The sequence below is a fragment of the Microcebus murinus genome, chromosome 16 (genome assembly GCF_040939455.1).
Source record: "Microcebus murinus isolate Inina chromosome 16, M.murinus_Inina_mat1.0, whole genome shotgun sequence".
NCBI lineage: Eukaryota > Metazoa > Chordata > Mammalia > Primates > Cheirogaleidae > Microcebus > Microcebus murinus.
The window spans coordinates 5,410,605-5,480,342 of record NC_134119.1 but is presented as its reverse complement, the minus strand read 5'-3'; the positions used below and the strand labels follow the sequence as shown (position 1 = coordinate 5,480,342).

The 69,738-nt window shown below is 48.7% G+C and overlaps 3 protein-coding genes across 5 annotated transcripts in view; all 3 read left to right on the top strand.

Annotated features, from left to right (window-relative positions):
- Positions 1-13,336: 13,336 nt before the first annotated feature.
- SPO11 (SPO11 initiator of meiotic double strand breaks) lies at positions 13,337-27,398 on the top strand. Of its 2 annotated transcripts, XM_012770482.2 has the most exons (13): positions 13,337-13,467; positions 15,446-15,559; positions 16,823-16,911; positions 17,338-17,404; positions 17,635-17,743; positions 18,468-18,554; positions 19,130-19,166; positions 19,495-19,604; positions 22,147-22,246; positions 22,539-22,576; positions 23,738-23,814; positions 26,615-26,726; positions 27,241-27,398. In XM_012770482.2, exons 1-13 carry the CDS (start codon positions 13,337-13,339, stop codon positions 27,358-27,360), a joined length of 1,191 nt encoding a protein of 396 aa, XP_012625936.1. In that variant the 3' UTR covers positions 27,361-27,398. The 2 variants fall into 2 exon arrangements, with proteins under 2 accessions (XP_012625936.1, XP_012625939.1); XM_012770485.2 differs by lacking the exon at positions 15,446-15,559.
- Positions 27,399-31,870: 4,472 nt separating this feature from the next.
- Positions 31,871-48,503, top strand: RAE1 (ribonucleic acid export 1). Of its 2 annotated transcripts, none has more exons than XM_012770491.3 (12): positions 31,871-32,062; positions 35,363-35,459; positions 36,051-36,155; positions 38,260-38,352; positions 41,199-41,285; positions 42,216-42,302; positions 42,422-42,493; positions 43,412-43,519; positions 43,991-44,097; positions 44,182-44,257; positions 44,828-45,022; positions 48,051-48,503. In XM_012770491.3, exons 2-12 carry the CDS (start codon positions 35,370-35,372, stop codon positions 48,135-48,137), a joined length of 1,107 nt encoding a protein of 368 aa, XP_012625945.1. In that variant the 5' UTR covers positions 31,871-32,062; positions 35,363-35,369; the 3' UTR covers positions 48,138-48,503. The 2 variants fall into 2 exon arrangements, with proteins under 2 accessions (XP_012625945.1, XP_012625944.1); XM_012770490.2 differs by lacking the exon at positions 31,871-32,062 and adding an exon at positions 32,073-32,558.
- Positions 48,504-60,077: 11,574 nt separating this feature from the next.
- The window catches only part of RBM38 (RNA binding motif protein 38), a 12,453-nt gene continuing 2,792 nt past the window's right edge, over positions 60,078-69,738 (top strand). The window contains exons 1-3 of the mRNA XM_012770481.3: positions 60,078-60,338; positions 61,068-61,191; positions 61,676-61,730. Coding sequence (XP_012625935.3) covers positions 60,099-60,338; positions 61,068-61,191; positions 61,676-61,730 — 419 coding nt within the window. The 5' untranslated portion in view covers positions 60,078-60,098. The remainder of the gene's footprint in view (positions 60,339-61,067; positions 61,192-61,675; positions 61,731-69,738) is intronic.

Sequence of the window (69,738 nt, the reverse complement as noted above, 5' to 3'; positions counted from 1 at the left end):
GCCCAGGTCGGAGATGCCCCCGGGCCAGAGCACTGGCCTTGAGGATGGAGAGACGGCAGATGTTTGGGGACTCGCTTTATTAAAGGAAGCCATGGTCAGACAGAGCTTGGAAATGCTTTACAATTCATCAAGATAGGCAGTCTATCAGGAATCACAGAGCAAGACTGGCTGGGTTCAAATATTGGCTTTGTCACTTGTTAGCCGGGTGATGTTGGGCAGGATTGTCAACCTCTTTGTGCCTCTGTTTCTTCATTTATGAAATGGGGATGGTGACAGTATCTGTCTCAGAGGGCTGACGTGAGCACAGACAGTAGCTAGTACGCATAAGGCAGTGAACATATGCCGAGTGCATTGGGAGCCCTCAGTAAGCATTATCTGTTACTAGCACACACTGCTCCTACCGTGGCACAGTGCATGTCCGCAAACTAAGGTCTCTAAGAAGACCTGTAGCGAAATCTTGCTGAACTTGTTTAGCCTGCATTTACCAAATTTAGTTTTTCATCACCCCCCGCCAGCCATGAATACTCAGAAAACCAGGAGTTCCTGGAAAACATCTTAAAAACAGCTTTGTTGAGACATAATTCACACACCATAAAATTCCTCATTTTAAATCCATGTTTTTTATTATATTCAGAGTTGTGCAACCATCATCACAATCTCATTTTTAGAACGTTTTTGTCCCCAGACCCACAAAAGAAACGCTGTATTTATTAGCAATTCCCTCAGCCCCTGGCAACCACTAAGATACTTTCTGTCTTGATGGATTTGCCTATGCCGGGCACTTCGCACAAACCGACTCCTACAACATGTGGCCTTTCTCGACTGGCTCTGTCACTTAGCACAGTGTTCTCAAGGTTCATGCGTGCTGCCGCATGTACCTGTGCTTCATGCCTTTCTATGGCCACGGACGTCGCACAGCGTGGACACGCCACAGTTGTGTGTCTCTTCATCCGTGGGCGGACACTCGGGCTGTGTCCACTTTTTGGCTGTTGTGGATAATGCCGCTCTGAACATTTGCGTACAAGTTTTTATGTGGATGCGTGTTTTTATTTCTCTTTGGTCGACAGCTAGGAGTAGAATCGCCGGGTCACGTGGTAGCTCTGTGCTCAGCCTCCTGGATGAGATCTGTGGATGCCGACGCTTGTCAGCTCTGCCTCTTCCCTTCCTCCTCCCTGCTCCACCCCAGGACCCCCGTCCTATCCACGGTTCTGGGGGCCGATCAGAACTTTGCCACTTCCCAGCTGTTTGATCCGGAGCAAGTGAATCACACTTGTCTGAGCCTCTGTTTTCTCACCTATACAAAGGGCGTGAAGAAGAAATGAGGCTCTTCGTGTAAAGTGCTCACGCTGGTGTCCAGAGGTGGCAGAGGGGACAGCACGCGCAGGGCCTCACGGGGGAGCGTGGCTGGGGTGTTTGAGGAACGGCAGTGCGGCTGGGTAGGCAGCGCTCTGAGGCTGGGCCCCCCCAGACTCTCACTCTCTGGCTGTTCAACCAATCGCGAGTCTAGGTGCCGCTGCGGAGGGCTTGCAGTTGCAACGAAAGTGCCTCATCAGTGGACTTCCGGATGCAAAGCCGACCTGGCGGCCTGCTCCAATCAGGGGCCTTTAAGAGCAGAGCGTCCCCTCCGGCTGGTGGCAGAAGGAGAGTCAGGGGTCAGAAGCAGGAGAAGGATGGGGGACCTCTCCAGATGCTAACAGCTGCCCCCCGCCCCCCACTGAAAGCGACCCAGGAAATGGGCGGCACAGCCGGGCACCATGCGGACCTGAATTCTGCCCGTTAGAGGAACCAGCTGGGGAGAGAACCAGAGCTCCAGGGGAGTTGCAGCCGGCAACGCCGTGACGTCAGCCTGGGCTGAGAGCCCCCCAGGCCCCGCTGGGCTTCCGGCCTGCAGAACTGTGCGCTAACAAACAGGTGTTGTTTCAAGCTGCTAAGTCAGGGGTAATTTGTTCTGCAGCATAGAAAGCAGATATCGAGTCATGTGACCAGGACGAGGGCGTGAGGGGGGAGGGAGACGGTGAGGCCCCAGGGTGCCAAGGCTGTGCGGCCGGGGCGTCAGTGTTTGCGCCCAGGGAAGCAGGAAGCCGCCGGGCACGTGCAGCGCTCAGGCTGCCTCGGCCTCTGCTCGCGCGCCTTCTCCCGCCTTCCCGCCTGCCCAGTTTTCGCTCCACCACAGCCCAGTTCCTGCCATCTGTCCATCCATCACCGGACATGTGTATGTGAATGAGCCCTGTGGACTGCAAGGGACAGGAAGCCAGCACAAACTACTTAATCCCCCCATCTAGGGACTTCAGGCCAAGTTGGATCAAGGAGCTCTCGTATTATTCTGAGATCTCTGTGTTTCCGTCCCTGCCTGATGCTCTCTTCCGCGTGTCGTCTTTCTCAGGCAGGGTGCCCAGCAGCTCTGAGCCTACCTCCTGCCCTGCAGCAATTCAAGAAGGGAGACTCTGCCTTTCCCTCATCGGTTCCCCTAAAATTCTTGGAGATGGCCTTGGCCCAGCTGGGTCACATGACCACTGCGAAACCAATCACAAAGACTGGGGTTTTGGAGTTCTTAAAGTGGAAATTCTCATTATTGGTGTTTTCGGAACTCTTGATCTGTTGCTGAGTAAAAACAGAGTCTAATGGGGTCTTGTAGGTTTAGTTATGGCCTCGGTGTAGGGGCATTGCCCATTTCTCTTCCCTCGCCGTGTGCGAGTGCTCAGCCCACCTGTCTTTAGACAAAATTAAGTGTTGCCTTATTTAGTGACATAGGTGGGAATCGTGCCCTTGGCTTCTGTTCTAGAGTGTTCTAGCAGTGATGGGCAGTGTCCTCTCCAACTCTCACGCTGCTTTCTTCTAACTACCTCGAAAGCCATACCCATGTGCTTTGTAATTATGTCACTAGCCCTACGTGTGCTGGTGGCTGGGCAGCCCCTTGCACTCACTCTGCCCAGTGCCACTCCCCGCGTGGTTCTTGTCTCTCCAGTGCATCCGCCAGTGCCGGCTTTTCCATCGAGCAGGTGGGTTCCATTAAGAAACACAATCAGCAGTTCGGACCTCCTCGGTTAACTCCTTAGCATCTTGTCCAGACAGGGTGACCTCTGGAGAGAAAACAGCAGGCAGGCAGAGGGAGCGGTCACCAAACCTCTGGTTAGAGAACTTCTCTGGAGATTGTCCTGCAGTCACCAGGCTTCCAGGGGTCAATCGCTTCATTTCTACCGTGTGTGAAACGTGGGGAGTTGGTTTGGCACCTCTTTCACAAGATTGGTTCGAGTCTCGGCAGGCACGGCCAGATGCCCGAGATGAGCTCAACCTCCCAGCCACAGACGGCTCACTTTGGTCTCCAGAGTGGTTAACGCCACAGGCTCCGCAGCCAGCCTGCCCCGTTCACACTCAAGCTCCCCCCCTTACTGGCTGTGTGACCTGGGGCATGTTATCAATCTCTCTGGGCCTCAGTTTCTCTATCGGTAAGATGGGGATGGTAAGGTACCCACCTCACGGTTGTCGTGAGGATTAAGTGAGTTAATACATGCAAGGAGCTTAGAACAGGGCCTGGCCGACAGTAAGTGCTAAGTAAGCACTAGCCAGCAGGGTTACTATTACCACTTTCATTACTGTTCTCGGCACCTCTCAGTCGTGATGGTAACGCCAGTCAATATGCGCAGGTGCTCCGACTCTGTCCACATCTCCTCTGTGTCCGTGTCCATGACCTTGACCATACGCCTGTCTTTATTGGCCAAAGATTACGTTGGGTCACCTTCAAGGCCTGGGTTTTGTTAACTGTGAGATCAGTGTTGTCCCCTAGACTCCGGGAATCCCACATGCTGTTTTGCTCCCTCCGCTGCCTGCGGTCTCCTACACGGGGCTCTTTCATCCTCAGCCAGAGTGCTGCTCCTGCCTTGCTTTGATCCGTGTTGCTTGTTCCTGGAGACACCTCCTCCATGAGGTCCTCTCCACCCCTGCCCACCCCGCACTCCCTGCCTCTCGCACCTGCAGCTCCCAGGGACTTGTCATCATTCCTGTGGGCGCTTAGATGGAATCTTCTACTGAGACCCAGCTGCCGTCTCAGCCTCCCACCTGTGGGTGGGGCCATCGGGTCACATGATCTTTACACGAGTTTCTACTCCACTGCAGGTCTTGAGTCTAAAATACTGACAAGACTTTTACAGAGAAAATCACGAAACATTCGAGCATATGCCTCAAGCCAGCAGACGAGCCTCGAGTGCCCATGTGGGCCTCAGGCTTAGGAGAAAGGCTTCCCTTGCTAACAAAGAGGCACACAGGAACAAATGCCTTCCCCCAGGATGTTGTCACAACACAGGTGACACCTGGAACTGCACGGACATGGAAGAAGACCAGAATACGTGGGAATGCAGGCCATATTTGTGGATATAAGACTCAATATTATAAAGGTAAGAATGTATCCAAATTCGCTGAAGTCTGATAAAATTCCAATAATTATTTTCAGATGTTGCATTCTTAATGGAACTAAACAAATTGATTCCAAAACGCATATGGAAATACAAAGAGCTAAGAATAATTTAGACAATTTGGAAGGAGAGCAAATGGCAAGAACTTACCTTACCAGACATCAAGAATTATTTACAAAGCTCTAGTTATTGAGAGAGGCAGATACTGAAACAGTGATGGAGAGATTGGCACAGTGGCTCACGCCTGTAATCCTAGCACTCTGGGAGGCCAAGGCGGGAGGATTGCTTGAGGTCAAGCATTCAAGATCAGCCTGAGCAAGAGCAAGACCCCGTCTCTATGAAAAATAGTGAAAAAAAATTAGCCAGGTGTGATGGCACTCACCTGTAATCCCAGCTACTCTGGAGGCTAAGGCAGGAGGATCGTTGAGCCTAGGAATTGGAGGTTGCAGCCAACTATGATGACACCATTGCAGTGAGACTCTGTCTCAAAAAAAAAAAAAAGGCCTATGTATGAAAAATAAAACTTCAGAAAGAAAACATTGGAGAACATGACTTTTGGATAGGAGCGGTGAGGAAGACTAGTGATCAGGCTGTAGGTTCTGGAGTGACCCTAGCTGCCACCCACCCACAGTGTGATGCTGTGACATGCTGATTCATCTCTCTGTGCCTTAAGCTGCAAAGTGTGGGTATGCATTTTGGAAGACGAAATCGACCGCTGCCTTCTCCATTTCTTTTCTCTTCATGGCAAAGCCCAGTCCCCACCACGGAAGACGAACACTCGGGCTCGTTCCTTTCTGGCGAACCATGGGGCGGAGTCGAGCGTATGCCCTGAGCCTGAGCGCCCGTGTGTGCCACGGGCTTAGGAGGAAGGCTTCCCTTGCTAAGAAAGAGGCATACAGGAGCAAATGCCTTCCCCCAGAATGTTGTCACAACAGCAGGTGACACCTGGAACTGCATCGGCATCTCGTCACCAAGAGGGGACAAGCTGGCCTGCACAGATGAGGAGCAAAAGGACAGGAAGAGACTGGGTCCTTGAAAAGTTTATGGGGACAGTGGTCTCAACTGTCCTCTTTGTGGGTCTTTTCAACCAATCAGCCCATGAAGGGGAGTGCGAGGCACCTGATTTGGGGGAGGGGTCCCCTGGTGGGCTTCCCTGACCATCTTAACCAAATCCCACAGACTGCGGGGAACCCTGGGTCAGAAACTGCTGTTTCTGCTTTCTTTTTTCTGCTTTTAGCGTCTACCCTTGGCTCTCTCTGTAGATTTCCTTGGCCAGCTTCAACCTGGACACTGCACAGCTGGTTCCCTCTGGAGGGCTAGAGCTGGACGCTAATGAAGTCACCACCGGGCTCCCGGGAGTCTGCTAAGAAGGAAGAGAAGCCGGGAGGCAGCAGCTGAGGCCACCAGCCAAGGCTATCAGCCTGTGCGGGTCACAGTCCCCACAGGAGGCAGGCTCGTGTGCCTCGTGACTCAGTAGTGAGAGACAATTGCACACACATCTGTTTTCTTTGTCTTCTTATCCATTTATCTGCAGCTCTGAAATACCTACCCTCTTCTGCATAAAACGCAACAAGGAAAGCTGTCCCCATTGTCACGTTGCCACGTGCCTGTGAATTCCCCTGTCATTAGCTTTCCACTCTGCGTCCAGCTGCTGTTACTACTCGGGGGACGGCACCTCCACTGTGACCCTCTTGAACTTTCCATCTTAGGCTGTGTTGATCTTTTTGCTACTCGCTCCAAAGAAGGCAAAATGCAGATTCAAGAGGCCCCTTCCCGAGTCATTTGAGCTGCTGGTGAGGGGCATGTGGACAGTGTCTGCGGGGACTGCTCCCGTCCTCACTCTGAGCCGTGGGCTTGGAAGCCAGCGGGAGGGGTAGCAAGATTCTACTTCCCGGCGGCCTCATCAGCCGCCTCTCTCCATGGCCATTTCATAATCCCTATTATAAATTCTACTGCTAGATCGTGGTATTTCCTTTGACCAAAGTGTGACAATGTCACAAATATATTCCCTTTGGGACTTTTCTCACTGCCCCTCCCGTTTTAAAAAGTAAGACATTTCAGACAAACTGGAAATCACTCCCTTTCAGCTCCTGCCGTGTCTATCCCTCTGGGCTGCCTTGTTTTTCTTCACGTGGCCGTCTGACTCCCGTGTGCTGCCTGCAGCGCGGCCCCAGGAGGACCGAGGCCTCGCGAGCCTCTTCGCTGCTCCCTTCCCGGCGTCCACAACAGGCAGTGCCCTGTGCCTTACAGGACCTCAGTGGGCACTGGAGGAACAATGGCACTAATCCATTCGCTAAATATCCGGCATTGGACGTCCCATGATGTGAGCTGAGTGCTGCCAGGACATTAATAACGATCGGATGGTTACAGTGTGCGGGCGGCTGGCTGGGTGTATGCGCTGAGCTACTTCTTCCACATCTGTTGCCGCCCTGACCAGGGAGCGGCAGGGCTCGAGGTCGGAAAGCTGGGCTCTAGTGGCCAACTGCTTGGGCTCACTTCCGGCCCCTGCACTCGGTGGATCTGTGACCTTAGGCAAGCGCCTCAGGCTCCCTCTGTGCCAGTTTCCACATCTGTAAAATGGGGATAATAGGATCACTGGTTTCATTGGGACGTTGTCAGATTAAGCGAGGCCACGCATGTAATGCACTTAGAAAGTGCGCCCTGTTCCGGACGCGGCCCAGCAAAGGCAGCTAGCCTTACCCAGCCCTACGAACCATTAAGATCCCCACCTAGCAGACAAGGAAGCAAGGGAGCGTGCCAGAGCACTCACGCCCGCGAGCACAGAGCCCAGGAGCGCGCCCCGCCCTCAGGAGTTTGCAGCTTAGTCTGGAGAGGAGCCCAGCGCCAGAGGGCTGTGCTGTGCGTCGCACTGCTAAGGAAAGGCCAGATGCAGACAGTGTGCTTCGTTTCCAACATTCAGGCCCCTCTCCTTCCAGAAGGACTGGCTCTAAGCCTGTACCCAGGTCACAGACCTGTGTTCTGTGACACCCTTGTTATGCCTTGGACTTGACTCCTTTGTCATTCCAAGGGAGTCCCCAGTGCTGGGGTGTGACCTCGGTGTCATGCGGTGTTAAGCATTTTACACAGCTGGGATGTTTGAAGAGTGCTCTGCGAACAGAAAAAGCTCCAGTAATACACATCACAACCCAACCGCACTCCCAGTGCAGGTTTAGCGCGGGCGATTCATTCACAGGCTGAGCTCAGAGATGGGACTGGCAAGTGTCCTCTAGCAATGTCCACGCATCGTCTGTATTTCTTCTCTGCCTTAAGAGTGCTGAGCCTGGGGTCCGGAAGACAGACGGCGCGGCTCCCACGAGCTCCTTACTCCTGAAGCTGCCGTTGCGGCCTCACCTAAGGGACGCGCCGTTCCCTGCAGAGCAAGCTGCGACCTGCCTTAGACCGAGGGCCCATTAGGAGTAGTCATTAGCTGGTCCGTGCCTTTGAACCTCGCCAACGGTGGTATTTATATTCTTAAAACTGGGAGGGGAAGGGAGGCATTTCATTGGCGTGGGCCTCGTTTGAGGAGGCAAGCCATCAGCTAACAGAGTCTGCGGATGACTTCACAGAGACTTTGAAGGGGATGGCCAAGGGCTGTTTAGTGCCCAAGGTCACTGATGGCTATGGGCATGGATGACAGACTTGGGCTATGTCCTGGGGAGAGAAGGTAAAAGTCAGCAACAGTGGTCAGTGTTAACGAGTACTTCCTAGGGGCCAGGCATTGTGCGTGACTTATTTAAAACCCCTTGTGAATAGGACTTGTTATCCCCATTTCATAGAAAAGGAAACTCAGTCTCAGAGAGGTTAAGTAATCTGCCCAAGTCACAGAGCTGGGATGCCTGAGGGTCGAATGTCTGGGATGTCTGGCTCCAGCTTCCACACTCTGAGCCTCGACTGGTCCATGGTTCTCCCTCCTTGTGAAGCAGGAAGGAAGCCAGGCTGTGCAGGGGAGAGGAGGGAGAAGAGCACAGGGGGAGGACGAGAGGCAGGCAGGGACGCAGGTGTCAGGGAGTGAGTCTGGGCAGCCGGGGCCTCCCAGAGGAGCCTGACCTGTTTGGCGGGAGGGTCAGCTGACAGCCATCTTCAGAACTGCAAGGGCAAATCCAGGAGGTGTGGCCACCAAAGCAACTTCAAAAGCAACTGTGTGTGTTTTGCCCTTGGGGATCACTGGGACTCCTTGGGTTGCAAGTGACAGAAAACCTAACCAAACCCGCCCAACAACAACAAAATAAATATTAGCTCATGTAGCAGAAAAGTGCAGAGTAGATGGCTTCAGACAAGGCTGTTTCCAGGGGTTCAGATGATGCTTTTCTCTGTACCGCCTCCTGTCCCAGGCAGGCACTGTTCCAGAAAGATGGTCACCAGCAGGCTCAGCAACCCGGGTGGAGAAATGCCTCTCACAGGCGCCAAGAGAAACCCGAGGGCTGAGTGGCATGGACTCCTGGTCAGGTGTCCGTCCCTGCACCAGTCACTGCGGCGGTTGGGGGGTGGGAGGCTCCCCCACAGACAGAGCCAGGGCCAGCCCCACCTGAACCGCGCAGGCTGAGAGCGGGGCTGAGTCTCTGTGGTAGTCTGCCCCGGCTGCCATAACAAGATACCACAGACTGGGTGGTTTAAACTCCTGCATTTTCTCACAATTCCGGAGGCTGGAAGTCTGAGATCCGTGTGCCAGCGTGATCGGGTTCTGGTGCGGGCTGTCCTCCCGGTTTGCCGAGGACGGCCTTGTCACTGTGCACTCACATGGCCTTTGCCCAGTGCGTGCGCAGAGCTGGGGCCCTGATGCCATCACATCAGACCAGGGCCTATGACCTCACCTAACCCTAATTACCTCCCCAAAGCCTCATCCCCAAATGCCATGGCTGTGGGAGGGTTAGAGCTTCCATGTATGAATTTTAGGGGACACACCATTCAGTTCATAATGGTCCCCAAGGGAAATTTCCAGAAGAAAGTGCTAAGCATACTGAGGGAAAAACAAAACAACATCAAATGTCTTCTATGAAAACTTTTTATTAAATAAAAATCTCTCTCAGTGTCCACCCTTCTCCATTTCAGCGACAGTCGGCGTGCTGGCTGGGGGAGTTCTGGCCGTAACCCCAACTGCTCCCTTTTTTGCAGCCCCTCGTAAGCCTGAGGGCAGAACACCCTTCCTAAGGGGTGGGTTTCCCCTTTTAACAATGTTTTCTTCTCTGATTATAAAGTCACATGTGACCACGTTGGAAATTATAGAGAAAAAATTGCCTGTAATCTCCCACTCAGAGGAAGCCGTATTTCCTCCTAGTCTTTGTTCCGCACGTTACAGATGCATTGTGTATAATTGAGGTCATTGCGTGTACACTACAGTGTGTGCTGCTTCTTCATTCCAGTAATGTAACCATTTCCTGCATCATTACAATCTCTTTGTAAAGATTCGCAAAACCACACGGCCGGGGATATGGAGCCGTGGGCCTCCTGCCCCACACCACGGCCGGGAGGTCTGGACACAGGGTCGGCAGCCCACACCGGGGCCACGCAGGGAACGCGAGTTGGGGAACAGCAGTTCCCAGACGAAGAGAGTGGGTCTGCTTGCGCAGACAAGATAGTAAATGTCAGGACTTGCACCTTATTCCGCCAGGCAGGGGACACTTTGCGGGGTTCAAGCCTTTCCTGCCGAGGGCTGCCCCAACCCTGTCATTCTCCGAGGCTGGGCTGGCTGTGACACCCCCGTCACACGTCTCCTGTGGTTCCCACCTGAGGGCGATCTCACCCCCCCTCCCCGCTCACTGCAGCCATCACGTGTGTCTGCGGTCACCTGGTCTCCCCCAGGGTGTTCCTTACGCAGCGTTACTTGATGAGAATCTACTGGAGGGGCGCTGTGCTCAGAGCTGGGACGCTGTGGACGGCAAACAGAGTGGTCCCGCTCTCCGGATGCTTACAGTCTGGCCCAGGGGATTGGATAGTCAATCACAAAATGACAACGGAGACAGGTACTCTGGACCTCAAGGCCATCCCCTGCGGGATTTCTTCTGGGAATCAGAGCGGGCCTCACAGAGGAGGCGGCAAGTTCTGAGCTGAGTCTGATGGATGAGGAGAAGTTACCTGGTCGCCAGGCAGGGAAGAGAGCTCCAGGCAAAAGAGACTGCATGGGGCCGTGGGAAGGCAGGGCTGCGGCTGCTGGGAGGATGAGCTCGTGTTGACAAAGAGGGAGCCCCAGCCAGGCCCTTTCACGCTGCGCCTTGGTTTCTCCCTGCAGAAGAGCCAGGTTTATTACTGGTTTGCTCACTGTTCTGATCCCCTAGTCTTGCCCCCACCCGGCTCAGGACTTTTCGTTTCGTGTCAGATCTAGCGAGGCTGCTGGCTTCTGGCTGAGTCTAATGCTTAGCGACATCCTCAGGAGACAGAGAAAAGTGGACAGAAATGTTTCTAGTCCCGGGAGAGAGGCACCTCCCAGCAGACAAGCCTTGCTGATGTCATTGTCTCCCCTTTCTCTTCAGGGGACTTTTGTTTGTTTGTTCCTCTTCGGGGATGATGAACGAGAACCTGCTTGCTACAATGCCCTCATCCAAAAGATGAGACAATGGAGGCCACCACCAAAGAAGCCCCCATGAAATGATGATACACTCCCAGCCAGCTCCCTAAGAGGTGTCTCATATCCTAATGGTTAAGAGCATGAACTTGGAGCCAAGGCTTAGCTCTCAGTTCTGTCACTTACCAGAGATGCAATCTTGCACAAATTGTTCAACTTCTCCAAGCCTCAATTTCCTCATCTGTGAGATGGGGAGGATAATTTTCACCTCCTAGAGTTGTTGATTTATTTTAAGTGTACCTTTCACCCAGCCAAATGAATTTTTCAAGTGTTCACCTGATTGTGCTCAGTTTCCCCGTGTAGACTGTGAGCTACCTAAAAGGAAGGACTCTGCCTGCCTTGGTCACAGTACGTCCTCGGTGACTAACGCTGCCTGGTGCAAGGCAGGTGGTGAGGAAGTATTTGTGATGACGGTGATGGAAAGCCCTCAGCACAGTGCTTGGTACGTGGAGAACAACTCCAACATAGGCAACCATCAGCATGAGCAGAGGAGGTCCATTGTTTATGATGGGAAACTAATTTTAGTTTGAAAACAATCAAATAACCAGGAACTGTAAGAACCAAGTTCTGGGGTGGCCCTGTGGTCAGGTGGCTCTCTTGGGGCCATGCCCCCCAGCACCCCATCCATGCCGGTCCAGGCACCCAGAACCTCTCAGAGCCACCTTGCTCCAGGGTCTCACTGTCCTCTCCCAAGGACCTCATCCTCAGAGTCAGGACTACTTTCCTAGGGCTTCAGAATTCCTGTCTTCTGTCCTAGAAGGCTTGGAGCAAGTGGGACAAAGTCACAGCTCACCCAATCAGCAGGAGGAGGGTGTGGGGAAATGGTAGAGTTGCTAGGTAAAATACAGGATGCCCGGTTAAGTTTGAATTTCAAATAAACCATGAAATACCTGGGGGGTTTTGTTTGCTTGCTTGCTTTTTGAGACAGGGTCTCGCTGTGTTGCCCATGGTGGAGTGCAGTGGCCACTGACAGGCACAACCAGCCCTAGTGCACTACAGCCTCCAACTCCTGGACGCAAGCAATCCTCCCACATAGCTGGGATTACAGGCATGCGCCACCACACCCAGCTATGAAATAACTTTTTAGTAACACCGCATCCCAAATAGTACACAGGATACAGTGATCTTTTTAAAAAAATAAAAACTATTTGTTGCTTATCTGAAGTTCAAATGTTACTGGCTGTTCCTGTATTTTAATTTGTTAGATCTGCCCTACAGAGTGAGAGAGCTGGGATTATAACCCAGGCTTGCCTGATCTGTGTGGACCTTTCTCGGGTCCTGCAAAATTAAGATGACAACACTAGGAACTCCCTGGGGATGTCAAAGGAATTAGGAGAGGCTGAGTGAAAAGGGCCTTGTAAGCCCTCAGCTACTACATAGACATTAATAAGGGCAGGAATTGTGTTTGCCTGGATCTGACATAGGTGATCTTCATAATTATCGTACTTGTTATAATGGAAAATCCAGCTAGGCGCAGGGATGCATGCCTGTAATCCCAGCACTTTGGGAGGCGAGGGGGAAGGATCTCTTGAGCCCAAGAGTTCGAGGCTGCAGTGAGATACGACCAGCCTGTGCCACAGAGTGAGACCCTGTCAAGAAAGAAAAGAAAAGAAAGAAAAGAAAAGAAAAGAAAAGAAAAGAAAAGAAAAGAAAAGAAGGAAGAGAGGGAAGGAAGGAAGGGAAGGAAGAGAGGGAGGGAGGGAAGGAAGGAAGGAAGGAAGGAAGGAAGGAAGGAAGGAAGGAAGGAAGGAAGGAAGGAAGGAAGGAAGGAAGGAAGGAAGGAAGGAAGGAAGGGAGGGAAGGAAGAGAGGGAGGGAGGGAAGGAAGGAAGGAAGGAAGGAAGGAAGGAAGGAAGGAAGGAAGGAAGGAAGGAAGGAAGGAAGGAAGGAAGGAAGGGAAGGAAGAGAGGGAGGGAGGGAAGGAAGGAAGGAAGGAAGGAAGGAAGGAAGGAAGGAAGGAAGGAAGGAAGGAAGGAAGGAAGGAAGGTCGCTGATACTATTTTCCCTAAAGAGCCCCTCCTAAAAATAATAAAATCATCTCAAGGGAATCTAGGCTCAACATCCCAAGCAGGTCACAGAAATGTCTCTCAGCTCTGCCCCGCTGGCCCCTCCACAAGCCGTCCGAGCTCCCGGAGGGGCCCCAACCCAGCCTCCCAGGTGGAGCACACCTGAGAGAGCCCTGCGCTTGCGCACTCCACCCAAGGGGCGTGCTATACGCATGCGCCCGTCCAGCCCTGCCGGCCGGGGCCTCGGCGTGCGCGCGCCGGCTCAGTCAGAAAGCGCGGGAAAGGCGCGCAGCCCAGCTTGGCAGCAGCGCGGGGTGGGACGCACCGCGCGGCCTCTGGAGGTTTTTGCTGCCGTCCGCCCTCATGGCTTTTGCACCCATGGGGCCCGAGGCCTCGTTCTTCGAGGTCTTGGACCGGCACAGGGCTTCCCTGCTGGCCGAGCTGAGGCGAGCTGGCGGGGAGCCCCCCGGTGGGGGGACCCGCCTGGCTTCTAGGTACAAGAGCTCCGGCCTGCGCCTGGAGGCAGCTGCTCTTTGGAGGAATGTCGGGGCCCTGTGGCCCGGCGGCCTCCCTGGTGTAGAAGCTGGAGGAGGGGCCGGTGGCGGGCAGCCGGATCCGAGAAAGGCCCTTCCCTAGTTCTCCCCCGGCACCTTTCTGGTGATAGTTGCCTCCGTGTCTTCTAGAATGTTCCCCTTCTAGAATGTTACAGGAGCATCCCTGTACCTGGGTTTGAAGGTTTCCTAAGATCCTTACAGGTCCGGGAAGTTTGGGGTACAGTCTAACTTGGTATTTTAATTTTTTTCGGATAAAATTTTAATTTAAAAAGCTTTCAAGATTTTCTTTGATGAAGGAGGAACGCGGGAGCCTGAATGCGGTAGCCCTGGGTCAGCTAACGGCTCTCTCAGAATGAGCAAGTCAACACGTTTTAAAGGGTTTATAATAAGACGTTTTTCTTGACTTGGAAGTGGAGAGAATGTATATATTTTAAACGATTTACTTAAAATCAATTACAGAAACTCACCAGCTACGCAGGCTGGAATTAACTACAGAAAACATGTTTGCGGCCACTTTTACCCGAAATGCTCTGCTGTTTTGCTTCCTTGAGCTGCTTTTCTGGTTTCCCGACACAGTTTTTCCGGCCTAAATGAATTTCTTGTATTTTGAAGTCCAGCGACTGAAAAATCCGAAAAGCCCACAAGCAAACAAATTTTTACAAAAGGACTTGGATTGGGAGAGAACTTAGGAGGGCGAGGCTGGGATCCCGTTCCCGCTGGCCGTGGATTGTCTGATGTGTCCAAAGTTGGTTACAGTAGGCGCCTAAACCTTGTTTTTTTTTTCAGATTGGGAAAAACACGTGAGATATTTGGGTCGGTTTTTAACCCTCAATATTAGAAAATATTAAATGTTTTAACATCCATTTTTCAGTAAAAGCTCTGAAGTTCCTGTGAAAATTAAAGCCCTCAACATTTTGCCCATTTTCTAGATTTAATTTGATTCCTCTTCCTAGACAATATGCTAATGGTATTTATAACAGAACAACATTTTTTGAAGCTGATGGCTTGTGAAATTTAAAAGTCAGCTGACAGAAAACTGGGCTCAGTCTTCGTATTTTGCTGTAGAGTGGTGCAGTCGTTGCCAAGTCAACTATTAGGGGCAGGACTCATGATTTATTCTTTTTATGGTAGTGATTAAACTTTTTCCTTTTTGTATCACTAAATTTCTAAAGGGCTGACTTTAAGGCACAAGATCAACTAGGGTAAAGTGCTATGAGAAGTGTTTCTTTTGGAAATATTTTTGCATTTCACTTTTGGGAAAGATTCAAACAATTCTATCATTTTTAATTAAAACATTTATAAGTAGTATTTCAAGCCAACAAGTTTGTATTTAAGTAGAGCTATATTAAAGTAGGTTAATATGAAGAGTAGATAAAAATATATTGTATCTACTTCAGGGGTGGAGTATATTATCTAGTCCAAGGGTGGAGAACCTGCAGCCTTAAGGCCACATGTGGCCTTCTAGTTCCTTAAGTGCAGCCTTTTAACTGAATCCAGATTTTACAGAACAAATTTAAAGGCTGCACTAAAGGACCTAGAAGGCCATGTGTAGCCTTAAGGCCAAAAGTTCCCCAGCCCTGATATAGTCATTAATGTAAAAGGGAGATCTTAATTCAATTGGTAATTGTTTGAAAAATAAAATTATTAATACAAGCATCTCATAGTACAAGAGAGGAAAAAGAAAAAAAATTATAAGTAAATGAAAAATTTTTTTAAGTAACCACTGTAAATGCAGTTGTTTTATTGCAGTACTGATATCAAAATTCAGTGGGAGAGATCATTATTGATGTGGGTTACCTATTCTTAAAAAACAACCAATGGAACAAAAAGTGATTTTAGTATCATCTGGGGAAATCTTATATATTATAAAGTCACAATTTATTATTAAGATTGAATCATAGTGTGTTTATTGTTTTAGTTCTGAGGTTCTTGCATCTATAGAAAATATTATCCAAGACATAATTACAAGCTTGGCCAGAAATGAAGCACCTGCATTCACAATAGACGACAGATCAAGCTGGGAAAATATAAAGTGGGCATTTTGCATTTTTATTTTAAAATACATTATCTATGTCATTATTTGAATTTAGAGTTCTAGTCATATTTCATTCTTTTTATTGCCTTTACCCTGTCAAAAAAGGATTTAGGAAGTTTATAAAATATACACTATACAAAATATGTAAACTAGTAGTCAGTGTGAAAGATAAGGCAAAGGAAAAACAATGCTAGCAACAAAAAGTTGGAGCTCCAAAAGAGGTTACAATTCAAAATGCATGTGATAAAGTCTTATAATCTTGCTAAAAATAGACACCACGCTTCAATCTGAGCTTTCTAGCACTTAGAGGGAGAGATAGGATGGGTGCAATTCTCATCTATACTGCAAAAGCAAACCTTCCCCTTGCTCAGGGGAAGTGTTTAGTATAACTAATCCTGATACCCAGACAGAAATAAAAGTATCCTGAACATAAAGCACGTTTACAAGGCTCTTTTTCCTGGCAGATTTTGTACCCCTGCTAAGTCATTTGTCCAAAAGGGGCAAAATCAACAAACAGCTTTACCAAAGTTCTTGAACCTAGTTATATAGTTTTTTTTTTTAAGCTTGTAAAATCTTCTCTACTAAATAATGAAAAACATCGCAAAAATGGTTCTCATACTTTGTAAGAGTTGCATAACAAAAAAAGGAATTTCGAGGCTCCTTAGTCACTATTATTTTATGATCAATATAATTAATATTAACTGTATACTTTGAATCATATTTTGCGTCTATTTGGAAAGATGGATTTCATCTAGCTTCTAAGCAGCTGACACCTGGCATCCTTGCCTGGTGTCTTCTGCCACCTTTAGGAGAAGCTAGGTAGTTCAATTTAACAACCTAATATAAATATAAATTGTTATTTTATGTAATGCAACTCTGCAGGCAAATCAAAAATAAAATATTTCAAAACTTATTATTAAACGAGTAAAATGAGTAAATTTTAAAAATGAGTAAAATGCTAAAAATTGTGAAATACTTGAGAACATTTTACATAGACTAAAAAGATGTTCCCAGGAAAGAAGTATGTGCGCGAACACACACACACTCCCAAATCAAAGATATTTAACTCTGTATGTCGCAAACCTAATTACCTGGTTATCATCTGGAATGATCTAAGCTTACAAACTAGGTGATCCTAAAGCTTTTGTGCTTACATTTAGAAGAAATGTGGGATTTCAATGATGTACAGACGACTTAAGGGTATATTGTCAGAAGTTAAGTCATTTCCACTTTATTCTCTTGCTTTAAACAAAATTACAGGTTTGAAGATTCTGTGGGTCTTCAGATGGTATCTCATTGTACCACCAGAAAAATCAAAAGTGATTCACCAAAATCAGTTCAAAAATTTGGTAAATTAATCTTTCTTAGCTTTTTGTAATAAAGAATAAATATATTCTGGTATCTTCTAGATTTTATTTCTAGTTAAACAATTTTACTTGTTCTTCAGTAGATAACCCTTGTACTTGAAATAAAAGTCTAGAATTTTTCTTTGTCAATAACCATGGAAGTGGATTATCATTTCAAAATAAGTGTATTTTTCCAGATATATGATTCAGTGGAAAATTATCCTCTCAGTTTTGCTGTCCATCGAGCAACTAACTTTTTATCTGATTCTTCAGACAATTATTCTGTACTTAACCATTCTATTTTGGAAAGATAATTTTTTAAATATTATGGAAAGTAACTGAAAGGAAGTTAAAATCCTTGATAGCAGTGTCTTCTAAGTTAGTAGGAGAAATGATGAATAATTTGTTTTCTGCATCTTATTTTCTCAGCTCTAATTCTGAAAATATTGTCCATGATTTATAAATTAGTACAGAGCAACACTTATGCAACCAAAAGGTAAATATATTGTTCTAGTAAATTACTCTTTAAAATCTAATGAGATTTAGTTGGATTAACTTTTACTATATTCTTTGAAAAGTTATATAAGCCTAAACTATGTGTGACACATTACTTTTTTATATGTTGTGTTTTCATTCAGTTAAAGCTTGCTTCAAATAGCAGTCCAGTACTTGTCATATTTAAAAAGAATATGGTTAACTAAAAGTATATTTTTTAAATTTTCATAGAGACATATATTACACTGACAGCCAACTCTTTGGTAACCAGACTATTGTGGACAATATTATCAGTGACATTTCTTGTATGTTAAAAGTGCCAAGGAGAAGTCTGCATATAGTAAGTAGTACTTAGTACAAAATATTTTATTTTAAAACAAAATGTATAAAATTATAATAAAAATAAATATAACCTTTGCCTTCTTTTGATATTATTTGTTACTGTATTTTTTCTCACTATAAATTTAAATAATCTGTCCTCAATATATTCCTTTGGATGAATGGACCAAAACATATGAATAACTACCAAATACTTTTACATCCTACATACCCTTACATATTTGCTCCTTCATCTCCTAAATTCCAATCTGAGCTAATATACAAATAATTTAGCAGGTGAACACAAAGAGTGACTGAGCAGCATAAAACATATTAGTGAAAAAGTTTTCTAGGCCAGGCCCGGTGGCTCACGCCTGTAATCCTCGCACTCTGGGAGGCTGAAGTGGACAGATCGCTCAAGGTCAGGAGTTTGAAACCAGCCTGAGCAAGAGTGAGACCCCCATCTCTGCTAAAAATAGAAAGAAATTAATTGGCCAACTAAAAATATACAGAAAAAATTAGCTGGGTATGGTGGCACATGCCTGTAGTCCCAGCTACTTGGGAGGCTGAGGCAGGAGGATCGCTTGAGCCCAGGAGTTTGAGGTTGCTGTGAGCTAGGCTGATGCCACAGCACTTTTGCCCAGGCAACAGAGTAAGACTCTGTCTCAAAAAAAAAACAAAAAAAAAAAAAAGAAAGAAAGAAAGAAAAAGAAAAAGGTTTCAAGTATGTCTATTATTTTTTCTAGTTATCTACATCAAAAGGTTTAATTGCTGGCAATTTAAGATATATTGAGGAAGACGGCACCAAAGTGAACTGTACTGGTCGTGCAACAGTAAGCATCATTAATGTTTTCACACTTTACTCCCTTTCAGTTCCTTTGATTTTGAAGTGTATTTTATTTCTTACTTTGCTATGTAGTTCAGAGCTTAAGATTTTAAAATAAAACTGAAGGAAGACTAGGTGTATGCTTTACAGGGTTGTACATTACATAGTTTCAAAATATGCTAATTGTCAAATGTCATATCGAAACAAACATACACATTCTTTTTAAAAATGTACTATTATTTTCAGGTAGAGTGTGGCTTGACCATTTTAGCATGGTTATTTAGTAATCTTCATGAAGTTTCGTGGTTCTGAAAGTAATATATTTAATACTAAACTATTTGGTGGGCTTTGGTAGCAGAGAGCTTAGTCTTGAGCTAGTACTCCTGCTGGGAGAACTGCTGTGGGTCATAAGTCTGTTTTCTTACTGAGGGGTAAATCTGTTTCCTACTACTTCCTTACTGGGGAAAAAGTCTCTAATGACTGGTATAGTCCAAGAGAAATGAAAACATTGTGAAAAATTATAAAATGTGGATATACTTGCTTTTATTTAAAATAAAAACTGTCTTTTTTTTTTTAATTTAGGCTGTTGCTGTGCCCTCTAATATTCAAGGAATTCGGAGTATCCTTTAAGTGGGAAAACTATTTAAACTTATGGAGTGTTCATTCATTCATTCCTTTGGCAAAGCAAGCCTTCATAATGTGTAATGAACAAGTTAGACCCTATAGTAGTCACAAAGAACACACCATGGTCCCTTCTTTAGGACTCTTTTAGAAGTTCACTATCTAGTGGGAGCAACAGACACCTGAATATATGAATAGATATGTTTATATATTTGAAGGTAAAATTGAAAATAGCTGCTTTTGAATTGATCTATATGGCACTGTAATTTAGTTGGTGCTTAAATTGAAATACTCTTGCCTTCAATTCATCAGCCTTAACTTCACAGATTTAATTACAGATGCAAAATTTGTATTAATTGTAGAAAAAGATGCAACATTTCAGCGGCTCCTAGATGACAACTTTTGCAACAAAATGTCTCCCTGCATCATGGTTACGGTATATCATCTACCTTTCCTACAATTCCAAAGCTAACATACACCATGGTGGTTGGTAAGAGGCTTATAACATTATCTATACAACATCCTATTTCAGTATATGCATCATTTGGGGGTCATAGAACAGGGATTTCCAAGGTGTTTATTTAAACATCCTCAAATCTATCACCTCGAGATCATATTTCTAAAACCACACTCAAAATCTTTCTTCCATTAAGAGCTGAGTGTTCCTGTCACTTGTCCTGTAGTTATCATTGGTCATACAGTGAGGTCCACACATCAGAGTAATTTTGACTCACTCCTTACTTCCCACAGTCAACAAGTCCTTTTGAATTGGCCCTGGGACTGTCCTTCATTTCAGTCCTTTCCCTGTAATCATTCCCCTTTCATCCTTACACCAAGATGACCCCCTGATAGCCTCCAGACAGGCCACTGACTCCAGTTATCTCTCATTCCACCTATTAATAATTGATAAGCTGCCACACTAATCCTTGTCATTTTCCTCCTCTCCAATTCAAAAACTTTTGTTAGTGCCTGATATTTCTACACTAAACTTTCTGGATGCCTCCTAGGGATCAACCAGGCCTTCTAAGACTCCATCCAGCTGCCTGACACCTGCCGCCTCTCTAGGGCAGCTCTCCTCACTGCTTCCACAAATATCCCTCACAAACCCCCAGAAGAGGGAGCTGGGAATCAAGGGCCATGCTAGGAAGCAACCATTTTCCTTGGATAATGTTTGCATGTTGTCATTTCCCAGAGGAAAACATTAAAATACACTGCTGTTCACTAAGTGCTCATGATCAGCCAGCGACCCTGCTAAGCACTTTGCATAATAATTAGAGTTCACACTTACTGCTCTTTATCACACACCAACTTCTGAAGACACTCAACAGCCTAGTGAGGTAGGTGCTGTTGTTATCCCCACTTTAATAACAGGGTACTGGGATGCAGGTAAATGGTTCACCACAATCCTGTGGCTGATCAAAGCCAAGACTGTGATTCAGAGAGTTGAGCTCTGTGTTGCTATAACATCATAAGTCTGTGTAGCAGGTACATTTATTCTGATTTTATAGATAAATACACAGCTTAAAGAGACTAAGCAACTTGCCCAAGATTACACCACTGATGATGGGCAGAGAGGGAATTCAAACACAGAGCTGTCTGATCCAAAGCCCATTTTTTTTTTATTTCAGCATATTATGGAGGTACAAATATTTAGGTAACATATATTGCCTTTCCCCACCCGAGTCAGAGCTACAAGCATGTCCATCCCCCAGATGGTGTACACCACACCCATTAGGTGTGAGTATACCCACCCCCTCCCCCTCCCACTTTCCTGACACCTGATGAATGTTACTACTATACATGCACATAAGTGTTGATCGATTAATACCAATTTGATGGTGAGTACATATGGTGCTTGTTTTTCCATTCTTGTGATACTTCACTTAGTAGAATGGGCTCCAGCTCTATCCAGGATAATATAAGAGATGCTACATCACCATTCTTTTCTGTGGCTGAGTAGAACTCCATGGTATACATATACCACATTTTATTAATCCACTCATGCATTTATTGATGGACACTTGGGTTGTTTCCACATCTTTGCAATTGTGAATTGTGCTGCTGTAAACATTCTAGTGCAGATGTCCTTTTTATAGAATGTCTATTTTTCCTTTGGGTAGATGCCCAGTAATGGGATTGCTGGATCAAATGGTAGTTCTACTTGTAGTTCTTCGAGGTATCTCCATATTACTTTCCATAGAGGTTGAACTAGTTTGCAGTCCCAACGGCAGTGTATAAGTGTTCCTGTCACTCCGCATCCACACCAACCAAAGCCCATTCTTAATTTCTATGTGTACTCTGCTTTCTTCCTCTGCTCCATGTGTCTCTTGGTTTGCTGCTTTTCTCTTAACATCATTGTAACACTTTAAATTTCCTCTGTAATTATTGTTTTAATGAATTCATTATTCCACCATTTAGAATTTATTAAACCCTAAATTTAAGCCAGCTAGTCTTCTAAGTGCATTATGATTATTAAGTAATTTAATTCCTATAATAACCTTATAGGGGGTTACAGAGCCCCAAACCACAGAGTAGTTTCCTTACTCATTTAAGTTCCTGCCGTGAAGAAGTGGCAGAGCAGAGATGCCGGCCCAGGCTATCTGGCCCTGCAGCTGGTGCATACCTCCGCTGTGCTGTGCCACCTCTCCATCTTCCTGTGGTTGGATATTTTGGCTACTTATATTAGCTTTTGTCATTTTAAGTAACTCTGCAGTGAGCATCTTTAAGTATGTAGAATTTTTATTATTTCTGTTTCTGCTGAAATATTTCCTTAGGCTCATTTTATAAGACTGGGATAATTCCCAGTCCTTCACCTTGTTGTATATATTATACATTTTTTCAGTCAACACCACAGTCTTCTACCACTTGAAATTCAAGGTCGGGCGATGTATCTTTTAAATTTTTAATAAAATAAGGATGTAGTTGTATTCATTTCATTCTACTAGAATTAAAATGCCTAATTTTCATCTTGCTTTTAGGGAAAGGGAGTTCCTGATCTGAACACAAGACTTCTGGTCAAGAGGCTCTGGGCTACGTTCCACACCCCAGTGTTCACTCTCGTGGATGCCGATCCACACGGTGGTTATCACTGGGTTATTCAGAACAATAGCATTTGCAGCTGTGTCTTCAATTCTCAGAACACTTTCATAAAACATTTTAAAAGAAAATGATGAGATTAAAATTAGGGCTATAATCATTTGAGACGATTTATAGTGGTATTTTTTTTGCCATATTAAACTGAGAACCATAAATTTTTCATTGGTAATGTCCGCAAAATTAAAATTGTAGATGTTAGATAAAATTTGAGAGTAGATTATCTAACCTGTAATATACAACAAGATAAATTTTATAATTAACTTTCTTTTAACAGGCATAGAAATAATGTGCATCTATAAGTATGGATCGATGGTAAGTATAGAAAAGTAGTTTTCCTTTTTCCCATATTTAGATATTTTATATTCATTGGGGGTGATTTCTGCATTTACTTATCACCCCCAAGTAGGCTGAGAGTTCCCAAAAGGTACCAGAGAGCCTAGTATCCTATTCCAGGACCCATCTGTTTCAGTGGCTGTGATTCCAGCTTCTGGTGTGACCAGTGCAACCACAGATGACAGTGGGAATAGCTGTGGGCAAGAGGCTATTTATTATCCTGCACTCTCCTGGTCTATTGAAGTAACGGTGGGGCCCCAGACTAACAACAACACTGATTGCCAAATATACTCTAAATATTATATATAGCTTTAATTCTGACTTTGCCAGTCCCTTGTCTCCTACCATAGGGAGAAATGAAAACACCAAATTTCACTAGAGTCTGCAATTACCGTGTATCAGTGGTTCTTAAAGTGTGGCCCTGGGCCAGCAGTGTCAGCATCACCTGGAGACTGGTTAGAAATGCAAATCTCAGTCCCCGTCCAGACCTACTGAACCAGCAGCGCTGGGGGACCTCCAGGTGATTCTGATGCACGCTAAAGGTCATAGCAAACAAAAAGGATAGTGGAGCACGGTATAAGATATGGATTCACAAACAATGATAAATACAGGTTGAAGAGGTTAATTTTTAGTTTTGCTTTATAGAAAATTAATACAGAAATACTACAGAGAAGTTTCAACACCTTCACTGAAAACCCAGCTCCCAGTGATTTTCTTACTTCTGTGGGCTCTGGGCATGTGAAGCCAGCTTTAGGTTTTTTTGGTTTTGTTTGAGACAGTGTCTCGTCCTATCACCTGGGCTGAAGTGCAATGGTGATTCATCACAGCTCACTGCAACCTCAAACTCCTGGTTCAAGAAGTCTTGCCTCAGCCTCCTGAGTAGCTTGGGACTACAGGCACATACCACCATGCCCAGCTAATTTTTTAATTTTTTGTAGAGATGAGGTCTTACTCTTGCTCAGAACTCTTGGCCTCAAGCAATCCTCCCATCTCAGCCTCTGAAAGTGCTAGAATTACAGGCATGAGCCACTATGCACAGCCCTGTTGTTCTTTAATAAGTAAAAAAATTTGGCTGTAAAAACAAGTATGCTAGTTTTCTGCAATTTAGCCTCATTTAATATATTTTGTTCTTTATTTTAGTCTATGTCTTTTGAAGCTCATAATCTCACAGTTCCAGCTGTTAGATGGCTTGGTCTCCTCCCTTCTGATCTTAAAAGGTTAGATGGTATAACAAAACTAGGATATTTAAAGTGATGATTCATAGTTATATGTAACAGTAAGCCTAAAAAGTCAATCCAAGGGAAAGCTCTTATTGTTTTTTATTTAAATTGTTCACTATGACTCAGGATTATATAATTATGAATTAAATACATTAATGAATTTAATTAAATTTAATATATTTTTTACTATTTTAATTGAATCTAATTAAATTGTAACATCAACATCATTTGCCATATGAATCAATTTTAGGATTCATTTTAAATTTTAACATCAAAAGAAAAATATCATTTTAAGATTATTAAAGTTTAGGAAACTCAAAATTGACAAGTCTATTATTAATATATATGTTCATTATAGAAAAAATATAATTAGGTAACAAGATAAAAATCACCTATGGAAGAGCAGCTTTACTTTTGTAAATGTTTTGTGCATAGCATTAACTTCTTCACAAAAATGCGATCATACTCTGTTTGTAATCCACTTCTTTTTACACAACGTGGTGACGTTTCCATGTCAATAAATATTTCTCCTCTCAGCATCTTCTGTTACTGAGTTAAGATTCCAATCCCTCATAGTCAGACATTTAGGTGGTTTCCAAATCTCTGCTCTGATAGTTACAAGATTGGCCCTCTTGTAACTAAATCTCTGTCCACAGCTTTAATTAGTCCCTTAGGCTGAATTCCCAGAAGAATTGGTGGTCAAAGAGTATACACATTTTCAAGGCTTTGACTGCCCTCTGCATAGGTTAATTATTTTGCTATTCCTGGAGACTAAGAGTTCACTGTCCCTCAGCATAGGGCATTAATATTTATTTTAAATCTGTGCTAATGTGATATTTTTAAATGTCTTCTTATCATTTTAATTGGCCAGCAAGAATGAACTTTACCATGTTTATTGGATTTCTTTAAGCAATGAGCAATTATTGATAACAGGTGCTTGTTTCCAACAGGTTTGTGGTGCTCAGCTACTTCTTACAAAATGAGGGCACAAGAGGAAACATCTCATTTTTGACTTTTAAACATTTATACCCCCATGAATTAAATTTTTGTTCAATTTAGTGTATGTATCGTGTCAAAGTCCCTTGGGGGTGATCTATTTGTTTGAAGATCATTTTAAACACAAATTCAGAACAAATGATCTGATAATTATTAAGATAGAGGGCTTGGAGAAACTCTAGCTGCATCTCATAAATCCCATCAGTGCTCTCAAAAGCCACTCCAAATAAATATACTCTCAAAGGTAAAACAGTGTAGTAACTATACAAGTAGGCTTCAAGGAAAATCCTCTAGGCCTCCCTTTCAATCAAATTGTCACTCCTACGCAGGAGCTGCCCCTGGCAAATGGTCATAATTATGGGGACATTGAGAACATTATTTGAAATTGGAGCTCTTCTGGGGAATCTAGGATTTGTGACTTCAAAAAGTAGAACACACCATAAATCCTGGACCTCTCAGGTTCTATTTTTAATTAAACAATTTTTTTTTTTGAGACAGAGTCTCACTTTGTTGCCCAGGCTAGAGTGAGTGCCATGGCGTCAGCCTAGCTCACAGCAACCTCAAACTCCTGGGCTCAAGCAATCCTTCTATCTCAGCCTCCCGAGTAGCTGGGACTACAGGCATATGCCACCATGCCCGGCTAATGTTTTCTATATATATTAGTTGGCCAATTAATTTCTTTCTATTTATGGTAGAGACAGGGTCTCACTCTTGCTCAGGCTGGTCTCAAACTCCTGACCTTGAACGTTCCACCCGCCTAGGCCTCCCAGAGTGCTAGGATTATAGGCATGAGCCACCGCGCCCGGCCTGATATGTGTTTTAAAAATAGAACCTGGCCGGGCGCGGTGGCTCACGCCTGTAATCCTAGCTCTCTGGGAGGCCTAGGCGGGTGGAACGTTCAAGGTCAGGAGTTTGAGACCAGCCCGAGCAAGAGTGAGACCCTGTCTCTACCATAAATAGAAAGAAATTAATTGGCCAACTAATATATATAGAAAACATTAGCCGGGCATGGTGGCGCATGCCTGTAGTCCCAGCTACTTGGGAGGCTGAGGCAGGAGGATCGCTTGAGCCCAGGAGTTTGAGGTTGCTGTGAGCTAGGCTGACGCCATGGCACTCACTCTAGCCTGGGCAACAGAGTGAGACTCTGTCTCAAAAAAAATAAAAATAAAAAATAAAATAAAATAAAATAAAACACATATCACATTAAAGTTATATACTACTTTTTTCAGATTTAAAACTAGATAAGTGTGAGAGTTAGAGAGAGAGAGAGAGAGAGAGAGAGAGAGAGAGAGAGAGAGAGAGAGAGAGAAAGTGATAGACTAACTTCCAACTTCCATGGCCCAGAATCTTTAATGAATTACAAATAATACATACTCAGTGTAATCTAAAGTCCCTCAATCTCAGTTGCTGGCCATACATATTGGAGCTCACTGCTCAAACCATACGAAGGTCTGGGAGGCTTAACTGCACCGTCATTGAGCTACTTGGTGTCCACATACATGATGTTAGTGCTGTTGGCCTTTACTTGATAACTAACATCTGCCTTCCTGTCATCATCATGAGTGTGACCTGAATGAAAACAAAAACTTAGTTCTGTGGAAACGAACTTCCACTTGAAAACTTTCTGGTCTAGGACATGACAGTTCCCCAAATCCTGGATTTAAGAGGTAGATCTGTACTAATTTTATCTGTTATTTCTGAGTTTCTTGAAACAGTACAATAAATACAGGCAAAATATATGTGATATTCATGTTGTAGGAACACTTTGTTTTTACTGATTTTTTTCCTCTATTTTTTCCAGGTTAAATATACCTAAAGATAGTTTGATTCCGCTGACAACACGGGACCAAATGAAACTTGACAGTATCCTGAAGAGACCTTATGTTACCTGCCAACCATTTTGGAGAAAAGAAGTATAAGATGTTTCTTTTTAAAATTCAAGTGTTATATATTTATTTGTCTTTCACTTATTCACATAGTATTTTGAAAATATCCTTCTTGAAATTTCATATAACCAAAAACTAACATTAGTGTTGTTTGGCAGTAAATAGTTGTTGAAATTCAATCATATGAGTGTTAATAGATGAGATCAGATGAATGGAGCTGGTCTATTTTTACCCTCTTCATAGTTAAGATATCTATTGTTGATGACTGTATTACAGTTTGGGGGGGTAAGAAAAGAAGAAGAAGATAAAGAAATCATTACAAAGATCTCAGACCTCTCCTAGTTATTGAAGGCATCCATGCTACATATTCTGAAGCCTGATACTTTTATCTGTAGCAGCTCTAGAATATTCCAGGTGATCCTAAAGGCTATTTATTGCCTGAGGTTTTAGAGAATATAACAAGTGTAGATTTACTAGTTTGTTGAAGTGATAGAACTGCAGCAAAGAACTTGGTATGACAAAATTTTATTTTTATTAACAGATGGAAATAATGGCAGATTCTAAAATGAAGGCAGAAATTCAAGCTTTGACCTTCCTATCATCAGATTATCTTTCCAGAGTATACTTACCTAACAAATTAAGATTTGGAGGGTGGATATAAAAATAAATCAGAAGAATTTGTGATTGCCAGAGGCTTTTCATTAGTTTTGTTTTAGTTGGTAAATACTGTTGTGGAAAGAACATATATTCTTAACTCTGTAAAAGTAAAATAAAAGAATTTTCCATTAATTAGATTTTTTCAAAATAAATGCTATACTTCAATTTTCTTTAGAAAGCTTTATTTTATCCTCTGTAGAGACTGATTTCTAGCCTAAGTTCTAAAGTAAATTATAAGAGGATATATGTTACTTTGACTTTTAAATTTTATTTGAAAAAATAGTATTTTATACATGTCATCAAAGTCTACAAAAATATTTCATTTACTTTCTACAATATAACTAGTGTTAAAGCATGAAGTATCTTATTAATAACAATAATAATCATTGATATGTTGCAAATGAATTATAGTGTCTAGTACTTCCTTCTTACATTTCCTTTGCCTTCAAAGTGTAGGGGTTTTAGTATAGGGAATTAACCCCACTAATTCATTTGTTAAATTAGTAAAATGTATTATGAATAAATACTTGGGTTGATATAGTCTTCAGTGTTTTGTTTTATTTTGTATTGTGTGTACTTTTTATTGATAATATGATTTATTTGAAAAGGCTCTCCAAGGTCTTATGGATTATCACTCAAATTCAAGCATTTGAATTCCTCTGTAGTCTAGGTCTATAAAATGAAGAACTTCTTCAGTTTTAAGATTTATAGAAGCCTCAAATTTTAATAAGGCACTTCTCTAATAATAAAGATGTGATATTTTCCCCTCCATAAACCTACCTTAATTTTGCCAGAGAATAGTTTTATGATTTTATTCTGTACTTTCAGTAAACCTTTAACTTCACTGAAAGTTTTAAGCAAGAATATAAATTTATAGAAGTACAGAAATGTTAGGGCAGTTATTTTATAAAGATAAATGGTAATAACAATAATGAGATACCATTTCTGAGAACTTAAACATGCCGATCTCTGTTCATACAGTATCTCATTTAATTCTCCCCAAAACCTTGTTCATACTCAGCAATTATACCATAGTTTACAGGTGAGAACACTAAGGATGTTACTTGTCCAAAGTCACAATAATAATACTAGGGGACAATAACTATCTACCTCAAGAATATGTGGGTTCTAGTGCAAAATGTAAATGCAGGGTTCCTTATTCAGAAGTTATTAAGAATTTCAAGACAACAGCAGCAGAGAATCAAATCAAGCATGGCTCCTTAGCCTGGGGTCCTGTAGACTGCACACCTTGCACACCCATCAGGCTGGCCCTTCTCAAGAGGTTGTTGTAAGGATTAAATAAGGCTATATAATAATAAAGGAAAGCACTTATATAATAGCATTTATTTTGTGCCAGGTATTTTTCTAGGTGCTTTGTAAACAATATGTCATTTCGTCTTCACAGAATCCCTCTAAGCCAGGTACTCTTTTTACTATCCTCATTTTACAGATGAGGAAACAAAGATACAGAGAGGTTAAGTACCTTTCCCAAGTCCCATAACTAATAAGCAGTGGCGCTGGAACGGAAATCCAGAGTCTGTGTACATGCACTACACTGGTGCATGTGAAGTGCTTCACATGTGGTCTGATGTGCACACTGTTGGGGAAAGATCAAACAATCTTATTTTTGGCCAGTGTTAAATCACGACCCCCGATGCTATGCCTGTGATGTTAACAAGTATGTTGTATTCCCTGGTCTCATTGAAACAAAACATTTAATTTTGAGGACATTTTGGTATGCTGTTAATTTGGCTGACTTGTGAAACTATCAAAAATTCTAAAAAACATTTTTATAAATCACAAAAGTTTTTTTAAATTTATGCCATACTTCTTAATATGTAATAATGTCGCTGAACTTTGCCAAGTTTTATAAAGGAGGAAATTACAAACTTAAAAATATGTGTAACCCACAACACATCTGGATTAGGATATACTATCAAAATGGGAGGGAATGACAAATCTACAACAGTCATTCAAATTTGAAAATAAATTTTAAAAAGGCTTGCAGATATATCCAATTTGGATAATTAAATCACTTCAAGTTTATTCTTGGAAATTTACCTAAAATAATTTCAGTTACTTGGGAAATGAAAATGGAAGAAGAGCAAAATACACTATAGTTTGACTTTACTACCTATTTTTATTAGATGAAGATGAAAAATTAATGCTAGTTGGTATTTGGGAACCATCTAGAATAATAGTTCTTATGTTTCTAAAAAGGATTACTGTAAAACAGCTATTTAAGATGGCAACTGCTGACAGTCATCCCATCTACCATCATCTACTTAGCTAATTTGAATATTTCCATAATTTTAATCAGGAAAAGAACATCAGAGTGGAATCTGTTTATAATTAAAATGAATAATAACTAGTACAATAAAAAGGTGTTCAGAGACTCAGTTTTTCCTTAAGGGTTCATAATGACCCTTATAAAATAAAAGCTGCTTGTAATAGCCTGCGTTTTCCAGGAAATTTAACTGTTATTGGTGATGTTAAATGATTTCAGAAGTCATGATTTCATTAAACAAAACAAAACAAAACATAGTATACATGCTATAAAAACAGGTAAAACCTTCCAGGATTTCTAGTGTGACTTCCTAAGTATCTCTGTTGAACTGCTAGTTCCAGGTACGTATCTGTTCAGTACTGCTGAAATGAACAGATGCTTTCAAAACTAAGCTTCAAAAAAAAAAAAATCAATGTACCTAATTTCAATCTTCAAAAGAAAAAAAAACTAAGCTTCATGTACATGTACATTAAAATATTTTCTGTGGAATGTTTTTGTAATGAAATATTGAGAAACATTTCTGTTTGCTAAATGAACTTCTGTTCACCAAGTAAACGATCCTATAAAAACAAGCAAAGGTCACCCTCTGCTGGCAGCAGTTCACTGTTCTCTCAAAATCCACTGTTCTCAAATCCATTATTTTGGGTGGAAATTTCTTTAAAATATTTTTGAGTCATTTTTTAAAGGAATGGGAAGGAAGAGTCTGAGACACAACAAAAGAGTTTGGGGAAAGCAGTGAGGATTTCTGTGTGATACTGCATACTTCTTGACAGAAATCTGCTTTGGTCATCAGCTTGGATGCCCCAATTCACTGCAAAGCTATGCTTTACGTGTGCTTTGCAACCAAGCTATTTATAAGACTTTAAACCAACATATTAGAACTTTTCAATTAACATTGCAAAACTAAATATCACTTTAAATGCATGTTCATTTTCTATTCACCTAGAAATGGAAATATAAACTGTAAACATTCATAAATATCCTGTGTAAAAATGGCAAAAAAGTTTACTAGTTTGATAACCAGTACCAAAATTTTATTTTAATTATTTTCTATTTTTAAATTATTTTTCACCCATACTGTATGGTTCAATAATCACCCGTGGATACAAATTTTATTGATCTTGTTTTGTGATGAACTATCACAGGATAGTGCTAGTTATTATATCATCTAGACTAGAGGTTCTCAATCTTGGCTGCATCTTAGAATCCTCTGAAGAGCTTTTTAAAAAATATTAATTGCCTTCATTCCACCTAGACCGACTAAATCAGAATCTCTGAGGGTGCAGTCCAAACACCAGAGTTTTTAAAAAGCTCCCATCATTCTAAATGTCTGATCTAGATCCTTGGTACTTACTGTAGTTTGGGGCCCAGCAACCTCAGCCGGGAGCTTGGTAGAAATGTGGGTTCTTGGGCTCACCTTGGATCTACTGAATCTGTATTTTATAAAAAGATCCCACAGGTCCAAAAGCTTCCTGAGGAGGTCAAGATATGCAGACTACACTGAGCAGAGTAGAGGATCTAGTGTTTGCACCACAGCCTCACGATATCCCTTCCTCGTGCTTTGTCCTTCCCTCCCTTCTCTTTCTTCCTCTCTTCCGTCTCTCTTTTCTTTCCTCCCTCACCTTCTTTCCTTCTCTTTCTTCTTCAGACACTTCTAAAAGGGGAAGAAACACCAACAATCTGAAATATGTGGAGTGGGCCTGTATATGAGTCATAACAGTCCCTTAACATTTCTAGAGAACGTTACATTCCGCAAGAGTTGTTCACGTGTTAATTTCACTTGACCCTAATTAAGATCAGCCCTGGAAGTTAGGCATTATTATCCACATCATGCAGGAGGAAATTGAGGCCCAAAGAGCCCCTGGGGGGCTCAAGGTACCCGAGACTGCAAACAGGCCAGGGAGGGAACCAGGTGGCCGACTTGACAGCAGCTCCACGGAGGATGGACTTGGACGTGAATTGACAGCAATCAGAATTTTTTCAGACGTTTAAACACGCTAATTAATTCACAAGCGAAAACAGCTAACTGCCATCCACTAACCCAAGTTGCGGATTTACAAAACTGGTCGCTTAGCAACTAGCAGTGTCTAGTTGCAACTTCCGACCAATTCGCAAACTGCTGGCATAAGGACTTCCTTTCGCCATCAACAGGGCTTTTGCGCATGTGCGATCGCCTTCCGGAAAGAGGAGCCTGTTTCTTGGATGCCTTCCGGGCGATATAGGAAGTGGCTCCGGGGCGCATGCGCATCGGTTCGCGGTTGTTGGGGCAGTTTCCGCCGCCGGCGTGAAGAGACCCCGGGCTCCTGGGGTTCCTGCATGCGCCGCCCCGCCCTCTTCTCCTCCGCGCCGGAGCAGCTCTTCAGGCTCTCCAGTGCCCTCCGCTCCCCGCTGCCGCTTCCCGCCCGGGCGCGACTCTCAGGTAAGCCCCGTGCCTCGTTGCCTCGGCACCCGCCGCTATGGCGTCCGCGGAGGCCACATCCCCTCTGCGGGGAGAGCCTCGCTGCGGGCTGCTGGCGCGCGAGCCGTACCGTTGACCCAGCCTCATCAGTGGCCCCTGGAAGCGAAGTCAGGGCTGGAAGAGGCCTTCGGGGGTCACCTAGGGTCCGACCGGTCGTTTTTCTAATGGGGAAAGCGAGGCCCCCGGGAGGGGCCTCACTGAGATAATAGCAATGTCTATCGCCTCCGTCCTTCCCCATACACGTGTGGCTTCTCCTCAGACACACGTCATTTGCTCGGAAAAGCCTTCCCTAACTGTTCCGCAGAAGGGCATTCTCTCTTAATCTCTCCCATGCCAACCTGCTTCATTTCCTCCGTAGCACTTAACCACTCTCTGAAACTGTTTGCTTCGGCCTTCCCCAGCCAAGGATTTATTGTATATGTATATGTGTACAGTTGTACAGGCAGTATTTCTCCAGGCGAGTATTTATTAAATACTAGCGGCTCTCGGCCAGGCATTGTGCTGTGGGACCAAGAGTACATTAAGGAAGGAAAGAATCCAGGCAGGTCCCTGCCCTCTTGGCACTAGCATTCTGTTCGGGAAGAGGTTGATTGTAAAGAAATTCCAGGTCGTAAGTAACAGGTGCTGTGAAGAAAACGAGGGAATGCGATCGAAGGTTGGATTGTGTTAAATTAGGGAAGCCTCCAAGCAGGTGACTTTTAAAAAGAATACGTCTGACAGCTTTATTGAAGTGTAACTTGCGTAACATAAAATTTTGCCCATTTAAAGTGTACGTTTAGATGAGTTTGGGAAATTTCATGTAGTTGTGTAAACATCACAACTGCAGTTTTAAAACATTTCCATCACTCCAAAAAGTTCTGTGGAGGCAACTACTGCAATCTGAAGAGGCAGCTGGGAGGTTTGGGGTGGGGGGCAAACTGTGCCTGCTCCAAGACAGGGATGAGCTTGCAGTGTCCCCTGGCAGAAAGGATGGATGGAGGAGCAAGGAGGGAGAGTGAGAAGGGATTAGGTAGGTTCCACTGGTACTTGTTTCTTCTGAGCTATTTGAAGCTTCCCAGTGGTCAGTGTAAGGTGTCCAGATTGGCTGATTAATACCTGATTATGGCTGGGCATTGTGGCTCACGCCTGTAATCCTAGCACTCTGGGAGGCCGAGGTGGGAGGATCGCTCAAGGTCAGGAGTTCAAAACCAGCCTGAGCAAGAGCGAGACCTCGTCTCTACTAAAAAAAAATAGAAAGAAATTAATTGGCCAAATAAAAATATATAGAAAAAATTAGCCGGGCATGGTGGCGCATGCCTGTAGTCCCAGCAACTTGGGAGGTGGAGGCAGGAGGGTCACTTGAGCCCAGGAGTTTGAGGTTGCTGTGAGCTAAGCTGATGCCATGGCACTCTAGCCCGGGCAACAGAAGTGAGACTCTGTCTCAAAAACAAACAAAACAAAAAACGTGATTATTCCTCTTGCCTACCATGTTCTTTTCCCTAAGTTCATCCTTAGTGTAGAAGTGTTCTCTCCCAACTTGATTCATGTTGAAGAAGAGGAATAGAATGGAAGTAACATTTGTTGAGAATCTATGGTGTTTTGGGCACTATATGTGCGGAACTCTGCGAAGTTGATGATATTAGTGTCTCTCTTTTGCAGATAAGAAAATCAAGGCTAAATAACTTGCCCAAAGCTATATATCTGGCTCCTGGATCTGATTGCAGTAGTCTTGTCATTCATTCAAACAGTTAACTGGCGTTTCAAGTACATCTCCACATTTGAGGCCAGAGGTTGGCTCGCAAGCACCATGTCCTCTTGCAAAGTTGCTTTCTGAGATATAAATATGCTCTTAGCTGTCGCTTTGACTTTTTCTTCTGCACATGCTTATTTTTTATGAAGCTGGGGAAATTTAATGCCTTCCCAAATTCCTTACAGTTTCTCCATTCCGTTTTGTCTTAAGATGTTATGCTTGTTAGCAAGTATGGCACTCAGCTGTTAGGCTCCTTTTGGAAAGGTGTAAAATTTGCTAACTGGTTAACAATTAAAATGTGGGATCAGTTTATGTGAATCATCAGGGAGTTACATATAATACACAGACTTTCTCCTTGGAAGGGACTAAGAAGAGGAAGTTTTTTATTGGGTCTACTATGCAATAGACACTGCATTTTCTACATGATCTGATTTGATCCTCAGAGCAGCCCTGGAGAAGGTGTTGATATTCTTTGTGTTTGCAGAGCAGGAAAATGAGTCCTGGTGAGATTAGAATCCCAGCTCTTGTGAGTGGCAGAGGCCTTGTTCAAATCCTGATGGGTCTGCTAGACTGTGATAGCCAGGAAAAACCTTGGGGTAGGGGAAATTCTTGCTGGCTAAACTTCCACAACATAATGGCAAATGTTCTGGTACTCTAGCAGGCTAAAGTGGATTACTTTTTAAAATTCATCATACAGAGAAATTGCTGAATTACTACCAGGACTAGTTATTGGAAATTTCATGCAGAGACATTGATTGAAACCTAAACTAATGCAGAAATTAGTAAGAAGAAAGTAAATTCCTAGTAAGTGGAAGCATGAAAGAAAGAATGGGGATCTCCTGTCTTGTTTACCGTTGTAGTCTTGGTGTACACTAACTATGTAAAGAGTGAAAGAATTTATTTTTCTAGCTGGTAACTAAAAAAAAAAATCTAATGTATTGCTACTGGTTCATTAATGGTGATAAAGGTACCACACTAATATAAGATTAATGATAGGGGAAACTGAATATGGAATTATGGCAGTTTAATCTTTACAATTTTCGGTAACCTAAAACTATTCTGAAAAAGTTTATTTTTAGAAAGCACTCTGCAGCCAGGTGCAGTGGCTCATGCCTGTAATCAATCCCAGCACTTTGGAAGGCCTAGGCAGGAGGATCACTTGAGGCCAGGAGTTTAAGACCAGCTTGAACAACATAGCAAGACCTCCTCTCTGTTTAAAAATTAGGGAAGCGTGGTGGTGCTCACCTATAGCCCAGCTACTTGGGAGGCTGAGGCAGGAGGATCTCTTGAGCTCAGGAGTTCAAGGCTGCGGTAAGCTGTGATTGTGCCAGTGCATTCCAGCAAGGCCCTGTCTCTAAAAAAAATAAAGAGCACTCTGCTTATTGCATATTTAGATCTCTTCTGAAGAGAAGCCTGGACTCAAGCCATTTAGGATATCTCCCTTCTGTGACTTAATTATCTTTACACTTTCTCTCAGTGATATTTATTATTTAAGAAAGAACCTGTCCTTAACATTTCCCATTATTTTTTAGGGTCAAAATGAGTCTGTTTGGAACAACCTCAGGTTTTGGAACTGGTGGGACCAGCATGTTTGGCAGCACAACCACAGATAATCACAACCCTATGAAGGTACCTGACAAAGCTTCACAGGGTTTGTAGGAAGAGTTTAGGCCAGAGTTTCTTACATCAAGGACAAAAGGAGAACACGAGATGGTTTGGGAGCCTCCCTTGGTATGAAAGCTCTGAAACTCTGTCTAGCCTAACTTTCTCCAGCATTGGAGCACAGATAACATGGGTCCCCTGGGCTAGTGTCCTATTCCTCTAGACTTGCCAGATCTTTAGAATTACCCAAGATGCTTGTTAATGCAGCAGATTCCTAGGGCCTGGCCCAGGACTGTTGAATCTGAACTTCCATGGTGGGGGAGAAGGGAGGGCAGTTGATAACTATGATTAAGCACTGGGGCAGGAATGACCTTGTGGCGCATCATGTAGAAAATGAGACTGAGGGCATTCATTTAGAGTGCTGCTTCCAGTCCTGGCAGTGCTAATGCTTTCACTGGCTTGGGTATTACTCCTCTTTTTGATAAAGTAAGGAAAGGTCCAATTCAATTGGTTCATGAGTACAAAGAAAGTCTGCCATGAGTTGATTAGTGAGAAAGAAAGTAGATTTGAATTAAATTGTGATTATGCATACATTTTAACATTGACTTTTCCCTCCAGGATATTGAAGTAACATCTTCTCCTGATGATAGCATTGGTTGTCTATCTTTTAGCCCACCAACCTTGCCGGGGAACTTTCTTATTGCAGGATCATGGGCTAATGATGTAAGTGCTCCTTAAATGCATGCTTTATAAATCATATCTCTTTGTATGGGCAAGGTTAGCTTTAGTTCCATTTTTTCCCAAGTGAGTGAATCAGAGTTAAGACTTATGCATAGCCTTTTTAAAGAAATCAATTTAGAGGGTGTGAACCCTTCTAAACAGCAGACATCACTGTTCTTACACTTATTTTTGTTAGGAAAGCACAATCACTTGCATTGCTCAGAAATTCCTACTGTAGTTCTGGTATGTTGAAGTGTATTCCCAGATCAAGTGTAATATTCATCAGGAATGAATGTTAGCCATGGTGGCGCACACAAACAAATTTCCCTTTTGGCACCCTGAAAGTGTTCTTTAGGCATCTGTTAAATTTTTCAACTTAGATGATACAAATCCTTTCACATTGTACTTACCTTTGTGTATAAAAACAAATAAAAAATCATAGTGTAAAAAAAATAAAAACAGGTAGAAAAATAAAGAATGTGAAGAGGCACTTCACAAAAGGGAGAATAAACTTAACCATTCAGTCACATACTTAAATGCAAATTTATAAGATAGACTCTTTTTTTCTATCAAATTAACAAAATTGAGTTTAAAAGAATAATGGTACCAGCAAGGATAAGCTGAAACCTTACATGTGCTACTGGTAGGTATATAAGTTGGTAGAGCTCTTCTGAGGATAATTGGCAACATTATTCAGAGATCCTTAAGTTTATACCCTTTATGTCATGGATTCCCCTTCTGCGACTTGAGGAAATCCAATAATGTACGTTATATGCATTGTCTAAATCAGTGTTTATGACAGCTAAAGCACTGTGAACTTTCTGTCATCCCTATTTTATGAATCAGGATGCTGAGGCCTCGGGAAGTAAAATAACTGGCTTGGGTCACCTGTCTGGGTGGCAAAGCCAGAGGCAGCAGGCAGCACAGTCCAACTCAGAGTCCATGCTCCTAGCCACTGCCGGGTATTGCCTGTCATAAAAACGTGATGCTAGTGAAAATTGTGACGATTGTGATATCCAGCAGTAAAGTCGGTTTATGGTATGCAAGTGTTGGGGACAGGACTCACACTGGCCTGGTGAGGCAGCAGGTATTGGGAGAGAACAGAGGGAGGAGCGTTGTCCAGGTTGAACAAGTTTGCTTTTTACATGCAGTTTCTGGAAATATTTCAGTTGTTTTGCTGATAAAAAAAAATGTTAGAATGTTTAAAGATGAATAGACTACTGATACAGGTGAGATAAGTAAAGATACTATATAATCTAGAGTTTTCAAGAAAACGTGTGGGGCCGGGCGCGGTGGCTCACGCCTGTAATCCTAGCTCTCTGGGAGGCCGAGGCGGGTGGATTGCTCGAGGTCGGGAGTTCGAAACCAGCCTGAGCAAGAGCGAGACCCCGTCTCTACTATAAATAGAAAGAAACTAATTGGCCAACTAATATATATAGAAAAAATTAGCCGGGCATGGTGGTGCATGCCTGTAGTCCCAGCTACTTGGGAGGCTGAGACAGAAGGATCGCTTGAGCCCAGGAGTTTGAGGTTGCTGTGAGCTAGGCTGACGCCATGGCACTCACTCTAGCCTAGGCAACAAAGCGAGATTCTGTCTCAAAATAAAAAGAAAACGTGTGTACATGAAAAGAAGACTTGAGAGCACACGCAGCTGTTAACCGTGCTTGTCTGTGGTGGGATTAGGATGATTTTTATTTTCTTGTCATAGTTAGAAAATCTCTAAGTAAAATGCATTACTTTTATAACCAGGGGAAAAATTATATTAAAAAAAGCATTCAGAGAGGTAAGTTTCCATTTCGGTCTTGATTGTCTTGAGGGTAATGGATAAGTGGCATTCTGCTTTAGAAGACATATCTTGTAGATGCGATGGAAAAAGTCTCTGCAATTTTAGGTGTAAGCAGTAGAATGTGTATATTTTAATGGCTTAGGAAAAGGAAAGCAGCTGCTTGGCATATTTATTTCAATTGCTTTGTTCTTAAAGTTAGATAATTAGGTTGATACGAGAAGTCCATGTATAGTTAAATTGCACCCCGTTAATTATTAGGTGTTAAATGCAGGTAATACTTCATGAATTGCTTTGTTTGCATTAATTTGTCTGTTACCACAGGTTCGCTGCTGGGAAGTTCAAGACAATGGACAAACCATCCCGAAAGCCCAGCAGATGCACACCGGGCCCGTGCTAGATGTCTGCTGGAGTGACGTATGTTTCACTCCATTTCTAATGTTCTCTTTCACTTAAAGTACAGTGTAATTCTAGATATTTAATAATGCGAACACAATTTAGCATGTATGTATCTACATTGTAGGAATTCTTCTAAGTTTATAAATGTAAATATAGTAATTTATATGCAGTTTCTGGAAATATTTCAGTTGTTTTGCTGATAAAAAATGTTAGAATGTTTAAAGATGAATAGACTACTGATACAGGTGAGATAAGTAAAGATACTATATAATCTAGAGTTTTCAAGAAAACATGTGTACATGAAAAGAAGACTTGAGAGCACACGCAGCTGTTAACTGTGCTTGTCTGTAGTGGGATTAGGATGATTTTTATTTTCTTGTCATAGTTAGAAAATCTCTAAGTAAAATGCATTACTTTTATAACCAGTACTTTTATAACCAATAAAATACATTACTTTTAAACCATTACTTTTATAACTTTTTAATGTTAGCTTTAGTTAGGTGCTCTCTCTGAAAGTTTTTCTTGAATTAAATTTTGTGTGTGTGATTGGGGAAAGTTTAATGATGAAGGGACCATTTACAAAGAAACCAACAGGGTAGGTGAACTACCCAGGGCAAGTGCGCGGCCTCCTGGAGCGCAGCACGGGCTGCCGCTGTCGAGGGCCCTCGACCTGGCGTGGGGGAGCCTGCCTCCCCCTCTCCTACCACTGCTGCTGATGGCTGAACCCAAAAGAAGAGAGAATACAAAGGGGCCTGACTGAAAGTCAGGGGCAGATGTGCTGTGAGGCTAAAGAAGCTAAGCCTGCAGGCCCCTCACCTGCAGAAGTCCCTACCCAGGCTTTGTACCTAATTTTTTTAAGTAATGTTCCTAATTTTTTTAAGTAATGTTCTTAGGTGTGATTTGCCTGCCTACAGTAAAATTGAACATTTTTAGTGTGCAGTTCTGTGAGTTTTAAGAAACGCATAGAATTATGTTCAAGATATAGAGCAGATCCATCAGAGATTCCCTTTTGCTATTTTGTAGTCAAATCCTTCCCACTCTCAGCTCCTGGAAAACACTGATCTGTTTTCTGTCCCTAAAGTTTTGCCTTTATGAAAATGTCATATAAATGAAATCCTATATTGTGTAACCTCTTGAGTCTGGCTGCTTCACTCTGCACATTGCATTTGAGATCTATGTGATTGTGTCTGTCGGTAGTTTGTCTTATTGCTGAGTAGTCTTCCCTTCTATGCATGTGTCACCATTTATTCATCTGTCTACCAACTGAAGGACATTTGGGTTTCCCGTTTTTGGTGCTTATGAATAATGCAGCTATAAATGTTTACATACTGGATTTTCTGTGACCATAGTTTTCATTACTCGGGTAAATATCTAACAGTGGGGTTGCTGTCTCATATGGTAAATATATGTTTTAACTTTATGAGAAATTGCCAAATAATTCTATTTTACATTGTCATTTTTTAATCTCATTATTTCTTTGATCTTATTTAGCTTATGAGAAATAATTCTAGTATTTATAATATTTTGAGATGGTTTAGGAGCCAGAGTTGCTCCCATTTTATTCATTTGCAATGATGGCTTCTCAAGGAATTTTTGTCAGTCTATAAAATGTATTCCTGAAATGCCTGTTTGGGTTATTATGAGACTAAGTTAGTAGATACATGAGAACAGTTTGGAAACTGAAGTGTTCGTTATAGATGCAACCTACTTTTCCTATAGTAAAGTGGCAGCTTGAATAGATGTAAAATATTTCTAATTTATTTTGCCTGTCTTTCTTTACTAATTGGGTAATAGGTCAGAATTTTAAAGTTTCTGACAAAATATGGCAAGAAATAGAATGACCTGATAGAGGAATTGTGTTGCTCAAATGTTATTGAGTGGCTGTGGAATTTCTATTAATAAAACTGAATATAATCTACTTCCTGTCTCCAAGTTACAGACCAGCTAGTGGGGGGGTTCAAAGGCAGGAATGAAATCAGTGAGCTAAGTTCTGAGGGAGGCAGGGTGAATTGGTGCAGGTGGGAGAGAACATAGAAAGCAACTATGAGTTTGGGAAGGGTTCCATGAATGCTTTACAAAAGAGACAGGAATTGGGCTGAATCTTAAAAAGAGAAAAGTAAACCACAGGCTTACAGCTTTTTAGCATTCCCTCATCCAGGCTTGGCCTGGCATCAAATTTCAGCTCTATCTCTTTGTCAAGTTAATTATCAGGCACCTATTGTGTGCTAAGCCCAGGGGATATAGTGGAAATCAAAGTAGGCCGAACAAACAGACAGACCTGTGCTCAGGGACAAACAAATACAGAAACAGTTAAGAATTACAGTTAGTAGAAAGTTGTGACAAGATTATAGAGTCACAGGTGGTTAAGGGGTTTGCTTTAGAGATCACAGGTGAAAGGCTGAGCCTCAGCCCAGACCTTCCTGGCTCCAGAGCTGTGCGCTTCGCCTCACCCATGGAGCCTTAGAGGAAGAGCATGGGCTGGCCTGGGGGGGTTGGGGTGCAGCGGGGAGTGGAAACCACATACGTAGAGGCACCGAAGACCCAGTTACCTTGAGGCATGAAAGCCAAATTTGGTGAAAAATAAAAATTATAAAACAAAACTTGCCCCAGTATGATTAACCTATTAATAATATCTGTATCCATAAAGCCAAATTTGGTGAAAAATAAAAATTATAAAACAAAACTTGCCCCAGTATGATTAACCTATTAATAATATCTGTATCCATAAAGCCAAATTTGGTGAAAAATAAAAATTATAAAACAAAACTTGCCCCAGTATGATTAACCTATTAATAATATCTGTATCCATAAAGATAGAGATTTAGTTTTTCTTAGAATGCAAAATTTTCTACATTTTATTTTAGGATGGGAGCAAAGTATTTACTGCATCATGTGATAAAACTGCCAAAATGTGGGACCTCAACAGTAATCAAGCAATCCAGATCGCACAGGTAATAACAGCCCCCTGTAGAATGGCTGGACGAGACTGGTACCCAGGATTGTGATGATTCTTTAATTACAGTAGTTCTCTACTATAGAAAATGCAGTGTGACTGTATTAAATCAATTAGACTTAATATACCAGAAACCTCTTTGGCACAAAAAGTACACCAGTTTTAATAACCATTTTCGCTCTTACTAGTATTTCAGATTGTTTTGTCCTGGGTCTTTCATATACGTGTAGATGGCATCATAAGGAGTTAGTGATGTTTAAATCTATACAAGACACAAGTGACTGGTGGTCCTTGACCCGTGTTTGACATTCCGACACCCATTTGTGGCTGCCTTCTACCAGCTACATGTGGTTGCTCATCTGTGCAGCATGTGTTTATTGAATGACTGCTATTTGTCAAGCACTGCACTGGGGCTAAAAAATATAGCAGTGAGTAAGAGGGACACTGCCACACGCCCTTGGGGCTTTTACAGTCTACTCAGCGACATAGCAGGTTCTGTGTGAAGAATGCTAAGAGAGGGCAGAAGTAACGAAGGTAAGAGAACCTAGAGCCAACGGTCCAGGCTGGTTGGGGGTTCAGGAAGAGCTGCTTGACAGAAACATTTTCACTCGTGCTGAGATCATACTACTGTGTACTAGAAGCATGTCCTTGATCTCTTAATTCATGTCACCTTAGTAAAATTGCTGAAAATCTCCCTAAAAAGGGGTACTTTCACTCTCACATATTAGTTAATTATGGGTAAAAATCAAATACACTTTTGTATTAAACTGAGTATTTTGGTCATGGGAAAGCACTAGTATCCTTTGATTTTTGTTTGGTGTGACCTCAGTGTTTAAATTAGTTCTTTGTCTTGGAATGTCCAGAACTAAAGCTATTTAGCACCTTGTTACATTTACCTTGACCTGTTTCATTTTTGTCTTGTTGATAGCATGATGCTCCTGTTAAAACCATACATTGGATCAAAGCGCCAAACTACAGCTGTGTGATGACAGGGAGCTGGGATAAGACTTTAAAGGTATGATACGCAGCTGAGGTATCACATGGCCCAGTCAAGCTCGGCAATTGTTCTTACGCCATTCGGATGTTGGCCCCAGATGGTCACTCACCAGCTCCTCTTTTGGTTTTTGCCTTTAGTTTTGGGATACTCGGTCATCAAATCCTATGATGGTTTTGCAACTCCCTGAAAGGTGTTACTGTGCTGATGTGGTAAGAAATACCAACTTAATGTTTATTTCTTTTTATAAAACAAATTAAGTATTTCTCACCCTATGGCTCCTTGCAGTTAACGGGTTATCTAAAACTCCCTCTTAATTCAGTAATAGATGTGGGGGATAGAGTTCAGGTTGCTTTAGTCATCTTAAATTGGGAGATTGGCGTGCTGCATTTATTCCAGAATGAACTAAATACTGAATGTCAAGGTTTTTTGTCACTTGTTTGAACATACACAGCCAGCTACATACCGTCCCTAGTGTGACATTTATCGTGTGACGGTAGGGAAGCTTGTCGTAACCTTGTGGTGTGGCACTAGATCTTTGGGGACTGTCTCTGGGTGGGATAGAAACTGAAGAACTTTGCTGGTTCATTTAGTGATAAGTCTTAAAGTTTTGTACCAACTGCCCCAATAATTCTACTTTTAGAAATTTATCTGAGGAAAATAATCAAGGAGGCAAATGGTCTTTGTCTTATATAATATAGTAAAATATTGGTTCATTTGAGGAACAGTAGACAGCAGCCTCTAGTGTATGACATGGGCCGATGCTCATGAAACATTTTGAGTAAAGGACAGGAATACACAGAAGTTCACATACACAAGATAAAACGCTCAGGAAAATGACTGGAATTAAAATATACCCTAATGTTAGCAGTTATTTGGAGGGATATTTCTTCTCAGATCCTGTAATATTTTCTAAATATTCACTTATTTTTATAGTTAGTTTTACAAAACAAGTCTTTTAAAAATATGTTAAGGTTCTTTCAAATACCATTTCTCTAGGTTTGTGTAACACGTAGATATCATTGGATTATTAAACTTAAAAAAAAATTCAGACTTAATTTTATGATTAAAAAGTTGATCTAAAACATTGGTATGAAAAAGCACATTCTCTGCTTTCCTCTGTTCCCTAGATATACCCTATGGCCGTGGTGGCGACTGCAGAGAGGGGCCTCATTGTCTATCAATTAGAGAATCAACCCTCTGAGTTCAGGAGGATAGAATCTCCATTGAAACATCAGGTGAGTCATAAGTCAACTCAAGAAGCATGTATTTAGGCCAAGCACAGTAGCCACACCTATAATTCTAGCACTTTGGGAGGCCAAGGCCAGAGGATCACTGAGGCCAGGAGTTTTGAGACCAGCCTGAGCATCATAGTGAGACTCCCATCTCTACAAAAAATTTTTAAAAAAAATAGCCCGGGCACGGTGGTGCTCATCTATAGTCCAAGGAGGCTGGAAGGCAGAATGATCGCTTGGGCCCAGGAGTTTGAGGCTGCAGTGAGCTATGATGAAGCCACTGCATTCCAGCCTGGGTGACAGAGCAAGACCCTGCATGAAAAAGTTAGAAAGTAATGCTTCTTTATCATATGTGAGTAATATGTTTCTGGTTCTTCTAAAACCCCAGAATTAGGTAACAATGATTTTCCTTCATATTAGTCATGAAATCTTGTGTTATATCATGATAACGTCCTTTTTTTCTTTTAACTGTAGCATCGATGTGTAGCTATTTTTAAAGACAAACAGAACAAGCCAACTGGTTTTGCCCTGGGAAGTATCGAGGGGAGAGTTGCTATTCACTACATCAACCCCCCAAATCCGTAAGTGGGACTCAGTCAGCTTGCACACTTGCATTGAGACTTTTTTTTAGAAAGGAAAACTTAGGTGGGTCTTTTTTTTTTCAGTGCTAAAGATAACTTTACTTTTAAATGTCATCGATCTAACGGAACCAACACTTCAGCTCCTCAGGACATCTACGCGGTATGTTTTTAGCAACTTTTACCTTGAAAATACATCCGGAAACTTGACTTGGAGGTGGCTGAGTAATTATGGGATCAGAAAAGATTAATCACTGAAGGACCTGTATGTATTCATGTCTGGAGATAAATGGCTTATGCTGTAGGCTTTGGTTTTCTGTTTTTATGAACATATTGACTGGCGTCATTCTCTTACTTCTGAATGCAAGCTTAAGGTGTTTTGGGAGAGTTTCTGCCTCCTCTGACAGTTTGCACACGGAGCTAAGACTAAGAAATTGTTGTTTGCTAAAAAAGAAAAAGGCACTTTCCTGCTACATGCCCCTTGGTGATACTTGCTAAATACACACATTAACTTCTGCTGATGTGTGTTCCTCACAAGAGGCAAGATTTAGTTTTGGGCTGGCAGCTGATTCAGGAAGCATGGCGAGTTGCTCTTCTAATCAGTGGGCAGCCAGCTCAAATGAAATGTGTGTGTGCACGTGGTTTCCTAACTCAAACGGGAAGTGTGCATTGATGAAACCCCGCTTCTCTATCCTCTGCCTTGGCTTCTCATTATGTATATCAATCCTTGCAGGTAAATGGAATCGCATTCCATCCTGTTCACGGCACCCTTGCAACTGTGGGATCTGATGGCAGATTCAGCTTCTGGGACAAAGATGCCAGAACAAAACTAAAAACTTCAGAACAGTTAGATCAACCGATATCGGCTTGCTGCTTCAATCACAATGGAAACATATTTGCGTATGCTTCCAGCTATGACTGGTCAAAGGTGAGAATTCCCAGGCCTGCTCTGGGTGCCGCACGGCAGCAGAGTCGGGCTCTGGGTTGGGAGAGCATAGGCTTGAGTTGTGATTCTTCTCCGGACTCACATCACTGCCACCTCCCTGTAAGGGGAGATAGCAGGGTGTCCTTGATGGGTTGTGGGAATTCATTATAGCCTTTGGTCAGAGCCCGGCACACGGGAAGTGCCCAGTCAGTGTAAGCGGTCACAGGCTGCCCTGTCCCTGGGTACAGAAGGATGGGCAAGCTGGAGGGGCTGATGCTTTGAGAGAGTGATTCCTGTAGTTGGGAGAGTGTGAGAGGGCCCCGTCATGCAGCTTTGATTATTTGTTTGGGCTGGGGAGTTAGAAGCTGGCAGGGTCATGGCTGTGTTTTTGAGGCCTCTGGGAGCTATGGTGAAATGTGCAGACTCAGGTCCTCTGCCCAGACCCCACGTGAAGTGTGTCATCTGCCGACCAGTATGCAACTTGCCCTGCTTCTCAGCTGTTAGTTCTGGAGAATACGCCTTCATTATGTTTGTGGTCTTCATTTTCTCTTCCCACATCCCCTCTGCCTTTTGCTTCCTAGACCTTCCCCTACCATAGTGTCTTCCACGCATGTCCGTCTTCACTGGTCTCTGCCTCCCTCACCCAGCCCACACGTGGTCCCTCACACACTCCGTTTCCTGATGCTGGCCCTTTCTCCCACCATCTTCTATCCCTGTCCCCCAGCTGCTTCCCCTGTGTCTAAGTGCACAGGAAGCCTTGAGAAGCCTGTAGCCCTTCGCTGCTAAGCTTGCTTGGGGAGTGGTAGCACCTGCTCTCGTCGTTCCCTGCCCTCTGGCCCGTCTTCAGTCCACTGCCAGGTGCTTTCTGGCCTCCTGGAGCCGTAGTCAGGAGTCTCGGCCGCATCCTCCTTGTCCAGTCCAGAGCTTCCCTCCATCCTGTGCCAGGCGCTGTGATCCATCCCTGCCTCCTCCACAGAGCTCCCCTCCCTTGTTTTCTCTCGTTATCTTTGTTATCTTTCCTGGTTCTTTCCAGCTGCTGCTTGCCATCCTCCTCTCATCTCTCTGGGCTCCTACCTGCCGTCTCAGCCTGAGCTGCTCCTCGGGTTCTTCCAAGCGTTCATTCCAGGGCCCTGGCTCTGCCCACAAAAGCCAGTGACTTGCGGTTTCTGACTCAGTTCCTGGCCTCTCCCCCTTCTCTTTCAGTGTTTCCCAGTCTCAGCAGGGTGGCTGCGCCTGGGTATCCCCTGTGGCCCTTCGCTTAAGACAGAGCAATCCAGCCATTTCCCACCCTGCCCTCCCCTTGCCCACCCGGCTGCTCCTGTGTCCCTCTCTCTTCAGGGCTTGCTTAGCAGCTTCTTCCTTTTTTTAAAAGCAACTTTCTTGAGGTACAATGAAATGCAGTAAATTGGATGTGTTTAAAGTATACAATCCGATCAGTTTTGACATCTGAAACCATCACCACATTCAGGAGTTTAACAGACATGTTCATGTCCCCCAGAGGTTTCCGTGTGTGCTGTAATCCCTCCCCTGCGTGGATCTGCTTTCTGTCGCTATAGCTTGCTGTGCCTTTTCTAGAATTTACATAAATGGATTCATACACAATGCACTCTTTTTTCCCCTGGCTGCTTTTACTCAGCTGAATGATTTTGAAACTCACCTGCGCTGTGGAGTGTATCGCTTATCTGTGCCTTTTTAGTGCCGAGTCCCGTCCCTGGCATGGGGATGCCACCGTTTGCTCATCCACACACCTGTGTCAGCCGTGCACACAGCTCTGCAAAGAGTGCGCCGTTGTGCTTCTGCCTGGCTGAGGCTATGCAGGTTGGGGCCTGCACGGGGACGGAGGGCTTGGTCCCTCAGTGGAGCCCTTCACTGAGTGTCTCATGCGCGCAGCCCAGCAGCTGCATCCCATGCTGCATTTTAACTCGCATCACGCTCAGGGTTCCGTGCACGCACGCACTGAAGCACACTGTAGTGAGTTGAAGGGAGGAGGAAATCTCACTGCATTGAGTGCTGCTTAGAATTAAGGTAGTCTAATTCCTCTAAGCAGTTAATAATTGTCACTTTATAGTGGGGGTTACAAAAATTCCAGTCTTTGTTTAAAGAAAACTTTTGCTTCAGGAATTGTGCATTGTTCTCAGTTCAAGGACAGTCATCTCTGATATAAAATCATGATCACATATGATTAATAGTACTAGCTTGAACATAGCTGCTCACAAAAGCTGCGCTTTGCATGTTGTGGTGGGAATCAGTGGTCACAGCTGAGCACAACAGCTCTCGACCTCCCGCCAGCTGAGGCTAGAAACATGGCTCTGTGGCTCAGGCAGAGCGTGCCCCTCTGCTCTCCCGGCCTTTGATCACCTGCCTGCTGGCTCTCGCAGATTACCTGCCTTGTCCGCCCAACTCGCCTTTCTTCCTAAAACTCAAATCTGATCATGCCACTGACGCTTCCTTGTCCTTGTGGGTAATGTTCAGAGGCCTCAACCTGCTGTTCATGGCCCTTTATAGTCTGGCCTCATCCTTACACTCGGGGCCCGTTGTCCCCTCCAGTGTGGCAGGAGCAGATGTGCTCACTGCCCCGCGTGCCTGTGTCTGCCACGGCTCCTGTGTGGGCGGGTCGTCCTGGGCCCTCATCCCTATGACACGTCATGGGTCAGGTGTCCTCTCCTCCGCGAAACCCCTCAGGTCAGAGCCAGTCCTGACCGAGGGACCCCAGGGCAGTGATTTTGGCATTGAAGGCGTATGGTGTTAAAGGGGCTCAGTACCAAAAAGACAAACAAGTGAAGACAGTCCCTCCCAGCAGGGGGTTGATGGCAGACTTGCACCAGGTCCTCAGCCTTCTCTGACGACTAAAGTTTTTTTGTACCATTTGACTTTTATTTCTATCTTTGTTGTTTTGTTTTGTCCCTCTCCCCACCCTGAGAGATTTTGCTTTAAGCACATAGCACAGGACTTGACAGATAAAAAGTGGCCACAGAATGCTAACTGTTGCTTTTAATAATAAACTTATCAGGGTTTTCTTTTTCTTCTTTAGGGACATGAGTTTTATAATCCCCAAAAGAAAAATTACATTTTCCTACGTAATGCAGCAGAAGAGCTAAAACCCAGGAATAAGAAGTAGCAGCCTGAGACTTCTGGGTTGTCCAGAGTCATTCTCTCGCCACTCTGCCTCGTCTCTGTACGAATTTGATCCCAGCTGTGGGTTGTCAGCCGCGGACATGGATTTCAACCCCTGGAGAAAACCATGTCATTGTTGAGCAGTCGAGAGCCCAGCTGTCCACGGCGACTTGCCGTCTCTCCATTCCACTGCCTGTTGCAGAGTTTTTCTGTAACTCTGAGGGGATTGAAATTATTATAGAAGTTAGATTTTTGAAGGCGATGCCAGGTATTTTGCAGTGCTTCATTCAGCAGTGTATGTACTAGAGAATATTGGAAAACAGTCTATGAACCCTGTACTGTATTTTGTAATAAAATATTTTGAAGATTGCCTACTGAGCTTCCTTTTCCTTCTCTCCCTTGCCCTACCCAGTAATCTCAGAAGTGGTCATCCTGCCTGGCATCAGCATTGGGTTTTGAATTATGATTTCAGACACCCTTTGGGAAATACAGAAATCTTGTACATTAGGAGAAAGGGAATCCTGAGGTTCAATTATTTCTGCCACATGGAGCCCTCTAAGCATTGGCAGGCAGAGTTTGTGTTCTTCCTTTACTTCCTTCATTTCCTTCTTCAACATCCCCTGTGCTTTCCGGCTCTGCTGTGCAGACTTCCTAGTGACTCTGAAGTGGGGACTGTTCCTTGTGCTGAGTGTAGGCCTGCCTTGCAAGGCCCAAGTGGGTGATACTTGTGTGTCTTTCAGGGTAGAACCCAGGTCCTCTGCATGGGAATTGCTCTGAACATGTGCCCCCAGTAGTGATCATTTGGGTGTTGCTTTTTATTTCATAGTAATTTAAAATTCCTGATTGGTAAGTATTCAAAATGAAATTCAACTTAATGTGTGACTTTTGAGTCTATTGTATTTTTACCCTGTGATCCCAAATGCTTCTTACGCCTTATTGTTTGGGGCTTGTATGTGAACTCTGACTTGCCGAGTGTGAAGTCCTGGCATTACTGCTGTAAGATGTGTTTGCTCGTAGAAAGCAATGAAATAAAATTTTGTATTGGAAGAGACTGCCTGTGCTCAGTGGTTTAAATTCTTTGGTAGTTAACAAATGAATTCAGACCCATTATCTCTTTGACTCTGTTTTTTTAGCCTGAAAATATGTTTTTTAGAGATAAAAAGGTGCACTAGAAAAATCTGAATGTTCAAGTTAACTGTTTACAGCTAATTTTTCCCTTCCCCTTATGAATCAGGCATGTGGTTTTGTGATCTGTACGTATGAGAAGATCTAGCGAGTAGAAAAGGCTACTCTGAGGAGAGATTCGAGTGTGATGGTCTTAGTAGCCGACTTTCACTCGAGGTGGGACTAGACTAGTCAGCTTCAGCTTAGCTGGAGTTTCATTACTCTTATTACAGGCTGGTGACTGGCTCCAGTTGACAATGACAAAATAATGAGTCTAAAAGTAGAGTATTAGAGTGTTCTTTTCCAGGATCGGGCCTTGCTACCTCACCAAGGGGATAGTTTTAAAATACTCGCCTAAATCCAAGGGTGGACTCGGGCTGCCAGAAACCTGGCGTCGGGAGCTCCTTGCTGCCACCAGCGTGTGCAAGACTCATTTCTCCACCTCCCAGAACCTAGAGCACAAGCACACCCCGCGTGTTTGCTGGTGACGAGCCAGTGAGTGTTCGCTGAGATCATTACACCGCTCAAAATACTGACTGCCATGCCTCCTAGAACTCTGTATGTGGAGTCTTCGAGGAACTCTTCGCCCCAGACCTCTTCATCCCTGTGCTGAAAGTTGCATGCAGTAGGTGCTCATTAAGTATTGATAAATCTGATGGCATCTCCTAATTCAAAAAGATACCAGTGTAATCTTGACATTTTTGTTTCAATAAATGTCATGTCATATTCTGCCATTAAATATTCACTGTCCACCCTGCTAAAAACAGATCTGCTTCATCGAATGTGGAACGTGTAAACCTCGTGGGGGAGACAAGCTGTGCTCTTTCACCAATTTTTCCAACCTGTTATGAAAATTTTCAAACATAAGAAGTTGGAGGAGTTTTTACAGTGAACATACCTTCCCTCTGTCCACCACCTGGATTCCTCCATAAGTGTCAGGCTTTCACTTGGTTTTTCTGTTCGCTTTTGCCGGACTTTTCTCCTCCTCGATGGTAAGGCCACTTCCTCGGCAGCTAATTGTGGGCGCAGGCCTGGTAGCAAGGACGGAGTATACAGATGGTGCTGAAACGAGGTGTTTCGGATGTGGGTTGTGTACAGGAAGGGGTACTTCTCCGTTCCTACAATGTTTGGTCTGACCCCGTGTACTTGGGGACAGATAGTCTGTGTGTGCCCACGTCTGTGTGTGCCCACGCGTGTGCACGGGGACCTGCGAGTCTGCCTGTGGAGATCCTCTGGGTCACGGGGCCGACTGAACCCTGCCTTCCCACCCGTGTCAGTGCTTGCGTGGCGCCAGGGGGTCCTGGGGAAGGACGATCGGTGGGAGAAGGGAGGATGCGCAGGTCAGCAGCTTGCTGACGGGGTGCGGTCTGGCCCTCACGAGCACGACTGCCACCCAGGGAGGGGAAGCGGGCAGCACGGCGCCCTTGCCCAAGCCCGCTCACCCAGCCACGCCCTCACTGTTAGGGTTTTTCTTTAAACTGAGCCACTTCGAAAACATAAGACAAATGTGCTGCTACCATAAACTTAGAGGAAAATTCAGTATATAGAAAACTAGTATCTTTTACCTAAAACAGAAAGTAACCATAAGAATAAAATGAGAATTAAGCTATAAACCTGGGAAATGAAATAATACTATGGAAATGAAACTGGACCTAAAGTCATCTTCAAGGGACACATGTACCTCACTGCACTGGCAAGTTCTATTGCGATGACATTATGTATCTTAGGTACTTGGTAGAGCCCATCTGTCATTTTGGAGGTCATTTGGGAAATAATATTTTTTCTCCTTCAACCAAAATTTTAGCCTCCTTTGAAGGGAAGGTTCTATAAGAAGTGAACTAGACACATGCTCTTGAACACATAGAAACATCTAAGCCAGCATTTTCCAAATCAAATCTTGCCACATTTGTAGGTTGTGAAATGAGTGTTGTTGCGACTAGCATTTTTTTTTTAAATGGAGCCACAAAAAAGTACAGAATATATTTAAGTACATCACACAGTAATGGTAAGTAGTAGGACACATGCTTGGAGCTGGCTGCCTGCCTTCACGTCCCAACTCTGTCATCAACTCTGAGCCTCAGTGACCTCACCTCTAGAACTGGAGACGTTAAAAGTAGCTGTCACAAAAGTAGTGCCCCCCCCCCGTGTCACAAGTCAGCTGCTGCTACTACAACTGCCCGAGGGGATGACACCCACGAGAATTCCTCTTCCAGGGGCCCGCTGTCTGTGCAGCGGAAGCAACAGTGTAGACTGAGCCGGCTTGAGATCAGATCTCAGGTGTCCCAGACCACTGGGGGGGGGGGGTGCGTTAGGCCAGGCCAGCAGGTGGCGCCAGTGACCCCGCTGCCTTCCCCAGAGGAGCAGATGGGATTTCGGGGTTGCACCCTGGCCCCTCCCGACCTCAGACAGTCGCCGCCTCTAGTGCTGCCTTTGCCATCACTTGCACTCCCTGTGGATCTTTCTAGCCTCAGGGTTGGCCTTTAAAGCAGGTGCAAGAGAGACCGTCATTTGAAGCATGGCGCTTCCTGCTGTCATCAGCTAGGCCAGGCTTCCCTCGAGGGCTGGGGACCAGCACATCCTTTTGGCTTGAGTCTCCTCATCTCTTGGGACTTGGCTTAACTTGAGTCCACCCCTTGGGCCGCATCCCTGGGGCCTTGCTGTAAGGACAGCAATCTGCCCTTACAGGTCGGGAGGCCCCAGCATGATTCTGGTTAACAACTGACGGTTGCCTACAAAAGCAAACCATAATTTATTACATATAAATTGTGTCCCCCCAAAAAAATATTAGTGTGTTAAATTCCTCGCTCCCAGTCCTCATTGTGACCATAGCTTGGAAATAGAGTCTTCAAACGGGTAATCGAGTTAAAGTTAGATCACTAATCCAATGGGACTGGCATCCTTATGAGAAGAGGAAATTTGGACACAGACAAGGACAGAGAAAAGACCACCTGCACCAGCCCTGCGGACACCTTGACCTCGGACTTGCAGCTTCCAGAGCTATGAGAAAACACGTTTCTGTGGTACTTGGTCACGCCAACTCGAGCTGACTGCCACGGTATTCCCAGGTGGCCTTTTCCTTTCTGCAGTGTGACCCAGTGGCGCTGCAGGGTCTGCAGAACCAGCCACAGCCGCGGCTGGCTCCCAGGGCAGGCAGTTCTGGGCGGCGGCAGGGCAGGCTGGAGGGCTGGCGCGGCCCTCACTGCCCCTGCGGGGACGTGCTCGGCCCTCACCCCGTGTCAGCGCGCAGCTCGGGGACCAGCTGCACCTGCGCCGTGGAAACGGGGCTCCCCTCCACCTGCTAACGCGTGACGTGCCAAAAGATCCAAAGCAGGTGGCCTTCAGGTGACGCCGTGGCGTTCCTGCCGCACGTTTTCAGACCAGCAGCGGCTGCTGTTCTCAGCCGGGCCGAGGAGGTGCCCGAGCCCACTGGCTCGCCCGGCCGGCTGCGTCTCGCTCGAGGAACCCTGGATCTCTGCGCACTCCCCTCCTGGAGCTTTTCTCAGCGCCATCTGGACGGAGACGCAGGACCAAAGCTCACCAAGGCCAGGGGAGGCGTCACCGTGCAGGTGGGCTCCAGGGCTCCTCCGTCCCCACAGCCCCGTCCCTCGCACACACGGGGACCCCCACCCTCTTCATGGGGAAGATCCTGGGCACGGAACGACTTTCGGGACAGGAGACCGCTGAGGTCATTTCACTGTCCAAAGCCGGGAGTAGGCTGTCCTGGGTTCTCATTCTGTGACGTCCCAACTTGCCGCTGGGACTGTCTCCCTTTCCCTGGGGGATGAGGGCTCAGCTCCTGGCGTGAGCTGCAGCAGCTTCCTGCGGCTGCTGTAGCGTCACCACACACGGAGTGGCTGCAAACAACGGAAACGTGTTCCCCCACTGTTCTGGAGGCCAGATGTCCCACATGCGTCCTAGGGGACCAAAATCAAGGTGTCGGCAAGGCTGGATCCTTCTGGAGGCTCGAGGGAGGAGCCATCCCTGGCCTTGCCGGGCGCCAGCATTCCTCGGCTCGTGGCGCGTCACCCAGCCTCCGGCCTCTCTGGTCACGTCTCCCAAAGGGCCCCTGGGTCATCCGGGAGACTCTCCCTCTCTACACCCTTAACTGCGTCACATCTGTGAAGTCCCTGTTGCCATGTGGCCTGACATGTTCACAGGTTCCAGGGATCTTTGGGGGCCGGGGCTCAGCCCCCCGTGGGCCAAGGTCTTTCCGTCTGTGCAGGTCCACACCGGGGCGGGTCTCGGATGACAGGCAGTGGAAAGATCGCCCGGTCCCATCTGGACACATTTCTTTGGGACCCACCATTTTCCTGGGGCTCTTGGCCCCAGCGTCCAGGGCTGCCAGGGTGGGACGAGAGGCTGCAAGAGCCCCCAGTCCAGGCGTGTCAGCAGCTCCCAGGGTTTTCCCCCTCCTTCCCCTGGTTTAGAAGTGTACGGTGGTGGAAACCGCCTCCGGGAAGGCGTCCCCTGTTGGGACCAGAGCAGGCCTCGCATCGCTGGGCAGAGCCAGGCAGAACCACGGGCGCTACACCAGCCCCAGGGAGAAGCCCGCCCTGGGGACTGAGACGCGGTGACACAGGCAGTCTTTGCCACGGAGGGTTATCGTGTGGCTGGAGGGGTGGTGGGGAGGGGACGGGGGCTGGGCCCCACGGAGGGAGAGCAGCAGGCAGGGGAGGGGCTCTGGCAAGGGGCAGGGTTGTACATTCAGCTCGGGTGGCATTTAGCGACCAGCCGGTGTAATTCTCTCTATGAAAAGAGCTGGCCTTGCTGCTCCTTCCATCGGTCGGGAAGTAGAAAATAATGTCAGCGCACGTGTGACTCGGGCACACTGTCAGGCCCAGGGGCCGAAGAGCCCTTGATAAGTGCAGGAAAGAGGTAGGCACGGGTAGAAGGACAGGTGGGCAGAATAATCCCAGCCCCCAGAGGTGGTCGCCTGGGCACGTGTGACTTTCCGTGGCCCAAGCGCAGGTGCCGCTGTGATGACACCGTGGCCCTGAGACCGGGGAGTGTGCTGGGCTGCTCCGGGGCCCCGTGGAATCACAGGCCGTTAACCGGGAAAGAAGGAGGCAGAGGGAGCTGCCGCCTGCCCCAGCTGGCTTTGAAGACAGAGGACTCCAGGAGCGGAGGAGGGTGGGTGGCGTCTAGATCCCGTAAAGAGCCAGGGCGTAACGGATTCTGCCAACACCTTGGTTGTAGCCCACTGGGACCGGGGTCAGACTTCCGACCTCCAGAACCGTGCGAGGATGAATTCGTGCTGTTTAAAGCCCTAACCGTGCGGTGATCGGTTACAGCAGGAGCAGGAAACCGACACTAAAGGGTGCCTACCGGGGGCCGGGACCCACGGAGCGCAGGGGGAGGATTCAGGGTCCGGAAGCTGCCGGGGAAGCTGTCTCCATCCTCCGCAGCAGAGCGCGACTGCCGTGGGGCCGGCCACCCCAAAGCCACAAGAAACCGAGGTGCTTCCCGCCACCACGTACGGCTGTCACCTGCGTCTTGACAAAGTGGCTTTGCTCCCCCGTACTTCACAACTACGGCGTCATTAGGGCCACCGCTCCATCTTGCCATTTAACGCGCTGATGGAGCACGCACATCCCTACATCACGCGGCTGCTTTTTAATATTTTAATAGCTGCGTTTTAGCACGGTTGTCTTCCTTTGCTAATATAGGCGTTTTATTTTTAGGTGTTGAAAACCATCACTCTGAGAAGGGTCCTTAGGCCTCAGCCGATGGCTCCGTGGCCCACAAAGGACGCCCGGGAGGGGGGCACGGTTTGGTGAGGCGGGGCTGGGGGCCGTGCCGGGCAGAGGCGAGCTGGGCCCCTCAGCACCCATCGCGGAGGGGGCGGCCGGGCTGGGAGCCGGCGAGTGCCGGGTGAGGAGCTGCGAAGTGCACGGCGTGCGTGCGGAGCTCGGACTCTGCGCGGGGATGCGCTCAGCACTGTGAGCGGCATCTCCTTTCATCCCGCAAAAGCCCCGTGAAGGACGTGCTGCCATCATGCCCATTTTACAGCTGGGGACACGGAGGCTCAGAGAAGCCGTGGCTCACAGATGCGCGGTGTAGGCAGGACGCAAGCGCAGAAGTGTCGCCCGGGCCTGCTCTCAGCTGCGGCTCCTGGGCTGCCCCGCGGCTCTTACCGCTCTGCAAAGCCGAAGCAGCACGGCCAACCCAGGCTCAGCTTCTCTCTGAAAGTCGTCAGGCCTGGCGCTCTGGGCTTCCTCTTTTTGCCTGTTGTGCTGGTGTTTATTTCAACGCTCGTGGGGGCTCGGGTTTGGGTTGAGGGCGGTGCAGGTGGCCTGCACGCCCCCGGCCTGCAGCCCTGCTCCTCTGAGACGAGGAGGTGGCTGCTCTGGTTGGAATCCACGGGGCCTGGGGGACCGTCCCTCAGGGAAGCAGAGACAACAGGCGGGCTCCCGGGTGCTTAACCCACGCGGGCGCAGCCGAAGCCGCCACACCTGTGCACTTTCACACCTGCTGAGGCGGCTGGAGGGAGCTGCTCCGGCTCAAGTTCACAGACAGAGGAGGGCAAGGTCAAACCCCAGGCTGACCACCGACCCACCAAGCCACAGGGCAGCAGTGGGGAGACCTGTTTCCAGGCCACACGGCCCCCTCAGTATCGGTTATCAACCTGCATCTCCAGCATTTGGGGACACTTTTGGTTGTCATCATGGAAAAAGCCCAACTAACAGTGGCTAAAACACTTTAGGATTTATTTTTTGTTACATAACAAGGAGTCTGGTTGTTGGAATTGGTTTGGAACAGGGTTTCTCAATCTCAGCACTATTGACATTTTAGGCCACATAAATCTTTGCGGTGGGGGCTGTCCTGTGCATTGTAGAATGCTTCGCAGTGTCCCTGTCTCCACCCCCAGGTGCCAGTAGCATCCTACCCCCAAGTCATGGCTACCAAAAGTGTTTAGTGTTATCAGAACCAGCGTCTGTAAGTCTCCTGGACTTTGCCTCATGGTCACAGATGGCTGCCACAGCTCCAGACATTATCAGGGCAGGAAGAACAATGAGGGACTAGTACCTGTCAGCCTGAGCAAGAGCGAGACCCCCATCTCTACTAAAAATAGAAAGAAATTAATCGGCCAACTAAAAATATATAGAAAAATTAGCTGGGCATGGTGGCGCATGCCTGTAGTCCCAGCTACTCAGGAGGCTGAGGCAGAAGGCTTGCTTGAGGCTGGAGGCTGCTGTGAGCTAGGCTGACGCCACAGCACTCCAGCCAGGGCAACAGAGTGAGACTATGTCTCAAAAAAAAAAAAAAAAAAAAAAAAAAGAATTTCAGGGAGGGAGGGACTCCATGCACCCCAGAAGTCATCTGCGCTGGGCCGGGGGGACAGGCAGCTCTAGTACAACTGGCCTCACTCCTGAATCAGTAAAGGACAGATAGTCCAAACCCCTATTTCCAGAGATTCTAGCAAGCCCAGGGCAGAGCAGGTCTAGGCGGGACTTACCCTGGGCTCTCTGAGTCCCTGCTACCGTAGCCATGGCAGAGGGGACAAAAGCCATTTACCAGAAAGTCCTTGAGCCACACCCACCACTGACTTGGTCCTTTTTTTTTAATTTTTAAGACAGATTCTCACTCTGTCGCCCAGGCTAGAGTGCTGTGGCGTCAACGTGGCTCACAGCAACCTCCAACTCCTGAGCTCAAGTGATCCTCCTGCCTCAGCCTCCCCAGTAGCTGGGACTACAAGCATGCGCCACCATGCCCAGCTAATTTTTTCTATATATTTTTAGTTGAGATGGGGGGGGGGGGTCTCACTTTTGCTCAGGCTGGTTTCAAACCCCTGACCTTGAGTGATCCACCCGCCTGGGCCTTCCAGAGTGCTAGGATTACAGGCGTGAGCCACCGCGCCCGGCCTGACTTGGTTCTTGATGGTTCTGAGCAGGCTGCCTCCAGGGCCAGGCTGGAGCTCCCCGCCCCACCCTCACCCGCTGTGTGGCCCAGGGCACTGTCCTTAGCAGCCTTCCATAACATGGGGATAATTATAGTGCCTGTCACGTGGGCAGTGGGAGGATTCTCTGACTCTGTGGGCACCAGCCACCAATCTCTGCCACCCTGTGGTAGTGTCACCACAGGACACTGACTTGGGAGCCTCTTTTTGGCCCTGGGCACTTCGCTTAACCTCTCCGAGGCTCCACCTGCCCAGTCCTCAACGCAGGGAGACAAGGTCCTCCTCTGAATGCTGCTGGGAGGACAAAATGGGATCATGGATCCAGCCACTTACTGCCCTCGGTGGGGAAACCACTCTGCGCCTCTGGTCACTCCCTAAAACTGGTCTAAGGGTACCTGTCTAGGAAAAGGCTGCCTGGAGCTTAGATGGCCTCATGTATGCAAGTCACTCAGTCCAGGACCTGGCCCTAAACAGGCACTCTAAGGCAACTGACCTTTATAATTATTAGTGATGTGCGAGGCAGTAACCACGTAAGAGTACCCAGCACTCAAAAAGTACTCATTACATCGCGGTGTCTCTGTCGACTGTTAGCCTTCGCATTGTCTGTTCCTTCCACTGTTCCCTCTGTTTGAATGGGCCTGGATCTCACCAAGTCCCAGAGGCCTTCCCTGCCTCTGCAGGGCACAGTCACTGCTGGCGCCGCCCCTGCTCCTCGGGCGCCCACTCAGCACTTGCCTGGGAGACTTTGCCAGTGTAAATATAACGGGCATACGTTCTTTCCTCCGTGCGCGTCTCTGCCCCTCTGCTGCAGCCCCCGGGACAAGCCACTGATAAGCGTGTGTTCGGGGAAACGGACGCTTGTCAGGCAGGAGCTGGTGACACGTGGGGACGTGGGGCCACCGGACGCGGGGAGAGCCTGGTGACCCAGAACCCAAGGGAGCCCGGGCAGCAGCGTTCCCAGACCCGCAAGCCCCTCCTGCCCGCTCCCGGGCCGGGCGCAGCGCGGGGAGCGCCCCCGCCGCCTGCCGAGCCCCGCGCCACCTGCCCGCGCCGCACTCGGCGGTTCGTGCTCCGCTGCCCGGCGGGGCCGCCGAGCTCCCCGCGGGCCGTCCCGCCGGGGGTGGGGACCGGGCGGGGACGGGCCGCCCAGCGGGGCGGGGCGGGCGGCCCTGGTGGCGCTGGGACTTGTAGGCCGGGCCCGGCGCCTCTGGGCCGCACCGCGCGCCGACCCTGTCCCAGCTGGCCCTGGCGACGCGCCGGCTGGGGACAGCCTCGGAGAGGCGCTGTGCGTCACAGAAGGGGAAACTGAGGCCCGACGAAGGGACCCAGCCGGCCCAAGGTCGCGTTGCTGGGCAGTGGCTGCGTTCCCTGGCCCCTAGGGGGCACGTGAAGGTCACACTTGAATTCAAGTTTTCAAAGGGCGCCTCGAGGGGCCTCTGGCTGGTCGGGAGCTTTCCCTGCCCGCGTTGTCCCCTCGCGGACTCACGCAGCAGACGCTTCCCAGGCGCCTCTGCCTGCCAGGCCCTGCGGCTTGAGCAGCACGCCCAAGGTCCCTGTTGTCGCGGAGCCCGACTAGCAGGGGCGACCCTGCAACAAGCGGGCGCGTGCGCGCGGCGCTCCAGGACTTCGTGCTTGGGGCTTCGTTCCCAGTGTGCGGGGCCCGGGCAGGGCGGCAGGGAAGGACGCGTGTCACCGCTGCAGCGAATGGTCGTGGGTCGGTGGGGGAGGGGCTTCTAGACGGTTCCTCTCGGCCCGGAGCTAAGTGGCTGGGGCGGAGAAGGTGCTGGAGAGACGCCGGAAGGATGGAGCTGAGCGCCCGCTGCACGAGCTCTCCGCCGCCTGGCCGCCCCCTCGGCCCGCGGGGCGCCCTCCCAGTCCTCGCGGGCGCACCCATCCTGTGTCCCGCTGTCCAGAGAAGGGTGCGCGGGGTTGGCGCCAGGAGTGCCCCCGCCGGGACACACTGGCGTCCGGAGACCAGACTCCGCAAGGGGGTGTGCGAGACGCGGTGGGGGAGGGGCGGGCTGCGGCCACGTGGCGGCCCCCGGGGCGGGAAGCTCGGAGAGGCCCGCGCTCGGTTCAACGCTCAACTGTTGCCGATTTGAAATCCCCAACGCTGGGACGCGGGACGCGCGTTTGCACGCTGCGCTGGCCCGGCAATTCTTGCGCAGGGACCCCCGGCACCTGCAGGGCGCGACACCCCCCAGGGCACCCCCGCGGCAGCACCCCGACGCAGTTCCTTCTGGAGCCCGCGTTCTACGCTCTCTCGACGGATTATTGGTCTCGTGCGTGGGCGCCTCGTGGGCCGGGAGCGTGGACCGTGCCCGCCGCAGCCCTCGCGCCTCGCGCGGGCCCTGATGTACACCTCTCGGACTGATCGTGTCTGCAGACTGGCGCGCGCCCGTCGCTGCGCCCCAAGTGGCCCTGGGCTACACACTGACGCGACCGTCCCGTCTGTTTGCCGGACGGCGCCCGGAGGGCAGCGCCGGCCTGTCCGGCCCACGCTGTGCCGGTGCCTGGCGCCGGGCGCGCGGCGGCCGCCCAGGGCGGGGACGCCCGCCGCGTGCGACCCCGGCGGGGCCCGGGCGCCCGGGACGGCGCGCGGCGGGGCGGGGCCCGGACTACGCTTCCCGGCGGCCCCCGCGCGCCCGGGCCGGGCGGGGCCGGATGGGGGCGGGGCGGCGGGCGGGGCCGGCTACAAAGCCCGGGGGCGGCGCCGGGGCGCAGAGTCCCCGCGGCGCCGGTCGGGAGCGCAGCGCGGCGCAGCTCGGCGCTCGGCGGGAGCGGCGTGCGAGCGGACGGGCCCGGCGGCTGGACGGGCGGCCCTCGCCGCGCCGCGCGCTCCCCGCCGCCCCCCGCGCGCGCAGCCCCGCGCGGCCCGGGTCGGCCGGCGGCGGGGCGCCCCCCATGCTGCTGCAGCCCGCGCCCTGCGCCCCCAGCGCGGGCTTCCCGCGGCCGCCGGCCGCCCCCGGCGGCGCCATGCACGGCTCGCAGAAGGACACCACGTTCACGAAGATCTTCGTGGGCGGCCTGCCCTACCACACCACCGACGCCTCGCTCAGGAAGTACTTCGAGGGCTTCGGCGACATCGAGGAGGCCGTGGTCATCACCGACCGCCAGACGGGCAAGTCCCGCGGCTACGGCTTCGTAAGTGGCCCCGCCCGGGGCGCCGAGGCACCTCGGGCACCAGCCCCGCCGGCCCGCGCCCGCCGCCGACCGCCCGCCGGGCGCGCGCACCTGCCGCGTCTTGGGCCCGCGCGGCCGTCCCGCCTCCGCCGCCGCCCGCGGTGTGGAGGGAGACCCGCTGTGCGCACTGGGGGCTCCCAAGTTTGTGGGCAGGTTTGGGGGCCGGATGGCCGCGCTTGGGATTTCCGGGAGCAGCAAGCGGGCGGGCGAGGGGCGAAGGCTCCACCTAGGGGTGCTTCGGGCCCGTTGGCCCTTCCCCCGTGTTTTCCACATTCCTCTCAGCCTCCCCCATAAACATCGACTTATGTAAAATCGGCTCGTTTTCTACTTCCCTTCCAAAAACAGCGTGCCCTGCTCCTTCTAGAAGGAAATTTTCTGGGCCCTCCCTGGTGGGCAGGCCAGGCTGGGCGCCCACCGTTGTTTGGGGTTCTTTTTTTTTTCCCCCCATCTCCCCAGGGGGTTGTTTTTGTTTTTGAAGGCAACGTTGCCAGTACTTGAACTTTGAGGGTAGGAGCTGGAATCCAGGGGAGGTCTCTGTGGGAGGTGTCTGGGCTGGGGTCATAGGGGCCCCGCCAGGGACCCTGCATCCTTGGAGCAGGGGGGAAGGGAGGGTCCAGGGTCAGGGCAGGGTCCTGTGCCTCTCTTCCCCATCCCTCTGTGGAAGCCCCTCAAGTGTCTGTGCTCCTACAGGTGACCATGGCGGACCGGGCAGCGGCTGAGAGGGCGTGCAAGGACCCCAACCCCATCATTGATGGCCGCAAGGCCAACGTGAACCTAGCATATTTGGGCGCCAAGCCCCGGAGCCTCCAGACGGGTGAGAGCTTGTGCTTTCCTCCCAGGGCTCTTCTCGGTTTCTATATTCGGCCTCAGTATCTGCTGGGTGGGAAAAGGCCCTGCCACCCCCAGGAGTGGCAGCCGGCTGTCCTGGGCCTGCAGAGCTGCCACAGGGCAGTCATCCCCCAGAGTGGGTGCCAGACCTCTTCCCAGCAGCGTGTGGCCCCTGGGATGGGGTGGGGAGGGTATGTCAGCTGTCCTGGAGGGAGGGAGGGAGGACATCGCCCCAGGCCCGGGGGTTGGGAGCACCGGCACCCGGAGGCCGCTGCCACCTGGGTCCCTTGGCCCCCTTCAGCTGGTGCCTTAGGGCTCACCAGGAGGGGTGGCCGAGGAGGGGAGAGGAAGCGGGCCATCCCTTTTGACTGGAGATGTGTGGCCTTTGGAGTTCTGCCTCCCCAAGGGTGGGCCCCTGGGGACATCGTCCCTGCAGCGAGGCCAGGTCCCTGACCATTCTCTCATTTTAGGCTTTGCCATCGGTGTGCAGCAGCTACACCCCACCTTGATCCAGCGGACTTACGGGTGAGTGGCCGTGGGTGGGCGGGCCTTGGAGCTGAGGTGAGGTGGGCCTTGGGCAGCGGCTGGGTCTCGGCGGCTGGGAGAGGGCAGTTTTCAGAAACGGGGTTGCGTTTACAGCAGGAGAACGAGAAGGCAGCGTGCAATTCCCCCCCCCCCCCACAGAGGCCACACCGCAGAGAGGGGAGCCGAGCCTCGCGGCCTGCCCGCCTGAGGGCAGACCCTGGCCCCCTTATGAGTTGTGGGGCTTTGGGCAGCTGACGGAGCCATCTGTGCCTCAGTTTCTTCATTTCTAAGATGGGGGAGGTAGCAGCACATCTTAGTTCCGTGAGTGGGGGCTCGGGTGGGCCTGGAGCAGGCAGGCACTCTCAAAGCCCGCGCTGGTGCTCTTAGGTCCGGCGGCTAGGCTCTTCCCTGGCACCCTGACTGCTCCAGTGCCGGGCAGACAGTGGTCACAGCCAGCCAGGGTCTGAGGTTTGTGAGCTGCTGCAGGTAAGATGTGATCAGGGCCAGGTGTCGCGGGTCTCAGTGACCCAGCCTGTGGGCTTTCGTCTGACTCCCTTCGGAGCAGCACGTCCCGTCATTCTCTGTCCCAAACCTCCGACCTCCCTGCCTGTGTTTTCAAATATCCGATAAGGCCTGGCAGCTGCGTAGAGGACACACATACTTCAGGGACACAAGGGACCTTGCCATGCAGTCTGTTTTCCCAGCAGTGTGGGCTGCTTGCCCCGGTGCAGGGAGTGGGGAGAGCAGGTCTGAGATGGGCCACCCCTTTCAGACCGTTACCACCTCTTGCGCTCTCGGAGTCGAATCCCGGCCTCCAGATTTCGTGCCTCAAATTGAGTGTGTGTGTACACGCACATGCTAACCCCGTGGGGGCCACACAGCGTGAGGAGTGACCTGCCCCACTGGGCCAGTGTGGACAGAGGCTCCCGTGGAACAGGGCTGGGGCCCGGCTCACGGGCTGATGAGCAGATCAGTCAGGTCACCCGGGAGGGCTGGCGCGGCCGCTGTTTGGGTGCACTTGTCCTGAGAGGTGGCTCGGGCTCCGCGATGGCTCCCTTGAGGTTTGGTGGACGTGCGTGTGCTCAGCAGGAGCCGCTGCCTTTGGGGTCGGGATGTGGCCTGGGCCCTCCTGGCCTGTGTGGGTGGCCGGGCAGCTCATCTCCCGTTCGGGCATCTCTGTCCTGGGAGGAATGTGCAGGGCGTTGGGGGCTGGTGGCTCTGAGCATCCTTCTCAGCCTGGAGTCTGTTTCATAAATGTCTCAGAAGGTGTTTGGGGACACCCCAGCCTTCGTGCCTTCACCACAGGCCCACGCCAGGTGTCCCGGGGCAAGGGCTGGGTCCGGCCGCTGCCTAGAGATGGGGAGGGTTTCTGGTGTGTGCCGCTCTCTTCCCCGTACAGCGTGACAGGGCCATCCCCACCAGTGTCTGGGCTTGCTCTGATCCATTCCAGCTGCCTCTGGCTCTCTAGCAACTGCCAGTGCTTGGCCTCCGGAGCCTGCAGCCCTGGGTTCAAATCTGGACTTTGCCACTTACCAGCTAGGTCCTGGCAAGTGGCGTTCTCCGTAGTTTCCCTGAGAATGGGATAACCGCACGGGAATAATGGCACGTGGGCTGGGCGCTCCGTGCTCCCCATGCGCCTCCTTCCGTCCTCCCAACAGGCCTCTGAGGTTGGGACTGATACTCTCCCTTTATAGGTGAGGAAACTGAGGCAAAGAAAGGTGAACAACCTGTCCAGGGGCGAGGCAGGAAGCATCCAGGAGATTTGCACCCTGCTCTCAGCCCTGCATTCTTGGCGAGGAGGGTGGGAAGGGCCTGACCTTTCCCCTGGTTGTCCCAGAGTCCCCTGAGCGCCGCCTGGCCGAGAGGAGTCGGGCCGGTCGCAGATGCTGCTGTGTGCGCCTGCCTTCGGGCGACAGTGTTTTGTGACTAGATCCACTGGCTGGCCATTTAACACGTGTGACGAGGAAGAGGCCACAGCTCTATTTGTTGGTTGCCAGGGGGTGGAGACCCAAACGGGCAAGGGGTCAGAGGGACAGTCCACTCTTCGTCTCCTATGAGCGTCGAACTGAGGCCTCTGAGAATTGTGCCACCTCCCACCGCTGCCTGGGCCTTGCTGAGGTCCGGGGTGGCGGGAGGGCCCCTGGGTGTAGCCCTGGGTCAGCTGTCTGCCCCCAGCTCCCGCCTGGCCAGGCTGCAGAGTTGGGCCGTCAGCGTCCCTTTTGTCTTTGCAAACAATCAGGCCCCGGGAGCACAGCCGGGCCTGACTCAGCGGTCAGTTTTGTCAGCCCCGGGCTGGCAGCGAGGCCAGGCCTGCCGTTGGCCGAGGGCGTGGTGGGAGCCGGGCAGCTGAGGGCTGTCCCAGTTAACCCCTCTCCTGCCTGGCCGTGCTCTTCCAGATTGGCCCGGTTACAGGCCTTGGACACTTCTAAAGATTCCAGGGCTTTCAGGCAAGACCACGGCAGAAGCTCTGCCTGGCTGGGCCGTGAATGTCAGCTTAGAAAGGTTCGCCGAGGAGCCGCTGCGCTGTGATAATTGCTCGGGTTTCCCTGCTTGTGTCTGTGTTTTTCTTGAGTTGGACGGGCTCTGTCAGGACCAAACTCAGCCTGGCATTTCTGTCACGCAGCTGCATCTGTGGGCAGGGCGGGCCAGGGTTTGGGGAAGCCTTCCTCTCCGCATGGCGAGCGCGAGATAGCCATAGAAGCTGACCCTTGCGGCTGTAGGCCGCCAGCCGAGCGTCTCTGCCAGAGTGGGGCGCGCGGCAGGGCGGGCGCAGGGCTCGGAGAGGGTTTGGGTCCAGGCAGTGTTGGTCTGGCCTGGAAGGGGCTCCTGGTGTTGGGGGTGTCTGCCCACCCCTGGGCTTGGCTGCACTTGGCTCTGTCCGTGGGTCAGCTGTTGCTGTGTGCAGGTCCCTCTCCTTGTCCTCAGGGAGCCTGCTGTGGGCCCGATGCCCGTTCCCGGAGAGCTTCGCTCCGCGCCAGGCATGGGATCTGGCTCCAGGGCCCGAGACAACAGGCAGAGTCTCGGGGCTGCACGTTGGGTGTGCTGTGAGCTAGAGCAAGGGCTCACGCCCATGCGTGCCATGGGGACAGTGACAGCGCCTCCTCCACGGGCCGGGCTGAGGACTGAGGGAGCTCACGAGTGCGGAGCCTGTGGGCCCGGAGGTCAGTGAGGCGTCTCCCGCTGCGGCTGGTGACTGTCCGTCTGCAAAGCCAGGGCCGGGCAATGGAGAGGCTTGGACTAAGCTCGCGCGGCTGGGGCCGGGGCCTGAGCTGGGGTCTCCGAGGCCCTTGTCCCTTCCATGAGGATCCAGTGCCTCCCTCTGACCACGTGACAGCTCTTGGGTGCATCGGCACGAGAGCCCCAGTGGTTGGCAGGGCTGGACCCTCCCAGGCACGCGCACGGCCCGCTCAGCGCGTAGTTCCAGGACGCCTGCTTCCTGCGGGTGAGCCCTGCTGCCCGCGCTGAGACAGCTGCCCTCGGCGCCACCAGGCCGTGGGCGTGTGCGTGTCGGCACCCGAGCAGGGTGACCCTGTCCCCGGGGCGAGAGGAGGGTCCAGGCAAGGAGATGTTGGGGGCGTGTGTCTCCCTGGGAGTGTGGAACGCAGCAGGCTGGAGAGTGTGCAGAGCTGCCCCCAGAAACGTGCCTTCCTCAAGCGTCATTGAGCGCCTGCTGTGTGCCAGGCGCCGTGCCTGGGCTGCTTTGCATAAGACACAGCCGTCTGGGCGCTCACGTCCCGTCTGCGCCGGGGCCCTGGCTGTGACGAGTGCGGTTGAGCAGGAAGCCGGCCGGGGTGCCTTTGTGGAGAGCGAGCAGTCCTGCGTCTCGAGTGTGGTGGCGGGTGGGTGCGTCTGCGCGCGGCAGGGTGTCACGCAACAGCACAGGACCTGCGAGCCTGCCTGCAGAGGGTGGTGCGACCTGACGGAGGCCTGCAGTGTCGCTTGTAGCACCGTGGCCACGTCCCTTTCCTGGTTTTGATGACGTGCTTGGTCACATGAGATGTCACCCGGGGGGATGGCCGGGGAAGGGTACAGGGGACCTCTCTGTGATGTTTTCGCAACTTCTTTTTTTTTTTTCTTGAGACAGAGTCTCACTCTGTTGCCCGGGCTAGAGTGCTGTGGCGTCAGCCTAGCTCACAACAACCTCAAACTCCTGGGCTCAAGCAATCCTCCTGCCTCAGCCTCCTGAGTAGTTGAAACTACAGGCATGCGCCACCATGCCCGGCTGATACTTTTAGTTGGCCAGTTAATTTCTTCTATTTTTAATAGAGACGGGGTCTCGCTCTTGCTCAGACTGGTCTCGAACTCCTGGACTCAAACGTCCGCCCATCTTGGCCTCCCAGAGTGCTAGGATTCCAGGGGTGAGCCACTGCACCCGGCCAGTTTTTGCAACTTCTTGGGAGTCTATTATTATTTTATAATTCAAAGTGGGAAAATAAAGCCAGGGAAGGGGCTTGCAGGAGCTGGCGTGTGTACACGTGTGTGTGTACATGTGTGTGCATGTGTGTTGGGGGAAGGCCCCTCTGAGGAGTGAGGAAGTTGGCCCTGTGGGCACCCGAGGGAGAGTGATCTGGGCCCGGGGATAGCAAGTGATGGCGGCTCGGGGTGAGGTCAGAGGCCATGGGGGCTGGGAGAGGCTGGTGGCCCACCCCCACGGTGTTGTGTTTTCACCCTTGGGGTGTCTCTTGCGGCAGCCCTGCCTGCCCCCCACTGTGGCTTCCTGTTTGGCAGCTTGTCTGGATGAGGCGTGGGCTGGCGCCGTGGCCCTCCCGCTGGGCGGGCAGCCGTGCTGCACCTGTTGTTTGTCGCAGCGCCGTAACAGAAACCAGCCTTGGGCGGTTGTTGGGTTCCTCTCGAGGACGAGTCCTCGCCCTGGCAGGATCCCCTTCTGCTGGGCAGCCTTTTCTGGAAGCCTCGGCCGGGAGGCCAGGGCCTGACCACAGCAAGGGGCCGAGGCACAGGTCTGACCGTTCCTCGTCCAGCCTCAGTTTCCCTGCCTGCCCTGTGGACGGTGATGGGTGCCCTGCAGGGTGCTGTGACATCCGGGCCTTTCTCCCAGCCCCTCCCGTGTGGGTGGAAGGAGGGAGGTGTCACTTCACCCGGCAGATACTCTTTGTGCCAGGCCAGGGATGCCAGGGGGTGAGAGGAGACCCCGTCCCGCCTCATGATCCCAGCGCCTCCCGCAATGAGGTGGTGACGAGGGGACAGACCAGAAAGGGAACAATCGTGCCTCAGGTGGCCACGAGAGAGCTGCGGGGTGGGGGAGGGGGGAGGAGGCCTGCAACAGGGGCGTGGGGTTGGGCCCAGCAGGGTGTCCTCAGGGAGCACCAGGGCCTTGCTCTGGGCGCCGGCCGTGGCAGGCTCTGAGTGGAGGAGGAACGGTTGACTTGCATCTCTGTTTTCAGGGCGTTTCTGTGTCTGGCTGCGGGTGGCCTGGCCTGCTGGGGCTGGCGTGGAGGGTGGAGACCTTGGGGCTGCCCAGTAACCCAGGTGTGGGATGGCGGGGCCGCCTGGGCCAGCAGCCCTGGGAGACGTGGGATTCTGGACGAGTGTTTTAAAGTATTTGTGAAGAAAAGAGTTCACGAAGATTCCAGAGCTCACGTCCTGAGGACGTGGAGGTCGGATGGGCCGTGGCTGTTGTGGAGGGCACCTGTGGGGAGAAGGGCAGGACTTGGGGTTGGGACCAGTTCAGGTGGGGGTGCGGTCCCGGGGCCTGGTGACGTCCTCGGACAGAGCCCCTCCTGCTTCCTGTGGCCGGCCACCCCTGTCTCGCCTGGCTTGTCTGAAGGGCCCCAGAAAACCTGCATGGCCCCCCAGGACCCGGCCCTCCCCCTTGGGGCCAGGGCCCCCGCGCACAGCCAGGCTGCCGGCAGCTGCACGTCTGTCTCCTCGCGGTGGGCAGGCCCCTGGAGAGCAGAAAAAGTGAAATGGGCTCATTTGCCTTTCTCGTTATTATTTTCGGAAGTGCCTTTGTGCTCAGAAGATGAGCCCTCCTGGGCTGAGGCCAGTCATCTCTCCCCGAGAGCTTTGCCGGGAGAGTGGGGCGTGTTTGTCTGTGTGAGTCGCCGGCAGCCCGCTGAGCGCCGGGTGGTTCTCAGCGTCCCGAGCTCCCTGTCTTCTCAGGGCAGCCTGGCAGCCCTGAGTGTCCTTGGTTCACATATGGGGAAACTGAGGCCAGAGAGGCCAGGTGATTGTCCCTGTGACAGGCACGGCCAAGACCTGGACTCGGGTTCTTGCCCCTGGATCCCTAAGTCTCCGGCAGGGTCAGTGGGTGGCCCTGCGTGTGTCGGGGCGCAGGGGAGGGTGCACAGCTGCCGGGGCCACATGTGCACAGCAGGGGAGGCGGCACCTCCTGGGTTTCCAGGCTGGACCAGGCGTCCGGCCCCCATCCTGTCCTGGGCTGTGGTGGGCCCTGGCCCCCGTGGCAGGCTGTTTGCAGCCATAATGGTGGCCTGTTGCAGCGCCGCCACGGTTTGGGGCTTGGCGTTGCCAGGCCCCGGCACTATGGGAAAAGGGAAACCAAGAACCCCCGTGTCTTCCTCCCCCAAATGTCCCTGCCCCCCAGCCAGGCACCTGCGTCAGGTGAGGGGTCTGTCCCGCCCACCCCCGAGGTCTCTGCTCTCCCTCTGCCTGGGCTTCGCACTTGGTGGGGCAGCGGGGTCTGCTCCCGGCGTGCGGCACGTGAGGAGGGTGTTACGCGGTGAGAGAGGCAGGGCCCGAACCCAGGCCTGGCTCTGTTCTCGTGGTGGAGGCGGGGCTGGGCAGGAGGGGTCCTGATGGGGGACCCCCTCGGTCTCTGGGCCCCGAGGGCTGCAGGGCGCTGCGCTGGGGTGGCCGCTGCCCGGGAGGGGAGCAGCGGTGGGGAGGGTGCTGGAGCTCCCAGCAGCACGGTCCAGTGGGGCTCCTGGGTGCTTGTGGCCAGACGTGTGGGGACAGCAGAGCCCCTGTCACTGCCCAGCTCCACCCACACCCGTCTGCTGTGCACTGTGCCCTCACTGCGGTGGGTCTCCGATGAACTGCCATCCTAATGGGTCAGGATTTGTTCCTTATACATATGTTTTTATAGAGGTAAGATACATATAACATTCACTATTTTAATGTGTACAGTTCCGTGGGTTTACCATCACAATTATCTAATTTCAGAACTTCTTCATTGCCCTTAAAGGAAACCCGTTAGCAGTAACTCCCCTTTCTCCAGCCCCTGGCAGCCTCTGATACGCGTGCCCCTTGTGGACAGTTCGTTTAAGCAGACTCAAAACAACATGTAGCCTTTCGAGCCGCTCCTTTCACTTAGTGCAACGTTTTCAGGGTTCATCCACGTTGTGGCATGCGTGGGTGCCGCGCTCCTTTTCGTGGCTGAATGATACTCCGTTTGTGGATAGCCCACATTGTGTTTATCCATCAGTCGATGGTTATTTTGACTCCTGAGCACTGGGCAGTTCCAACATCCCGAGCTCCTTGTGTCCTCAGGGCAGCCTGGCAGGCCCTGCAACATCCTTAGCTCACATATGGGGAAACTGAGGCCAGGTGATTGTCCCGGTGACAAGCACAGCCAGGATCTAGGCTTGGGCTCTTGCCCCTGGATGCCTGGGTCTCCATGGCAGAGTCGGGGTCAATGATGTTCCTGTGTTTTAGTGACACACGTGACCCCGTTCTGCTCGTGCAGACACTCAGACCTGCACATGCCGCTCCCGCCAGCCCCTGCCCGGGCGTTCGTGCCACGGCACTCTGGAAAGCTGCAGCTTCTCTTGGACCAACAAAAGTGGCAGTTTCGTGCCATTTAGCCTCACCTGTCCTTGGCCTGGGTATAAAGGGACGTTTGATTTTTACTTCTTTAGCATCAACAACGTCATGCGCCAACAGTGTCATTGTCGGCAGCAGTGTGGCAGCTTTGCACACAGCCTCGCAGTCTGCTGCGTGCCTTCCCTGCCAACGGCGCGGTGGGGAGGCGGGGGCTGCCGGGGGCCTCCTCCCTTCCTGAAGGGGTGTCGGATCCTGTGGGTGGCGCTGG

Coding starts and splice junctions, on each gene's coding strand:
- SPO11 (XM_012770482.2), top strand. CDS start 13,337: ATGGCTTTTGCACCCATGGGGCCCGAGGCCTCGTTCTTCGAGGTCTTG. Junction 16,912..17,337: donor AAAATCAGTTCAAAAATTTG/GTAAATTAATCT, acceptor TTATTTTCTCAG/CTCTAATTCTGAAAATATTG. Junction 17,744..18,467: donor CAAGGAGAAGTCTGCATATA/GTAAGTAGTACT, acceptor TATTTTTTCTAG/TTATCTACATCAAAAGGTTT.
- RAE1 (XM_012770491.3), top strand. CDS start 35,370: ATGAGTCTGTTTGGAACAACCTCAGGTTTTGGAACTGGTGGGACCAGC. Junction 36,156..38,259: donor CAGGATCATGGGCTAATGAT/GTAAGTGCTCCT, acceptor CTGTTACCACAG/GTTCGCTGCTGGGAAGTTCA. Junction 41,286..42,215: donor AAGCAATCCAGATCGCACAG/GTAATAACAGCC, acceptor TCTTGTTGATAG/CATGATGCTCCTGTTAAAAC.